The sequence below is a fragment of the Marmota flaviventris genome, chromosome 8, assembly GCF_047511675.1.
Source record: "Marmota flaviventris isolate mMarFla1 chromosome 8, mMarFla1.hap1, whole genome shotgun sequence".
Classification (NCBI taxonomy): Eukaryota; Metazoa; Chordata; class Mammalia; order Rodentia; family Sciuridae; genus Marmota; species Marmota flaviventris.
Window position 1 is genome coordinate 125,305,100 of NC_092505.1, and position 60,948 is coordinate 125,366,047.

A 60,948-nucleotide genomic window follows, 5' to 3' on the forward strand; every position below is an offset into this window, starting at 1 on the left:
ACAGAGTTTTATGAGGTCATAAACCATCTCAGCCACTTACAGAAAACTCTGGGCCCAGGAGAAGACAAACCCACACTACAAAAGTACAGACTGTCACCTCCTCACCCTTGAGTGGCTCCTCTGCTTCTCCAGTTCCCTCTGTTCCTGTCCACCCTCCCCGTCAGCCAGCTCTGAGTGTCCCCTTCTCTCTAACTTCAGTGAGCCTCAATTGCCACTCCTGACATGACTCTACCCCAGCCTTCCTGCTCCAGTGCCAACCGTGAATGGGAAATCTTGATCACTTGGAATCCTCAGAGTGGGGATCTGATCAGCCCAACGCATCTCATCTGAGCCAGCCCAGCTTCTCAGTGAGCTCCCTTAGGGATGGAGCAGACCCTAACACCTACCAGATGTGACTGATGTGGGGTCAGGTGGCCTGCTGTTTACTCCTCTGGGATTGTGAACAGAAAAAGAATCTCTAAAGGAGGGGTCTAGGTGATGTGGGTGTCCCCAAATATCCCAAATTCAGTGATATTCTTAAACATCTAGATTTATTCTGCCAATATTCATTGTGAAAGTGCTAAACGCAAGACAAGAGAAGAGGGTTGAGGTTTAAGAGGACAAAATGAAAAGGACAGCAGAAAAAGCAGAAATTTTCTATTGTTTGGCTATGACGATCTTGGGAGAAGTTTGAACACTCTGTTGTTTTCTCCTATTGCTGCTTTAACAGATTACCATACACTTAGTGGCTTAAAGCAAAGCAAATGTATTCTTTATAGTTCTAAAGATCTGAAGTCTGTGTGGGCCTTATGGGGCTAAAATCAAGATGTCAACAGAGACAGGTAGAGTGGCACACACCTGTAATCCCAGCAACTCAGGAGGCTGAGGCAGGAGGATCACAAGTTTGAAGCCAGCCTGGGCAACTTAGTAAGACCCTGGACTAGAGATGTAGTAGTAAGGTGTCCCTGGGTTCATTCTCTAGTACCCAAAAAAGACACAAAACTATCATCAGGGCTGTGTTCCTCTTGGAGGTCCAGTGCAAAATCCATTCCTTGCCTTCCCCAGCTTCTAGAGGCTGCCAGCATTTCCTGGCACATAGCCCCACACTTAATATTCCACAATGAATATTCATAGTCTAGGACTAAATATCCAAGAGTACCACTGTCTTTGGCACTTTTGGGGATGCCTGCCTCATCCACACCCACTTCAAGACCCTGTATCACTCCTACCTCTTCTTCTGTCATCTCATCTCTGATGTGACACTCTCCTGTCTCCCTCTTTCTCTCACAAGGAGCTTCGTGGTTACACTGGGTCCCCTCAGATAATCCAGGATAATCTCCCCATCTCAAGATTCTTAACTCAATCACACCAGCCAAGTCCCTGCCATGTAAGGCAACAGATTCACAGGTTCCAAGGTTAGGACATGGACATCTTTGGAGGGCCCAACACAAATACAATGATCACATGGGTTAAATCCTACCACGAGGCTGTGGAAAAACCACCAGGTCTAGACTCTACCATCGGATCCGCTTTCTTCAAAAACCTCACTTGAATACAGTAGGAGTTAAAATTAAATGCCAAGAGATTAGGAATATGCAGGATGGTACAGAAAAGGAGGCAGAAATTCTGACCTCTCCTTGGAGAAGTCTAGTGATGGAAGAAGAGGAAAGCACTGTAATCTGAGGAATCATCAGGCCAGAGGAAGAAGTTGTGATTTGCTTGTTACAGCCTAGTGAGCCCCTGGCCACCAGGAAGGAAAGGACTTAAGGTCATCCCATCAGTTTCTTCCGAGTTTTCCATCATTATTTTGTTCTATGTTTTTCAGGAGGAGCAAAGGGGACAATTTTATAAGACATCTTGAATGGCTAAATTCAAGCAAAACCTAAAAACATGTCTCCACTTGCCATGCAAATATTTACCCAGGCTTGTCAGATGGACCCCGACAGAAAGCACATTTCGCCACCAGAGTAAAGAAAGATGTCACCGAAATTAACTTGGGTTCCAAGGGTGACATTAATACAGCTAGACTGTGGAGCATCAGGTCCCAATTTACATGTCAGCTTCTGTGGTGCTAAATGGAAATCTTCCCCTTGTTGTGCCAATTATGTAGGTGAGAAGCCCCCCTGCTTCAGGGCCCAGTGCTGGACTGTCTGTGAGCCCAAGGGCCACTTATCTACTCATGTAGGTGAATTTTTTGATGCTTGGCTCTAGAGGAAAATGCATCTTACATAAGGTGCTGCTCCATAGATAAGTCTGTTGTTAATATGCCTAGACTGCCTTTGCCACGGCTATTATCACAGATACATGCGACGTACATCTTTTTTATCGGTGTACATTGTACTCATGGTTAAATAAATAAATAAAGCAAAAGAGACCACAGGATGTCATTTTTTTAAAAAGAAGTTTTGCTACAGATTCAACCCATACTACATATTATTCCTGATATATAAAACTGGAACATCAAACAGGCATTAGTCAAATTTGTGAGATTTTTCAGAATGGAGTTCTCTACAATTGGTGTGCTTCAGCAGCATTTCCAGGATGCGTGACCAGCTGAATGAACTGCTCAGTACTTCCTGTTATGATTCTGACTGTCATTACTGTTTTAAAATGTGTGGAGGTGTTTCCCGCCCCCCACAGTTCCCTCCTTTAAAAAAAAAGAAGAGGAGGATTTGGTTATGAGCTCTTTTAGCTCAGGGAATAGAAAAGTGGGGGCAGATAGTCCTATCTTCTCTGGGCTATTTATTCTTTAACATCCAGGAACTTCTCACCCAGGGAAACTGAGGCAGTTCCACCTCATGGCTGTTCCAATGAAAGCTTTCAGCAGTGTGAGCCCCAATGACATTATGTTGGGGGAACTGTCATGTCCCTCCGGTGAAGACCCCCATCTGCCTGGGGGGTTCAGAGCCACAGCGGGTAACCCACAATCTAGCACCAGTTTTAAAGGTGTTCAGGCAGTGGTGGGACAATAATTTGCTTCCCATTTTACCGGACCCAGGAAGGCAGAAACTTGAACCATGATGAACAATATTGAAATCAACCAAAGCAGCCAGAGCCAGGCCCAGAGGCTCACGGAGGCTGAAGAGGCAAGTTGAGAATATCATCTCTCCGTGTCCTCACCTGCGAGAGTCCTGGAGTGGAGTAGCTGACCAGTGACAACTTCCACATTCCGACTGCATGCACGCAATCCTCCTGGGACAGGCTTCATGGCCATTCTCAATACATTTCAAAGCAGCTGAAATGATGGCCAGGGACCGCACCCAAGCCCTGGCTGACCCTTCTGGCCTGAGAAAAGCCCAAATGCCTGATGAGCCCTGATACTGAGAGGAAAGAGCACAAGGTACATGTTAGGACACCGGGACAGGTGGGTAAGGGCACAGGGGTGGAGACTGGCAGGGCCGGCCTCCTAAGCAACAGGAAGCCTCAATAGAGGCTGGGAGTGATCTGGCTCATCACTTGCCCCAAGAGGGTGCAGCTGACAGCTTAAATTTCAAACAACGTGCAGAAACCCAAGGGAGGAGACTCGGTGACCCACTCCCATCCCCTGGGCTCTCTCTCTCTGGGTCCTTCTCCTGGCTGCACTAGGCTTTCCCTCTAATGGCCTCCTGTGCTCCACCTCCAGACTTTACACCCTATATACAGAGATCAGCTTTTAGAGTCCTAGACAGGAGTGGACACTAGGAGAGAGTCTTAGTCACTTCCCAGAGCCCAATCCAGACCACCAGAATTCTTCTCAGCCCAGAACTCTTTGTGTTCCAGCTCCCCTAATCCCCCGCCCTCTGCTTCTCCCATCCGCAGCTGACTCTCCACCCACTGGTGAACCATAGTTATGTTGCTATGTTGCCTTCTCCAGAACACGGAGCATAAAATGATTCAGTCAAAAGCTCCTGCATCCCCCCCCCACACACACCCACAAATCCCCTTCCTAGCCCTCTGCTGTTGGCGGCATAGTAAATGGTATCACGCAGACTGTGCCAGGGTGCCCATGTCTTGCTCTGGACCCAAATGACAATTCTTCTTAAAGACCTCTTCATTGTTGATTGTAGCAGCAAATAACTCTAAGAAATCAGGACAAGGAACCCAACAAAAAGACCCCCCAAACAGACTGAGTGCTCAGGTTTAGAGAGAGCAAAGGATGAGAGGGAGAGATGGCGGGAGGAGGTGAAAGGGAAGAACATGAGCACCACCATCCGCCCACCTAGCCTGTCAGGCTGCCAGCCAGTTCTTTTACAGAGCACAGACAAAACATCCTGCATTCGTGAATTTAAAAACAGACATCAATTGCCTACTATGTGCCTTTCCATAAAAATCAACAAATAAAGAACCAACGTTTAGAGATTTTTCTTTGAGCATCTGCAAATACAAAGATAAACAGCTTACTGTAAGTAGGTCCAAAAGTGAGTCCAATATCTAGTAAATTGTATTGGCTGACTCTGTCAATGTGGTAAGGATAGCATGTCATCTTGAGACCCTTGGAGATCCTTATTAGTTATGCCAGTTAAGGCTACATATTTTATGTAAATATGTATATTTATATATTTCAGTAGATGATGCAGAGGCCCTTGGGGACATAAGGTGAACAATCCCTTATCATTGATGCCCTGGAGGACTGTCACATGATGTTGTCGTGCTGTGAAGACATGTTCCTACCTGAGACCCCTAGAACTGCTGAGCTCAGAAGAGAGATAGACAGTTTGCAGGGGCAGCTCAAGCCTTCCAGGAGTAACAAGTTTATTAAGATCCAGACTTGAGGCTAGGAAAGCTGTCAGGATAGACAGGCCTGGAGGCAGGGAAGCCTAAGGTGGGGTGGGGACTCAGGCTGCAACAGAGTATCTGGGGTCTGAGGATTTGGGAGAACTAAATCTAACAGGGTGCTTGGCTGGGGCGTGTGCTGAGCTCTGAGAGTAACAGCTGCTTACATAACTTTGATACTAGCTGACAATTCACTCTGCAGAGTACAAGCATTTACCCATCCAGGACCAGACTTTGACAGGGATCAGGATCAGCCCTTGTGGCAGTGACCACATTGGTGCCCAGGGTGACCATTTAAGAAGAGCACAGGCAGGGTATGGAGGCCTTAAGAGGCGATTCTCCTGACCCACTATTAAAAACCCATGGGTACTTGAGCAGGTAAGGTAAACATTAAAGCAAAAGTTTGGAATTTTTATTCCAAACTTGAGATGCGATTCAAACGTTAGAATCCTGATTCTTAAAAATAAACCAAAAAAAAAAAACAGGGTTTTTTGTTTGTTTTTGTTTTGTTTTTCCAGTCTAAATAGAGTGGACAGTTGGAGGAGGTTTGGCAAAACTTGGGGGGAAAAGTGGAAAGGCTCCTTAGGAGCCTCCTTCCAGCCTATGGTCCTGGTCCCTGGAGGTCCCCACATCTCACTCCTCTCTCCAACCCCTCATCTTCGCCGTGCAGCGACATCTCTGTTGTGCCAGGCGTCGCAACCCACACAGGACTCCATACCCTCAGCGTGCCCAGCGAGCGTCACCTGGCCCGCATTGCCTCGCCATAATAATCTCGTATATCAAAGCTGGGAGAGACCCGGCTCTGCTCCACGCTGAATATCATTATCAGAAGTCCCTCGCTCCCTCGGCTTCGTATGCAAACTCCTGAGCTCCCTGGAGAACTTCCAGAAGAAAGTGCCCTGCACCACGGACAATTTGTTATTTTGAGCGAGAGGACGCGGAGGCTCCACGGGGACCGAGCCAAGTCAACCATAGCCCGGAGCCGGCACCAACCCAGACTTCCACTGACACCTAGTGGACGCGCCGAGAACGACAGCTGATTCTGCGCGCTCCCCGGGGAAGCCGCTGGGGAGAGTCAAACCCCCACTGGTCCAGATGTTGACAAATATTCCAAAAGAGGAGAGAAGGGAAATAAATGCTGGGATTCACCAGCTCTTTAGGGCTAGACGAACCAACACTTCATGTTTAAGTATATGAACTTGGCAAGGGGAGAGAGAAATGAAGTCATAACTCTTCAATCCATCTCAGGATAAAGCCAGGGCATGAAGAAGAGGTAAGGAAGGAATAGAATCAAAAGCATAAGCTGGATTCAGCTTCACAGCACGCATGCCCCTGACCAAGGATTGAGTCCTAAACATACTCACAAAGCCTGTGAGAGAGTCACTGCAGCAGTATTTGAAATAGCAAAAAAAAAAAAAAAAAAAAAAAAAAGCACTATATATTAATCTAGATAAAACATATTTTTGCCAGGTGTAGTGGTGCTCACCTGTAATCCCAAGGACTCTGAAGGCTGAGGAAGGAGATCACAAGTTCAAGGCCAGCCTGGACACCTTAGGGAAACGCTATCTCAACTTAAAAATAAAAAGGGCTGGGGTATAGCTCAGTGGTAGAGTGCCCCTGGATTCAATCCCCAGTACTGATACCCGCCCCCCAATAAAAAGAAACCCACACTTTTCAAGCAATGTAACTCAGCTGCATATAATATAACTTTTTTAAAAATATTATTTAGTTGTAGTTGGACACAATACCTTTATTTTACTTATTTATATGTGGCGCTGAGGACTGAACCCAGGGCCTCCCACATGCTAGGCGAGTGCTCTACAGCTGAGCCATAACCCCAGCCCCCATAATAAAAATTTTATTGTTCCATAATTCAATTCTTCATCAGCTTACTCCATAGGTTCACTTTTAAGTCTTAGTACAAAGAGTATGGGGTGGGTGGAGGGGGAGAGAGACCTGTCATTCCTCAGGGTTTGGAGGATATTACAGAGAGGGTTGGGTGCATGCCCATTCCCCAGTCCTGATCAGATGTCTTCCATTCATGTCTGAGACATTGCTGCGCTAGACAAGCAAGATGTGGGGCCTGGGCCCAGATCTTCACAGTCTTCCCACAGAGTGGACAAGCCCATTTCCAAAGAATCAGCACCCCTCCATCAAATTGCTCTGGGAGGAATTTATCAAGAGTGGTTTAGGCAGAAAGGCTCCCTCCCTGGCCTGACCTCCCTCCCCAGGAAAGCTGATACAGGACAAATTGGCTCAGTATCCTGAAAAGCCACAGTGCCAGGGCCCTCTTCAGACCCTCGCTCTCACAGAAACCTGAGCCAGGACTTTCAGATAAAAACATCAGGTGCAAACGCTGATGTCCCCCAGGCCAAGGCCTCCTTCAACAGGCTCAGAAGGCCCTGGGCCTCAAAGGTGCTGCTCACCAGCTCTTGTTCCCTCCTTTGGCTGCACCATCAGCCCAGACCCTGAAGCCCCAACAACCAATCAGGGGAGCAGGGGACAGGAAGAAGAACCTGGACACTACCCACCGGGGCCATGGGGCACCTAGACCCAGAGAGGCAACATGGATGCCTCGGGAACTGTAGTGCTTGACACAGGAGCAGCCCATGTAGCCACACCCCACAGGGCTCAGCACCCATGGGTCACCCCATGTGAAAGCAGAGCAGCTAACCAATCAGCAGAAAGTTCCATCCACTGGAATCATCGAGTACAGACCATACACCAGCCACTGCGCTAAGCACTTTACATGTATTATCTCATTTAACCTCTAGCCATTCTGATGTGGGAGGTATTATTATTAGTCCTAAGGAATTAAAGCTCAGAGAAAGGTTAAATAACTTGCCGAAGATCACACAGCTTTTAATGGTAGAGTCAGAACTCAAAACACAGGAGTCTGAGCCCATAAGCAGCACTCTTGGTTCCTCTGCTCGGCTGCCTCTGGCTCTGTGACTCTCCAGGATCTTGAGCTGGTCCACCCTGTATTGGCTCCCATGAGAGGTGTCTGCTGTTCTGGGTAGGAAAGAGCCTGAGCATCTCTGGGCCATACCTCCCAGGCAGTGAGGAGTGAAGGAAGACTTGCAGCACAGGAGAAAGAGACCCCAACCCCAGAGTCCAAGCAGGAGGACCCTCCCATACACCTGGCCCAAGATCCTCTGTTCCCTGGAGCAAGAACCCAGCATAAGACAAGGGACATTGAGGTGCCCATGTTCACACTGCAAAAATCCAGCTGCACCAGATGCATCTCTACACAGGAGCAGCCCTTTAGTTTCTCCATACCCAGACAACACCTACTGGTCAGAGCTGCTTCTTATTCCTTTTTTTCTAACGTCAGACTACCACACCTCCCAGGAGAGCCTTCCCCAAGCACTTGAAGTGTTTTTGGAGTGAAGTGTGGGCACCTGTCCTTCTTAACATTCCGAGGTGACTCTGCCATGCCACCTCATCTGCCCTTGACTTTCTCTTTGGTTCTTTCCTCCTGTACCTGTTTTGGAAGGAGTTATCTGTCACCCACACACACACCCCACTCCTCACCACCCCAGCCCTTCAGAGCTTCCTGCAGTGGACACTCAGCTGCCCTCCATTGATTGGTACCACTCTCCTGGCAAACCCAGTACCCTGACAACCCCCAGTGTCCTGACACCCCTACTGCTATCACCTCTGGACACCCAGTACTGCAAAACCAAAATGCATCCCAAATCACATCCCAAAACGAACTCATCTTCTTTGTCCCCATGACCCTGGGCTGCTCCAGCTCCTTCCCTAGCATGTCAACCAAAAGCAGGACCAACTATATAATTTGTGAGCCCCTTTGTGCATGAGGTGGAAAAAGTGTCACCACAGGTATGGAGAATGTTTTTCCCTTCCTTTTCTGATCTCTTTCTAAGCTAGTCGCCATGATTTTTATTTGATATTTAATAGTGTTCTAAGTGAAAAAGAGAAACTTTTTTAGTTACTGGTATCAATTTTACTGCTCATCTTTATATTGTGCAGTTTCAATTTTAAATGCAAACGTCAGAGCATTTAGCAGGTGTGCAGAACCATGGGAATCACATCATTCTTATTTCATGGCTTGTCCCTGTGGGGTGCCAGGAGCTGGCCAGAGGCAAAAACAAGGCAGATTCAGGAAGTATGGAAGCAGGAAGGGAGGATTCCCCCAAGCATGACTAGCAAGGGAGAATTCCCAGCCACAGGTACCTAAGGGCTCTGTCCTATGACAGTCCAACCTGCCAGCCAGCTAGCCTGCCAATGCACCTCAACTCACCTGGGAGTAGGGTTAAGGAAAGTCAAGCTAGGCATTTCTCCTTCTGGTGGACCAGGCCCCAACCACAGCAGATGGATGATCTGACCTCTAAACCTCCATGTGGGAGGCCCTTGGTACCTGGATCATGGGTGGTGAGAGGTTCAGACACTTTATGGTAATGCCATCCTGGGTTGGGGCTAGCTACCACCCCACCATGCCCCAAGACACAAATGTGTGATCAACAAATCCTCCCTAGGCCCATACCCAGGGGTCCCTGTGGAGATAACCATGGTGGTTCTGGGGTGAAGGAGAGAAGAGGCGGCCAATTGGAAGAGGACAAGAAACAGGTTTGGGTGGAGCTGAGAACCTGTGCCAAGGAGGCAGCACAGGGGGGATCTCACATGAGCTGAAGCTGCAGGCCCAGGCATGAGCACGAGGGACTTCCCTTAGAAAAGACAATAAAAAGATAAAAGTGTTAAGAGTATCAAAACAGCAACCAAAAGAGCATTGAACTGCAGAGGGAAGGAGGCCTCCTGACTCAGGTCCGTGCTGGCACATACCTGTGAAGGTGGCCCTGACCACACTCCTCTGGGACACCTCGCCTGGATGGTGGCAGCCACCGGACTCCTCTCCCTTCCTTGGGTCACCCCTCCAGTCCATGGCTCTGCTGCCAGCTGCATCTAGGATAATCCTTCTCCTGGAATCCAAGGCCCTGCCTGATTGGGGCCACCCTGCCCCTCCACCCTGGGCTGCTGCTCAGCCTCCTGTCTGCTCCAGGGGACCAAGAGAGCATCTGCACAGCTGAGAAGGGTCAGGACAAGTGGCTGCATCCTGCCCACACTTCGTACTGCCTCCACTGGACCTTGGGCTTGGGACTCCCTGGGAGAGCTACTTTCAGATTCCTCACCCCCTCTCATGGTGGAGCTGGCCTTCATGCCTTGGTTGCACCCCCATGGTCCTGCCTGAGCCAAATCCCCTTGACCCAGGATGGACACCCAACCCATGCACTGGCTCAGGCAGATTCTCTTTCAAAAGAATTTGAACCAAAGGACCCAGAATTTGATCATGGATGGTCCCTGGAACTGAGAAAGACAGGAGCTAGGCTGGGAGGGGTTCGTGAAGGCCTTGGGAGGTGCTGAGAAAGAACAAAGAATCAGTCCCATAGAGGGAAGAAGCAACAGAGAGGACAGGCCACAAGGTCAGAGAGAGAGGACAGAGCTGCTCTGGCTATCCAAGGCAGCGGGCAGGGCTGTCCCATGTCCTGTGAGAAGGGAAGTTGAAATGACTTAGCACCAGTTTTAAGAAAAAGAATGCAGCAGGGTGTAGTGACACATGTCTATTATCCCAGGGACTTGAGAGGCCAAGGTAGGAGGATAGAAAGTTCAAGGCCAGCCTCAACAATTTAGCAAGACCTATCTCAAAATAAAAAATAAAAAAGGCTGGGGATGTAGCTCAGTGGTAGGGCACCCCTGCAGGGGGAGCGGGATCCAAATTTAGTTTCAAAAGTGAATATTTAGTTAGAAATACAAAAGTAAATCATAATGGTACAGATACACTATTTGACACACCTCTGTAGTATCAGTTTTCTGACACTAGACAGCGCTTTCTGATCTCCTCTTCATATATGGACTCTGTAGTCACTGTTTTTAGATGAAAAGGTAATTTAATCTTCCCTCTAAACCTAGTTGATGAAAATTTGCCATTTGTTACTGATAGCTTAGACAAGTTCCTCTTATTTCCACAGTAGACATTGGTTATATCATGTACACTTTTAGAATTGTTGTCAAATTTGGAGGAAAAAAAAAACCTTTAAAAAATTTCCTTTACAAGTCAACTGCAAGTATTCGAGGCACTTCCCATTCTGAGCATGTATGTGTGCTCTGACTGAAGCTAAAGTTTTAAACATTCTTTGAACTAATGACATTCATTACCCAGTTTGTCATTTTGTGGGACTTATTATGAGGTTTGTATTCACTTGTTTCTTAGGAGAAAACTTCCTTTTTGATCCATAGTGTGGACATGAGACAGACAAAAAATTGTTTTCAACAGAACTTTTGCTGATACTTATTGTTCTCCATATATAGAAAGAAAGGACGGGGACTGACCCTCAGTCAGAAGTCAGGATCCACTGAACCTCAACTCCTAAGCAATAGTTTTATTTTTTTAATATTTATTTTTTAGTTATAGGTGGACACATGTCTTTATTTTTATGTGGTGCTGAGGTTCGAACCCAGTGCCTCACGCATGCTAGGCAAGCGCTCTACCTCTGAGCCACAATCCCAGCCCCTAACCATTAATTTTATTGGTTCTCTTAATGCATGAGTCTGATCAAATATATCCCAGTTGAATTTTAATATTTTATGTGGCATTGCTCTCTCTTCCCCCAACTCCATCCTCAGTGCTGAACCCAGGGCCTCACACATGCATGGCAAGTGTGAGCTCTACCACGGATCTCTATCCCCAATCCCACTGTCTGTCTCCAAGTCACAGTTTACAAAGTCGGTCAACTTATATTCCCCTTGTATTTGTGTTTCCAGTTTCTGTTTTCTTCATTTATACAGTGTTTAAGTTTGTAATCCTGACATTGATAAGAGACTCACCAAATACACCCCCACCTTCTCTTAGAGTACTTGATGTCAACTTGTTCTCTTTCCATGTACCATTTTGGACTCATGACTTTTCAGATTTACTGTATGCTAGTTGACCTCAGCCAGTGCTTGATTTCTGACACTCAGGTTATCTCAACTCTGGGCAGCAGGACCCCGTTTTAGATTGGCTCCTGTGCCCTGTGCATTTCACTAATTTATTGATTTCTAGCCTTGTTGTTCACTGTTCATGTTCACCTTGCACTTCCAGCTCATTATGTGGAAACTTCCATTTCTCCCAAGGTTCTTCCAGTGGGAAAGAATATGAAAGAAAAGAATATGGGAGCCACAATGGATTGTGAATGACACAGCTCCCTGGTCATTTTAATAGACACAGATTAAAAAAAAAAACTATGTGCTTTTAATGTACTATTTTTGTTCTCTTAAAAGCATGAGTTCATATTGATTTTTCCAGTCCAGTTCTAAAAAAAAAAAAAAAAAAACTCAAACTCTTCATTCTACAATTGTAGTTCCTTTTCTCTTATGCTAAAAAAAAATCTAGATTTCTAATCAAGTAAACATAATTATTTATTTATCTTTATCATCTGAAAAGAAAATTGTTCTAAGATAGCATTACAACATCATCCAACAATCCAATAAATGTTCCAGTTATCAAATAAAGTTCAACTCTTCTAATTCTTACTTTTGTTGGTTTTCCACTCCACTAAGGATTTGGAAAAACTCTCTCTGCCCTAGAGTCACTCGTTATCTCTCATTCTCTGGCTCTATGAGTCTTTGTCTGGTACCGGGATTTGGTTCAACTGTTTTCTGGTGATTTAAGTTTGAGGGCCCTGGCATCAGAATGGTTAGCCAACCAAAGCTCTTAGAAGTGGACACTCTACCTACTGCAAGATGGTGGAGAAACCTCCAACAGAACAATGGCCAAAATTCTGCCATGGTGATCGCACTTCATTTGTCCATCATCAGGGGCAATACACAGGGATAAGATCATGATTGGCTCACACAATATCTAGCTGAATGAACAATTCTGCCCACCCCCCATCTAATCTATCTTTTCCTTTGTTACTTTCATAGGTTGAGGGGGGATGTCTTTTTTTTAAAGGACTGTTCTTATTTTCCAATTTTTTTAATTTATCTTGCTTCTTTTGTGAGCTATAAACTCTCCCACCAGTTGTAATATTCAACTTAATAAACCAGTGCATTGTATTGTGCATGGTTACATCAAGGTCCATAGCGAAAAACTGAAAGGTTCTCCCAATTAGGAGTTTGGGGGAGGGGGATTGCCAAGAATTAAACCCAGGGGCACTCAACTACTGAGCCACATCCCTAGCCCTGTTTTGTATTTTATTTGAAGACAGGGTCTCACTGAGTTGCTTAGTGCCTCGCTTTTGCTGAGGCTGGCTTTGAACTCGTGATCCTCCCGTTTAGGCTTCCAAGCCACTGGGATTACAGGCATGCACCACTGCACCTAGCAGTAGTAACTTGAACCCAAAACTAATCAAAGTTTTTAATTTTCTCACAGGGAGATCATATTCTTTATAATTACCCAAAAATGTACTTTAAGTACAGTATACTAAGATGTTTTTGTGTACTCTCTTTTGATTTATAAATCAAAATTCAGATTTAGCTTTATATATGTTTCATTTTATCCTTATTTTGATCATAGAGATCAACACTGTACAGAATGTATATTCTCAGAAGTCTTTGGAAAGCACAATTACCAATCACCTTAATTTTATAGAAAATTCAAAGTTCCCAAAGCCAAATAAGAATGTCATAAAATATAACAGTTACATTTAAAGTTTAAATGAAAAAAAATATATAACCAGATATATCAAACTATATCATGATGAATTTTTTCATGGACTGAAAAATGTATCAGATTATTTCACCTTTACATCATTTCAGAAAGTTAAAATGGAAGCTTTTCTATAGAATCCTACAACGTCCAAATTATGTGAGTTCTAACAGAACCAGCTCATAAGAGACCCCAGTGTTTAAAATCATAGCACACACCATCGGACCACAGCTGTAGCTATTTAGTATTAGAGGAGAAATCCAAATACTTCCCTGGAATAAATTATGGCAGACCCCAAATTCCTGACTTAGCATTCTGTAGGAGCTGCATCTGTGATTTTAAAGAAAACCATAAAATCATCTTCTTTGAACTAGAAGCAAATTAATGTCATCTGGTTTTAATTATTCGTATATCATGCCTTTTTAAAGTTTAAATTAGCATTTAGTTCCCAAAAAAATCCCAATTTTGCAATAAATCCTTTAGGTGGGAAATGACTGTTTAAATGAGTCATGAGGGGGCTGGGGATGTGGCTCAAGCGGTAGTGCGCTTGCCTGGCATGCGTGCGGCCCGGGTTCCATCCTCAGCACCACATACAAACAAAGATGTTGTGTCCACTGAAAACTAAAAATAAATAATAAAAAAAATTTAAAAATTAAAAAATAAATGAGTCATTAGCCAAGAAAAGAGTGGGCCCCTCTTCCTCATGTCCCTCACCACCGCCCCCCCCCCAAAATTCAGCTTTTGATTTTCAGCAACATGTTTAGAACCACACCTCAGGCCATCAATTCTTCATTGTGAGGCCTCTTGTCAACTCAAAGTCAAACTCCTTCAGACTTCAAAACTCTTAGAAAAGAAAAAAAATTGAGAGTAAAAGAAGAGAGGGATGGAGGGAGGTAGACAGGCAGGAGAACAGGAGAGAAAAAAGAAAAGGCAGAGAATTACTTGTTTCAAAACAGTGCAATTTGTAGCCAGGAGTGGTGGTGCTCACCTGTAATCCCAGCAGCTGGGGAGGCTGAGGCAAGAGGATCACAAGTTCAAAGCCAGCCTCAGCTATTTAGTGAGGTCCTAAACAACTTAGTGAGACTTGTCTCAAAATAAAAAAACTAAAATATGTGGCTCAGTGGTTAAGCAACTCTGGACAATCCCAGGTGCAGTTTGTATATGCTTTTAATCCCACACAGACATGCACAATCAGTCTATAGGGCTAAAGAGCAATAATCCATAATCAATAAGGTAAACAAAAGCAAATTCAACACATTTCAGACTTTTTACCTTACAGCCTCACTGTTTGCTGGGATGGCATATTTCCAAGCAGATGATTCCCTGATGTCTCTCAATATTACTTTTAATTTAGTAAATTTCAAGTGCTAAGAACCTGCCAATTTTTTGTAAGTAGAAAAATCCTTTTATCTGAAAAAGAGATTACCTCGTAAACTAAAGCTGAACTTAAAGTTATATTTATATTTAAATTTCAGCATTACTTGCTACCATATGCTAAATTAAAACTCTTCACTCATTAAAATACAGTAATTGCACCAGGCTCAGTGGCCCAAGCCTATAATCCTAGTGATTTGGGAGATTGAAGCAGGAAGGTGGCAAATTTGAGACCAGTCTCAGCAATTTAGTGTTGACCGTATCTCAAAATAAAAAATATAAAAGACTGGGGATGTAGCTGGGTGGTAGAGCATCCCTGAGTTCATTCTCTGGTACAGCAAAATCAATTAATTAATTGATTGACTGATTATATACCATCATTATCCCCCCCCCAATAATCCAGGCCTAATCTGAGGGAGGGGTTCGTTGTAATCTATTTCCAATTGCAAGACTCAAAATTTAAGGTGAGGCAGTGGAGGAAGGAGTGTGGATGAAGTAGCTTCACCTGGGAAAGCCCTCAGGATGACATAGTTGGTAGGTTGGCAGTAGGTGTCACCCCACCAGGGACCCCTTTCCGGGATGTGATCTCCTAAGGCTGGAGATCCGAGAGCATGTTTCCTAGGCTTAATCTTTTTTATTGTTGTTTTGGGTTGGTGTTGGTTTTGAGGTGCCAGGCATCTAACCAAGGCCTGCACATTGTTTGTGGGCGTCATCTTACACTGAGGCGATTTGATGAAAGACTCAGCTGGTGTCTCCAGTGGTATTTGGAGGCGCGTGGCCTCTTGGTAGATGGGCAGTTTTCAGTACAAGAGGAAAATGCAGGACCTAATGAGGTTTGCTGGGGCACTCGTTTTTCCAAGGTTCCAGGTTTTTTAAAAGTCGTTTTAAAATTGTCTTCAATGGGGTGCAGTGGAGGGACCAGGAACCTCCTCCACAGCCTGGGGGCCTGGACTTCGCTCCTAGGTGCGGGAGAGGGCAGCCTCTCACTGAAGGAGGCAAAGAGGAAGCGCAGTCCTCTGGTTGCGAGCCTCATTCTCCACTTCAAGCAGGTGTGGGTTTTCCAGGCTCACTTGGTTTGTCCTGAACTTGAGGACCTGAGGGTCCCAGGAGCAAGACCACTTCAAGCAGGTGTGGGTTTTCCAGGCTCACTTGGTTTGTCCCGAACTTGAGGACCTGAGGGTCCCAGGAGCGAGAAAAAGAAGGCCATAGTTTGGGATCAGCTCTGATGTTTCTGGTCCCAATTTCACAGACTAGGTGTCACAGTGGCGCCCCCTAGTGATCAGTAGCCAGAGGAACACCCCCCAGAAAGTCAGTCTAATCCAGAATGGTTGGAAATGGGACACGCAGCAAGAAAGACATCAAAAGAAGTCTCCTCCTCCTCCTCCTCCTCCCCCTCCCCCTCCTCCCCCTCCTCCCCCTCCTCCCCCTCCTCCCCCTCCCCCTCCCCCTCCCCCTCCCCCTCCCCCTCCCCCTCCCCCTCCTCCTCCTCCTCCTCCTCCTCCTTTTAAGAAGTTGGGAATGGCATCACAGTACACAGGGCGAGCCAGGCACTCTGTGATGCCCCCAATGTGCCAGGGACAGATAGAACACAGACACAGAGCTAAGAGACAGGCCACTAAGGTCTCAATTCACTACTGACAATGAAAGTTTATTAGAGTCAAAGCCCGTGAGAATTTTCCAAATGACTCCTCATTCTGGGAAAATGGTCAGAGTCTTCCTTTATCCCCGGAGGCCCAGGGAGTTTCATTGCGCTCGGGAACAGCAGAGGGAATTTTCCAGGACTCACCACAAGGTGGCGCCAGACACCCATGGACGTCATGAGGTCCTCCCGTCCAGGTGGCCCCAGAAGCTGGCGCTGGAAACTCAAAGAGATCATCAGCATTTACATAGTCAAAGGCCAAAGGATAAAATAAGGCGAGGAGGAAATAAGAAAAGACACCCTTTTTAAAGAGATGGGGAGGAGTGGCAGAGAGTGTCTACAAAAGGAACTCAAAAGAACTTTGCCATAGGACCTCTTGGCAGGACACGATGTAGGCACGGGCAGACTGGAGATGGCCTCTGGAGAGGCTGTACAGACCTTCAGGTGGAAGAGGGCAGTGACTGGGGCCAGAGATTGGTGGTGAAGGAGAAAACACGTTCTGAATTGTGCATTTACATTTACTAGTAGTTTTTACTGACACAATAAATGAGTTAATAAGCCCAACCCAACTGAAATACATTCTATTCAATTATTCTTTGAAAATTCATCTTGTCAGCTCTTGTTGGATATCATTAGGGACTGATGAATTCAAATGTATTGTACCAATTGATGCCAGCCAACCCTCTCCTGATGTTCCCACTGCCAAACCTTTAGCTAGTAGGAGCATTTTGTATAAATGGGTTGTGGATAAGTTTGAATGACTCAATTATTTAAAGCTTTGTTTTATGATCCAACAAAGTATAGGTGTTCTAGAATCACCTTGTACCTTTCAGCCCCCAGACTTGTAGAAAAATAGCATCGGAAACCAAAATCTTGGAATCGGGGTGCATTTTGGCAGTGACATTTCTAATGGGCTGTTTCAGTGGGGAATAAAAAGCCAAAATATGTTTGATTTACTGTTTTATGCAAACATGACTACATATTAACTTGTTTGATTCAGTCATAACCACATACAGTTCTTATTCAAACTGTGAGATCAACAACTGACCCTCCTTTTCACTAATCCTGAAAGCTAGGTTCCCAACAAAATAAACAATTATTTCTTGCTCTAACTGATAATTTAGGAGAATAGCATTTTTAAATGAACTATCAATATTAACAGTGCAAATACTGAACAACATTTTTGCATTAGTCTACATACCTCCAAACATTTGTTGCCAAATTGCTTTGTTATTGAATCACTGGCAATTTGTCACACTGTATGGCTATGAAAAAAAACTTACCCAACAGATATCTTAGGTTCCATTGTTTGTGTTCACTTTCATTTTGAGAAAGCTTCAACCGGCCGCCAGGCCCCATTTTTCTACTCTACCTTTCATTTTTCCATAAGCCTCATAAACTCCCAATATACTAATTCACTAAATAATATACTTCTTTATTATCACATTATTAGTATTTTTCCCTTGTCCTGTTGGAACATAATCCTCTTGGAACAGAGGACAGTGGGAGATGTTCCCTGAAGGCAAAATCAGGACATCTGGGCTTGACTCTGGGGCATCCAGGGGACAGCTCCTGGGTGGGCAGCGGCAAAAGCTGCAGGAGACATCACTGAAACCAAGGAAGCCACCCTGGGCTGCTCACAGACACCCAGTGCCCTCCAACTCTTCCCCAGAAGCCTGTAGGTCTCAATGACGGCTGTGAGAGGAAAGCCAAGGATGACCAGGCTCCTGGGCCTGGTAACTGAGCATCTGGAAGGCTAAAGCTTCCAGAAGAAGCATGAAGTCAGAGCTATGCCTTATAACTAGGGTAAGCTCACTCCTGGCTCACCAGAATAATCCCAGTTGATAGCTCTTGTCCTGTTATCATTAAATGCACCCCACGTCCACTTGTTAGAGCGTCCCAACTTAAAGGAACAAGTGACAGGGATAATTAATTGGAGGGAGAAGCTCCAGGAGGGAGGAAATCTTCAGCTACAGAGGAGGCAGCCCCTCTATGATCAAGAACTAATTCAGTGTCTGGTGCATGGTTGGGGCTCAATAAACACATGTGTTGGGGACATGGGGAGACAACAAAGAACTGAGAGAAATTTCCATGTACCTATACAGGCTAGCAAAAATGGATGGAATCCTGTGAGAGATTCAAGCAGAGGAGGTCAGAGGTCATTTCTTGGTTCTGGGCTTGGCCAGGTGACGGAGGGACGATACTCACAGATTAAAGAGGCAGGGAAGAGGAAGGATCAAGGATGACCCATGTAGTCGTGTGGTCTTTATTTTTTATAAAATGAACATGTTTCCAGTTCAGGCACAATATAAAATTCGCACATACTCTCCATAAAGGAGTCAAAACCAACAAGAAGAACATAAAGGCAAAGCTCTTAGGATATCTCATCCCTGGACACAGCCCCTCCCCAATCTACTTGAGACCCTGCCAGGTGGAGAGAGGATGGTGGGGTGGTGGTGTTACAAAGGGGAAAACATCTAGTTGAGGCAGTTAGACTGTCCCCACCACAGGCTGGCTGGAAGGGCCAGGAAGTGGGGGTAGAGAGGAACCCACTCAGAGGCTCCAGACCTGGGAGGGAGTGGGGAATAAAAAGGTACAGGTCTTGCTCAACAATCAATTCTTCACTCCTCAAGAAACTTCCTCCCTCCACTCCTTCTCTAGCCTTAGGCTTTCTTCTTCACCTGGTTGGGGAGAGGAGTGAGTAGGGGCTTCCAGAGTTGAGAACAGGAAAAGCAGAGTAGAAGAGGCAGAGTCTGATCTCTGAGTGGAATGCCTAAAGGAAAAGGAAGTACCCACAGAAATCCTATGGAAAGGGGCCTCTGGGAAAAACCAAGAGCGCCCTGGTCAGGTGATCTTGTTGCCTCCTGACTCAACTGGAGCTCTTGTGCAATAGAAGCTGTCCCCGAAGCAAGCAGCCTGTGGCTAGGGGCTGAAGCATGAAGCCAGAGCTGTGTGTACTTTATGTTTCTCTGGACCTAGGGCTGGTGATGTAACTAAAACCCCGAAGCCCGCTTTTTTTGCAGGAACCAAAAAGACTACCCCTTTTGATTTTTACTTCTGCACTTTGACAACTTCACAGGAAAAACAGATGCTACAAACATTACACTTGGAACTGACCACCTCCTGCCCTCTCGTCACACAACACACATATTACCTGCCATCCTCAGGATGTGCACACAGTCCACACTTGATGGTGTTTTGTGGATCTCCAGCACTGGTGCACATCCTACGTTGGGGGGCTGTGGCCTTCCAGTTCACCCACCATGGCTTGCTGAGCCCTCCACCTCTGCATAGGCATTTGGCTTGAAGGGAGATCAACACTTGCTCCCATCCTTCCTTTCCTCTTCCATTTCCTCTGGGAAAGCGGGGAGCCCAAGCCAACTCATGTGTGGCCTTTGGTCCTTCTTACTACACATTTATATCCTGCTCTCCAGGAGCACTGGCCTTTCCCAGCATGAATGCCACCCGCAGTCCTGCAAGTGCTGAATGTATTTACATACATAGAAAGAGAGACAGAGAGCAGAGACAGGTGCGTAATTAATCCCCATTGCAGATGAGAAATCTGAGGACCAGAGGGATGAAGTCACTTTCCCCAGGGTCACTCAGCTAGCAAATGTCAGCTCCGGGTCTGGAAGTCACATCTCCTGAACTCTCACCAGTGCCACTGGCATGACACTCAGCCTCTGACAGTTGCTTCCGCACATGGACATGGCAGGCTCTTCATACTTCTCTTGTCCTTCATCCATGGAGGAAAACAGGAACACAGCCTCACCCCTCATGAGTCCTGTGTCCTGCAGGCCAGTCTGTGGGCCCTTCCTCAGGTCTAGATCCAGGCCTTGAAGAGTTCCTCAGAAGATAGCACAGCTGTGGCACAGACATCCACCTCTTCCCTTCTGCAGCTGATTAACTTCTGGGGTGAATTGGTTATTTTCTGAAAATTAATTTTCATCAATAATTATTAGATGTCACTAGTAGAAAGCAGTGAGAGTAAAGAATGTCACAAAAATCCCAATTATTTGATGAAATTTCAAGCTGTTAAAAAAAATCCCAAAGACAATTCCAACCCCTAGATCAGCGACTTCCAGCATTTGCTGAGGTCATCTCCCAGTTTACTGCCAAGCTATTCCCTCCAGGCCCTGATGCATCAGTGCTCCAAAATTACAGAATTCTGGAGGGGGGAGGGAACTAACCATTTTCCACCAAGAGCTTAAGAACAATGAACTAGTCTAAGATGCTTCATGAACAGCAGCTATCACAGTGCCAAGTCCAGAGAAGGTGCTCATAAATGCAGTCTCTTTCTTACTCATATTTTTTTCCTGAGACCCTGGTGCATAATCATTGCTAGTTGCAAACATGCAGATACCCATTTTTTCAAAGGGACTTCATTGCTAGTCTGCTCACCTCCACAAATTCTCTGTGTTCTTCTATAGTTACCTCCCACTGACCTCCTGGTCATCACTCCTAAAGTACATGCACACAAATGAACAGGCATGATGGTTTCCCCCACCTTGTTCTCCTAGACATCAGCATCATCCAGCCAATCACCCTTGATCCTGTTTCTAAAGAGGCAGCTTCAGGGGTTTATTCTTGGTGTCCACCAGCCAATAAGAAAAGATATCACACAAGAAGGGCTCTCTGAGCAGGAGTGTTAGCCTGGAGCAGCCATCAATTCACCACTGCTGGTCCTAGTCAGATTCTCAGGACACTGGCTGTCAAACCTGTACTGGTTTGCTTGATTATTTTTAAATCCTAGAGCAGTGCTGTCCAATGAAAGCAATGAGAGCCACATATACAATTTTTAAAATCTAGCAGCACATTTTAAAAAGTAAAAAGAAATAGGTGGAGTTATTGTTAGTGATATACTTTATTTAACAGATACACCAAAATATTGTCATTTAACATGCAGTAAAAAATTACTGAAAATTTTCAAATCTTTTGTACTGTCCTCCCAATCTATCACATATGACTATAATGGATAGCACAATTCTAAAACATTTAAATTAAATAATCCCAGCAGCTCTGGAGGCTGAAGCAGGAGGATTGCAAGTTCAAAGCCAGGCTCAGCAAAAGCAGTGTGCTAAGCAACTCAGTGAGAACCTGTCTCTAAATAAAGTACAAAATAGGGCTGGGTATGTGGCTCAGTGGCCAAGTGCCACTGAGTTCAGTCTCTGGTACCCCTCAAAAAAAAAAATTAAACATTGTTGTACAATTAGAACGAACTTTCAAGCAAGGTTCCAATGATATTTTTAAAATATGTGTTATCATTTTTTTAAATTTAGTTGTAGTTTATTTATTTTATTTGTTTTTATTTTTATGTGGTGCCAGATCAAACCCAGTGCCTCATGCATGCTAGGCAAGTGCTCTACCACTGAGCCACAACCCAGGCCCCCCAAAATATGTTTTCAATATTTAAAAATCATGAGATTTCTCATAACGATCTGAACTTCTAGGTTTCCTATTTACAACTTGGAGATCTCAGGCTGGGGTGTAGCTCGGTGGGAAAATGCATGTCTAGTTGGGTTTGATCCCCAGCACTGCAAAAAATAAATAAATGAATCTTGGAGGTCTGGCAGCACTGGCTCAGACCTTGGTGGCAACCTTCTGGAGCTAAAAAGCAGCTGCTTTCTTTAGATGGAATGATTTTCCCTGGGTCCATCACCTCTCCTTATTGAGTGATGGTCACTGTACTGCATTGACATTTTTTTCCAGTACCTATTTGACCCCCAAAAGCATCTGAACTCACAACTGCCACTTTCTGTGAAGCAAACAAGGCCACATTGAGGGTGGTCCATTGTTACTAACTTGGGGCCATCTCTATGCTTGCCACCCACCTTATAGTAGAATATGACAGCAAGAAAAGAAAGAATGAAGTCAGTCACAGAAAGGAAAGGAAGACCCTTTAGCACCAAAGCCCCATCCCTGGGAAGCAACTATGGATGAAAGACATGGGGAAAAATTATATTTTTAAATAGAGAATATACACTGGACCGAATTAACATGATTTTCCTTGCATGGGTACTTTTGCTTTGACTGTTACATGGTGATATAAACTTTAATGGAAAAGAATTCTTCATGGCACATTTCAGAGTGCAGCCATCCCAATTGTAAAATTGTAGATATAGACATGTAACGTTTCACCCACACAGATAAATTAAGCACAAACCTGGAAGGACATTTTGGAGAATTGCCAAGGATTTCCGATTGGTAATTTTCTACGGTTTAATTGGCAAGATGAGTGGATTTTGCAAGGCTGGCTGGAAATCGCTTTTTTTTTTTAACAGTTTGGAGGATTATGTATAAATAATGCAAATGTTGGAGAGAAGCTAGGTTCTGCTGAGAGAAGGGGGATAGTGGTAGTGATGCCCGGCTCCAGAATGTGTTTGGGATTTAATGGACACTGATGATCTATCTCTCACACAGCACTGTGGGGAAATGCATTGACTCAGAGAATTTGTCCACTTTAGAAATCCAGGGGAGAAAACAGAATAGAAGTTGGAATATCCAGGGAGGCTCTGGAGAGGTGGCCAGATGCACCGTGTGGGAACTGCTGGCTTCTGCTTCTCCCCACCATGGCACGGACACATCCCCACCATGGCCCGGGCACACTCACTCCTGTGCTCTGTGTTCCCTGGAGTAGAATAAGAATCCTAAGCTAGTGCAGAGCTAGGAACACCGGCAGGGACCCCTAGTCTTTGGGAGTCACTATGAAGTCCAAATTGCCCCCCATGTCCCCACGCCATACCCACCAAAGACAAAGCATAGTCCAGACTTCCCATATTCCCACACATGCTCTTTACCCTGATGCCCTTGGCGGATAAGTTGAATATGTTGTGTTGGAGTATGTTATTGGATGTAGCCACTGTTGGAACTGTAGAAAGGGACCAAGAAGGTTCAGCAGGACAGTTCAGAAGAGAAAAACTGTATATGACTCCTGAAATGGCAAGCATCCTGGGCTGGGCAAACACCAGGTTGTGTTCATGCCAGGTCCTGGGAGAAAGCAGAGGTGGCCTCAGGGAGGTGCCTATACCCTGGAGAAGGGAGCTCTCTCCTAGACCCTCTGATTAGAAATTGCTGTGGTTTGAATATGTTCTCCCAAAAGCATGTATTGGAAACTGAATTCCCAAAGCAACAGCCTTAAGGTGGGACCTTTGAGAGATGATTAGCTGAGGGCTCTGCTTTCACCAATGGATTGATGCAGATCGTAAAAGGACTTCGAGAATGGGAAGAGAGAACCTACAGAATAGGAGAAAATCTGTGCTGCTTCTTCTGACAGAGGATTAATAGCCAGAATATATAAAGAACTCAAAAAAAATCAGCATCAAAAAAACTCAGCCAGGCTCTGTGGTGCACGCCTGTAATCCCAGCAGCTAGGAAGGCTGAGGCAGGAGGATCCCAAGTTTAAAGCCAGCTCAGCAAAAGCGTGGTGCTAAGCAACTCAGTGAGACCCTGTCTCTAAATAAAATGCAAAATAGGGCTGGGGATGTGGCTCAGTGGTTGAGTGTCCCTGTATTCAATCCCTGGTATTTGCCCCCCCCCCCAAAAAAAAACCCTCAATTTATAAATGGGCAAATGAATTAAACAGATGTCTCAAAAGAAAAAATGCAAATGGCCAAAAAATACATTAAAAAAATGTTCAACATAATTAGCAATTGAAGAAATGCAAACCAAAACTAAAATGAGATTTCATCTCACTCCAGTTAGAATGGCAACATCAAGCACACAAACAATAATAAATGCTGAAGAGGATGTGGAGAGAAAGGAACACTTCTACACTGTTAGTAGGATTGTATATTACTACAGCCACTATGGAAATCAGCACGGAGATTCCTCAAAAGACTAAGAATGAAACCACCATATGACCCAGCTATACCACTCCTAGTATTTATCCTGAAGAATTAGTTGTTATACTATACTGATCCATGCACACCCATGTTTATAGCAGCACAATTCACAATAGCCAAACTGTGGAACCAGCCTAGGTGTCCATCAATGGATGAATGGATAAAGAAAATGTGGTATATATATACAATGGAGTTTCAGCCAGTCGTAAAGAATGGAACTTAAGAATATTATGGTAAGCAAAATAAGTCAAACCCAAAGAATCATATTTTCCTCAGAACCAAATGAACTTCTATTGTTTATGAATTATCCAATCTGTGATATTCTATTCTAGCAATACAGACTGAGACAGAAGTGGAGTCCTATAGGTGTTCTTCCCTAAAAACCGAAAAACCCACAAAAGCATGCCATGCCCACCTAAGGCCTAAGGTACAGCCCTCTGATCAGTGTCATGCTGCAAGAAAAGAGGAAGCTTATTTACCAAGGTGTCTGGGAGGACCACCACGGGGCAGCAGGAGTACCGGAGCAGCTGACCCATTTTCCAGATGGAGAACGGCACAACCACGAGGATCAGCATGAAGCCAAGGAAAGCAAACAGGGCCAGGGCCAGTGGGAGAGCCTCTTCTGGAGACAGAAAGACAAGAAGACGCTTAGAAACCACAATGAAGGGGAAGCCTCCAAGCCCAGGCCTCCCCTGACCCCTGGAGTTGGCTCCGAATGTCAATCAAGACGGCAAAAGCCAGAAACCTGAGATTTGATATGTGCCCTGGTGACCAAAATTACCGCCATTTTTCTAAAATCTAAATTTTAGATTTAATCTAGAAAATCTAGATTAAGGTATGGTTTCCAGAAAGCCCCAGGGAAGATTAAAATCTCTTTCTCGGGAAGGGGAAGGGAGGAGCATTGTGTGTGAAGGCAAGAGTGGTGTTAGCACATACCTGGCACAGCTGCCAGAGGAAGGCAGGGGGCCAGGCCCCAGAACGGGCTGGGTGGTAACCGAAAACAAAGTGTTTCGCAATTTGCTCTTGGCACTGATCCATCTTATGGAGGAGAATATTAAGTCCGGAAAACAGTCACATAATAACTATGCTATATCAAGCCCCTGTTATGTGGCTCCTCCTTCCAGCTCTATGCTGGGGGCTGGGTGGTAAATCCCTGTTCTTTGCAATGGGCATGAGTTTCTCTGCTTTTATAAGATGATTCTATGCTCAGAATGGTTAGGCAATTTACCCCAGGTCACACAGATAGGGTTAGCTCCAAAGCCCATAATTATTGTAATTGTAAATGTAGCAGAAAGGAACAGACCTGGGCATCTGGAAATGCAGAAAGGAAATGCAATACTTTCCCATCTCTGTTCTGTGTAACCTGGAGTAACTCATTTAAGCCCCCCTGGTCGGGCAGTTTGCTCACAATGTGAAGAGGTTGTAGAGAAGCTGGTAGTCAAACATGTGGCTGGGGCCATGCACACTGTTTCAAAGATTTTGAAAAATATTTTAGCAGTGTACATTGAGAGATACACAAATGTTCATACCCTTTCAATCCACTCCTATGATTTCAATTCCAAAAAAATAATTCCAAGGAAGGAAACAATTATATGCATCAGTCTGTTCATGGAAACATCTGGAATACAGCACATGCCACCCACTGATACCATCCCATCTTTTGCTTGTTGGGAGTCTGTCTCCACTAGAGGAGAAATTCTTGAGGGCAGGGATTTCCCTGCTGTATCCAAGTGCACAGGCCAGGATTTGGCACACAGTGAGTACTCAGTAAATATTCATTTAATAAAAGAATGAACATCATCTTCAAAAGCAAATGGAAGCTGGGTGTGGTGGCGCCTGCCTGTAATCCTAGTGGATAGGGAGGCTGAGGCAGGAGAATCACAAGTTCAAAGCCAGCCTCAGCAAAAGCAAAGTGCTAAGCAACTCAGTAAGACCCTGTCTCTAAGTAAAATGTAAAATAGGGCTGGAGACGTGACTCAGTGGTTGAGTACCCCTAAATTCAATCCCTGATACCCCCCCCCCAAAAAAAGCAAACGGAAGTGATTCAAATACCCAATAATAGGGGATTCACCAGCATGGTAGGCTAGTCATTCAGCTATTAAAATGAGAATCAGGACAGATACACACTTGGTTACTACAGCATGTTTTATAGTGGCAAAGGATTAGAAAACAAAAAATATTCTCATTAATAAAAAGATATTAAATATATTGGTTTATTATGCAGCATTTTTAAAAAACTGAGGTGGACCCAAAGATACCGACATAAAATGATGCTCATGATATACTACTAAGTGAAGACGAGCCAGACACAGAACAGTAGGTATGGGATAGGCCCCTTAGTGTGTGTGAGCATTGGAATCACACAGACAGTGCTGGGAGGATTAAATGCCAGACTCACCAAAAGAAACCTCCTGAGTGGTGTATGGGGAAGAATGGACAATATTTAACTCTGACCCTTCTTAAAATTTCTGTGTTGATTGGGTTTTTTAAACAAGACATGATTTTTTTGAAAGTGTATAAAACAATAATCAGAAAATCTACATGGGGAACTGTTATAGATATGTTAGTTATTTGAGAAAAAAAAAAAACAGAAAAACAGGCACAGTGTTTATATGCTATAGAACTCCCACATGTAAGTAATGACTGAGGGTTATGCTCCTTTGGAGGGCAATTTGAAAACAGCAATCAAAATTAAAGGTCTATGTCTTCAATTGAATCAATCTACTTTGAAGAATTTATCCTTCAAATAAATATATACCAGAAAAATTATCTTTTTTTTTTTCTCACAATGTTGGGAGAGTCAAACTTAAGGTCTTGTGCATGCTAGACAAGCACTCTACCACTGAGCTACACACCCATTCCTGACAAAATGATCAATGTATTAGAGGAAATTAATTAGTGCATTGGCTGTAATAGCAAAATATTTTGGGAAAAAATAAGTGCCCATTAATAGGGGACTAGTTAAATCAGTTATTTCATATACATATAATGAAATAGTATGTAGCAATAAAGAAGGATAAAGGAACTACTTTATTAATACAGCAAAATCTATAAGATATATAAAATAAAAAAAGACAAGATCCAAAACAATGTATAGAACATGCCACCATTTGTGCTAAAAGGAAAAGCAACAAGAATTCAAAGCCAGCCTCAGCAACAGCAAGGTGCTAAGCAACTCGGTGAGACCCTGTCTCTAAATAAAATACAAAATAGGGCTGGGGATGTGGCTCAGTGGTCGAGTGCCCCTGAGTTCAATCCCTAGTACCCACCCCACAAAGAAAAGGAAAGGCAACATATGTAAATACATTCTCATTTACTTGTATATGCATTTAAGTCTTCAGAAGTATATGCAAGAAGTTCGTATCTATGGAAGAGGGTATAGGAATCATATGGATGAGGAAGAGATATGGAAAATAAAATTTCCATGTGTCTCATATTTTTGGCACCATATGAATGTACTATCTATTCAAAAGGCTAAAAGATCACACACACACACAAGTAGTGATATTTGGGTGGCAGGATCATAGGATGTAGAATTTTGTTGGGTTTATTTTTTCCAAAAGGGTTTTCAAGCGATTTAAGTTTTTAGACTATAAGGGGTGGGGGCGGGTCTGGAGGAGTAGCTCAGTGGTAGAAAACTTGCCTCACACCTGTGAGGCAATGAGTTCAATCCTTAGCACTACATAAAAATAAATAAATTAAATAAAGGTATTATATCCATCTACAATTAAAAAAAAATTTTAAATGTCAAGGAGAGGGGGGGGGAAACAAGAGGCTTCTGGAGACTCTCCATAAAGCCCCTTCCAGATAAAAGAAACTGTGGCATTGTATGGTGTATGACCTCCTTCCCAGGATCGCCAAGGAACCTGGCAGCCTCTCCTGCAGCCACCTCTAATCACAGGCAGTATTCATCAGCCTTGGCACATCTGGCCTAGGGAGGAGGAAGCTCTCACAGGGAGAGTGACAGCTGCTCAAGAATCTCCCCCAGCGCTAGGATGGCCTCCTGCATACGTTTACCACCGGAACCCACCCAGGTCTGTGAAATCAAGGGAAGGCTCAGAATCAAAGGCACCTGAGCATGCACCAAGAGGGGCTGTCACCTCTGCGGAGGCCCAAGGGACAGGCAGACCTTCTTTACCTTGCACCTCCACACACTCTGCCTGGCTGAAGGCACTGTGCCTCCCGATGACCTTCACCAGAGACTGGGCCTTCACACAGTATGTGGCCCCTGGGTCCATGGTTTCCAGGTGCACAGGAACGCCCCTACTCCTCACCACTTTGGTCTGTTCCTTTGGGAGACCAGAAAACACAGTTATTCTCTGAGGGCAGCAAGACTGGAAAGGTTGAGGAGAGTCAGGGAGGGAACACTGCAGAGATTTCCTTTCCGGGGTGTGTACAGAATGTTCCCTGTTACTCATGCATGTGTGCACTCAGTTGCTCATTTATCCACTCACGTTTATTAGGCACCTAATAAGTATCAGGCACTGTTCCAGGAACAGGGACAGAGCACAGAACAAAGGAGGCAAAGTCTCTGCTATTGTAGAGCTTTCGTGGGGAAGACCAACAATATATAAATACATGTCAGGTGGCCATAAAGGCTGTGCAGAGAAAAGGCAAGGGGCTAGAGAGTGACAGGGAGGCACTAGTTTAGACAATGTGGTTAGGGGAAACCTTTCTGAAAGGATGATACTTGAGCAGAGACTGGAAATTTGGAAATCTGACTGGGCAAGGATTTGGCATGGTCACTGCTGCCACAGGGATCAGTGCATAAAATCAGAGCTGGTGGGCCATGCCTCCCCACTTGCCCATCCATCCCTCTGTCTATGCACTCCGCTGTCTACCTTTCCACTTCCACTGTCTGCCCCGGGCCTGTGCTCTGCATCTGAGCCTGCAGAGGCTTGTGTAGGCTGAGCCTAGGTGACTCAGGGCACATACTTCTCTTTCAGCACTGGCCCTGCCAGTTACAAGGGTGGGGAGCCACTCTGTCCCAAAGAATCTGAGGGAGCTGTGTGCTGCCTCCTGCCAGGCGCTGACCTGTCCCCAGCACCACTCCACCTGTCTGGTTGGCAATGCCATGTCCTATCAGTTGGCTCTGACCTCATGGGGATAAGGGCTGGAACCTGGTATTATTGCCTGCCCTACCTGCCCCCACCACCTTCCAGGGGACACTTCCCAACCCAAAGCCCCTATTGAGTGTGTGGCAGGGCATATGCACTGCCCTCAGACACCACTAAGTGATCTGGGATACCTCCGGTCTGAGAAGGGTCCTATCAGAGACCAACTAGCTCCCTGCAACCACTAAGCTTGGCCCGATGAGCATGAACAATGGGATTCTTCTCCAAAGACTTTGGTCTTGGGAAACTGAATACCTGGATCTGGAAGTAGGGATAAAGGGGAGAGGATACTGTGAGGGGCCTCAGGCTCAGAGGCCTTGAGTGGCTGGGAAGGCACAATCATAGGCATATGTTGGAAGGTATGATGAAGGGCAGGGCCTGGGAGTAAGCTGGGCAGGGGGCCACAGGAAGAGGACTCACCGGAAGGAGGCAAGGCCACCACAGGTAGGGGGCCCTGGGGAAAGGAGACTCTGCCAGCTCTGCTCAGGGATTCTGTGAGAGCCCATATTAATACTCTGAGAAAGCCCATTACTTCCTGGTGCTGATGGGAGCGGGCCTCTAGGCCCTGTCTCCCTCTCAGCTTGGACAGGGGTTCCATGGATTTGAGTGTCCCCCCACTTTCCACTGGTGCTCCACCCCTTCTGCTGCTGCTATTTGTGAGGGCTGGACTCCACTCACATGGATTACAGCAGCTTTCCCACGGGGAGGGGCAGCTCCCTCCCGGGCTTTCTGCATGGCCTACCTGCTCATAATTAAATGGGCTTATTCATAAGCCAGCTCCTGGCTGGCTGCTCCCTTCTGTTCCTTGCCAAGATACACACCCTCAAGAGGCTTGTACCAGCCTCGTAGGCTCTTGAAATCATCCAGTTGATCTGGAACACCCTGGCCTGCTTCCCCTAACTGGCTGAGGAGATCAGCTGATGAGAGGGGGGAAAAGTCCATTCAAAAGATGTTCCAGGTCAATCTAGCTTAGTTTGGGGCATGAGGCTGTCCCCAAACTTCAGCAGATCTACCTGAAAAGGTTCCCAGCCAAGGCCAAAGTGGACTAAGGCATTTTTATTTTTTAAAGAGGCCCATGGAATGGTCAGCATCCAGTCATCTCTCCCTTCACAGGCTTCACCCAGAGCTGCTCATTCTCAGGCTGCCCAGACAGTGAGCACTGCAGGACCTGGCTCTCCTCACCCACCCTCAGAGAGCTGTGCCATCTCCCCCCAAAGCCCGATTCACCTTGGCACCAGGCTCCCTCCTCCAGTAGACCACGAGGAACTCAAACTGCGGCCCCAGGTCTTCCAGCTCAATAACCAGGTGGAAGCCATCCTTGGACACCTCCATCCTGGGTGGAGTGAGGATGGCTGTTGGCAAGACAAGGGCAGAATCAAAGCCAGTCCCAGGCAGGACCACTTTTTGAATGATGAATGAATGAAACCCAAATGGCAAAGATTTACTATGATTCTTTTTTTTTTTTTTTTGGCCTCTTAACTTCAATAAAGTCTTCTATTCTTTTTCAGAAATATATATACTCAAGAAAAGAGGAAAATGGATTACATACTCAAGTAGACATTATAACTTTCCCTTCTAAAATTGTGTGCTCCAGGTTCCACTAACCCAATTTTTTAGCAGACATTGCTCTTCTCCTTGGCTCATCTAATGAGCAGATGCCGTTTCTTAATGCTTGCCAAACACCTGCCTGAACTTGGGTCTATGTGGAGCATAGCTGGGCCCCATCTTTTCCCCTTAGGAATGAACATACCTGGCAGGGCATGTGCATCCCTATAGTTCTCATAGACAGTGGCATGTACAGGCACCTGAATACTTTCAGACATGTGCAAACCAGAGGCCTTTGGACGGGTTAGCTATTCTGTTCTAGGCCTTATCTCACATCCTGACAGAGGGATATTATTGGCAAGTCAAAGGCTTTTTACAAATTTTAACATTGACTCTAGAAATTACAACTTAAATATAAATATCATCTTTCACATTACTTGGATCCCAAAGAGAGAGGGATCCCCACCAGCAGGCCAAGAACAGAAGGGGTCACAGAGGCAGCTCCCACCCCCTCGCTACTGATGATGAATCCATATGTGCCTTGCAGATCCAGGTCCTCTGACCTCCATCTTTATTGAGGAGAGATATTATTAGAGAAAATGACCCAAAGTTTCACTTCAGAGAAGAATTTTTTGACAGTGTTGGGCCAGGAACCTCTGTCCTAAGCATTCTGCATACTTGTCTCATTTAATCCACCCAGGAAACCTAAGAGGGTAAATATTATTCTGTTTGTATGGAAATGTTAAGGGACTTTCCCAGAATCACAGTTAATGACCAGAATTTGAGCCCATGTCTATGTTTCTAGCTCCCCCATGAGGGGCGTTTATTCTTTGTACCAGGCAATCCCAAGTCCAGCTATAAATGAAAATAACTAGGGAGAATTTTGAACTCCCAATGACCAGGATGCACACAAATCAGTCAAATTAGACCCTCCAGGAATGGGCCCCAGAAGTGTGGTTCTTAAGCTCCTCCTCGACTCCAGCATGCAGTCGAGGCTAAGAACCTCTGCTCCCAACAAGTTTAAGGGCAGAAGCTCCTCTATAGGGGAACCTTAAAGAAGGATCTTTCACATTCCTGGGGAAAAGTCAGAGTGGCCTTTTACAAACGGAAAAGGACAGACGGAATGCCTTTAAGAGATCACCATGCCACCCAGCTCAGTTGCTGACTCCACTGTGCAGGGATAGCTCAAGAACACATCTTCAACCTTCTGATGCAAGTACGGGCTCTTTTCTTCAGCTCCCCCTGCAGCAAGACCTTTTCCTATTTATTCTGGCCTTCTCAGCCCATGTTTGACAGCACAGCCCTGCCCACATAGTTTGGAAGGCACTCCCTTATCTATTTGACCCCAGTCTTCCTTCCAACAGCTGCCAATCCCCAGCAATAGTCTTGGCATCTCCCAGGTGCCAGAGGGAGGTGGTGCTGGGTGCTACCTGGGTACTGCAGGCAGAGGTAGAGCTGCAGTGCCCTCCCCCAGTGCCTAGGATCCTGCCATTTCCACTAAGTCCTCCCATTGCCTGGGAAGGAGGCCAGAGGGAGGAATCCATTTTTGGCACCACAGTTCCTACTGGTGTTTCATTCCAACAATCCTGTTCCTGCCCCACCCCTCCACTCCTCTGTTCTCTGGCTCTCAACTCCAGGCATCCCTAGGGCAAAAAGTGATAACACCTACCCACAGTTGAGTGCTATGGTAGGACAGCACTCCGCTGAGTAATTTGCACATTTCTTCTCATGTGGTCCCTACAACTATCCAGTGAAGCAACCTGTTGCCCCTTTTACAGATGAAAAGGCAGGGACCCAAGCATCAAGTAGCTGAATTGGGATTTGAACCACATCCCTCAAGTTCCACGGGGCCAACTTCCCTTTCAAAGCTGTCTTCATCTTCCTCAGCCTCTTGCTTGGGCACCCCCACCTTCTGAGCCCTCCTGAGGTCCACACAATGTCACAAGCTCCTTAACCACTCTGACTTGCCCCATTACTTCCTCTGCCCTCACTCACAGCAGAGAATCTTCTGCCACCTCTGAATATAAGGCTACCAAAGGCCCTTGCCCTTGTTCTTCCTGCAGCTCCCAACCGTCTGCATTCTCACCCACACCTGCTTAGGGGAAGAGCTGCCCGGCTGATTCCCACCTCCATCAGTCTTCCACCCCGGCAACCACACTGTTATCCCCTCCATTCCATGAGGTCACTTTCTTGAGGACCCATGCAGGGGCCTCCTTCAGCCTTTTCTCCCTCCATGACCTCCCAGCCCATTCACCTTCTCTCCATAGACATGTTAAACCCTGAGGTTCCCCAAGACCCCAGGATCTCTTTGTCTCTCATATCTTCTCCCTGGATAATCTTATACTCTCCCAAATCTTTAACACAACTCTATGTTGTGTGTCTCTGGCTTTGACCCCTCTGAGGACCAGACCCTGATGTCCAGCTGCCAGTCAGGCATCCATGGCATGCTATTCTGCTGGAATCTCCATCACAAAGGGCACAGAGACAGAGATGTCTCTCATTGCTCAAGACCAGTTGCTCCTCCCAGTGTCTCTGCTTTGGATGGCATTCTCTCTGACTCTAATCAGAAGCTGGACACCATCACCATCTCTCCCGGCCCTATCTTCTAATAACTGGTCTCCAAGCCCCGTCCTTTCTAACTCATCATGTCTCTTGAATTCATCCTTTCCTCCTCCTCCTTCTCCTCCTCGCTTGGGACTGGGCTCCATCTTGAATCAGCTGGAGTGTTACAACTCTCTCCTCGTTCTTCCCCTGCCCTGGACAGGCTTGCCCATTCCAGGTCACTTTCCACACAGCAGCCAGAAGGATTGTGCTGTGAGACAGACCTTGCCTAGACACTCTCTCTTCCATGGCTACCTTCTGTTGACTTGACAAGCTTCATATCAAAGCCACATGGATAGCTGCTTCTCTACCCTCTGCCATCCATCCAGTCCTGGCTTCTACTGTTTTCCACCTCTGCACATCCTTTCATGCTCTGGCCATTGCTTGCACTCAGCTATATGTGAACACCTACCCGGATTCTTGTCTTCTTTCTCAATCATTTTCCAGGTACCATAGCAATTAGAAGAGTCATTTCCCAGCAACCACAGAAGGGTACTATTTCTCATGACCCATTAAAAATATAGCTCTTTTTAAACAACAAAGTTGCTTACAGTCAGTAAATATGGAATTCCTGAGGCACCAGAAGGGAGGCAGTACAAGATTTATGGAGGTATGAGCGGTGTAGTCAGAGGCAGTCTTAGTGCTATCTCCCTATTTCCAGAACAGCCAGGTTCCCAATGCCAATGTCTCCACCATCCACAAACCCTGACCGAGACAGTCAGCAACGACATCCAAAGCCAAAGAACCAAAGAGAGGGAAGTGATCAGCAATTTTAAAAATATATCAGTGGGCTGAGGGTTTAGCTCAGTGGTAGCGCGCTTGCCTAGCCCATGTGAGGCACTGGGTTTGATCCTCAGCACATCATTAAATAAATCAACAAACAAATAAAAATAAAGGTATCATGTCCATCTATAACTAAAAATATTTTTCAAAAATGTATCAGTAAGAGTGATTTACATCCACCATACTCTGGCTTTGCAAGATTATTTTGATGATAAAAAGGATCCTGAAAGTCTTGGTGAACATGAGAAGGGGAGCATGGGAGAGCAGAGAGTAAGGAAAAAAGTGCCTTACTTGAGTTTCGATTAAAGGGGTGCTTCAGGGTGCTCCAGGCAGAAGTTTGGGAGCCCAATGTGGCCCTGACACGGAGTTTGTAAGGGACTGTGGCAGTGATGTCATCCGTGACGTCACACTTGGGTTCTTCAATGACCGTGCACCAGCTGGTGGGGATCCAGATCCAGCTTAAGTACAGGCTCTCATACTCTCTGGCCAAAGAAAAGAGGATGCAGCGTCACACCAACCCCTTGACCCAGGCACAAAGGTGATGGGAACTGCCTCCATTCTCCCACTCTTTATACTCAGCATTTGCTCCCCATCCCAGCTCCTCCACTCTCTTCCCTCACCAACCATCCATTCTTCACTCCTTTTGTCACCAGCCAAGGGAAACCTAGGCATGAACCCCAATCTGTGTATTTCTCTCCATGTTCACAGTCAGCACCCTTATCTCAGCCATCCTCATGTCCTGCCTTGCTGAGGTCTCCCAGCCTCCGCTCTTGCTGTTCTTCAAGCCATTCACCACCCTCAGCATACCATGACATTTCTGTCTTCCATGGCTTTTTACAGCACTTAGAATGGAATCCAAACTCATCCCCATTGCTACAAGACTCTGGCCAGCTCAGAAAAGAGATATTCTTGCCACACTGACCTCCTGGTCATTTCTCCCAGAATGCTGATCTCTTAATTCCAAAGGACCTTTGATCAGCTGTTCACTCTCTCAAATGATCTGTCCCTGCTGTTCACAGGGATGGTTCCTTGCAGATCTGATGTAAGGATCACCACCTCAGAGAGGCCTTTCCAACCACCTATTATAAAGCAGCTGCAGAGTCAGCCCTTTTGCCTCAGCCTTATAGTTGTTCTAGCACAAATCACTCTCTGAAATTGCCTCAAGCATTGCTACCCAGTAGAACTTTCTGAATTGATTGAAATGTTCAGTACTGGTAGTGCTCAATATGGCAGCCACTAGCCACGTATGGCTCTGGAGCATCCAAAATGTGACCGGTGTGACTGGGAAGCAGATATTTGAGTTTAATTTAAATTAATTTAAACTTAAATAACTCCCTGTAGCTAAAGGATACCATACTGAAAAAGAATGGACCTATTATATTTTATGCCCATCTCCTCCTTCAGATATTAAGTTCCCTGTATCCAGAAATGTTGTCAGCTGTGTCTTGAGCCTACAATACCTACACACTTCTAATAATGTGATCAGTTTGTATTTACTGCCAATGAAATACATTGAGCACTTTCTCTGCTGCTGTCACTACTCAACAGTTGCAAATTCCTGGAGAAGACTAGAGCCTGGTAGGCCCCAGGGCCAGCTGATCTTTAAGGCAAATATTTGTTTTGGCTTCTAAGTACAAGACTATATATAGTCAAGAAAACTGAGATATCTCTCTCCTCCCAAAGGATCTGGATCTCCAATGATTTGTCCATCTCAAGTCAGGGTCAAACTCTTTGGACAGCTGACTCACTGTTGAAAAGAAGCCACAACAAAATGTATGTCTACACATTCATGTTTCCAGAGAGTTCACTGTCAAAACCAAAGGGGAGTTCCTTGCTTCCTTGACTCTTTCAATGCCCACTCACACAGAGAGGGCAGATCATTGGAGATAATCCATCCCTGGGCTCACAAGGCCTCCTTGAGCCAAGAAGGAAGGGGCTGTGTCTCCAGGAACCAATTGCTGTCTGAGGGAGGAAAAATTATTCAAACAACAAAAACCAATCACTCACCCCTGATACTCAACAGAATAGTGTACTGTTTCTCCAGGCAGGATCACTGGGCTCCATGTCAAGAGATGCTTCATGTTGGTTGAGTGCACAGAGAGGTTCTGAGGGGCAGGCAGACTGGCCACTCCATCTGGGTGAAGGCAGAGAGGAAGGCTGAGGGGTGGCTGACATAGGGGAATACCACAGCTGCAGACTGGTAGCATCCAGTGAAAGGCCACACAGGTTTATGAATGATGACAACTCTAATTTTATCATACTTGTGCTAATGCTAAGTTTTGGATACCATAATTATAATTCTGCCTTTGTGATAAAAGGGCATATTAACAATAATAATGGGTAATCTTAAGCAAGATCTTATATTCTATTAAGCTATGTGCTAGATTGTTCCTTTAATCCTCATTTTACCCTACTGGGACTAAGGACCATTGGTTCATCCACTATACAAATGAGAAAACCAAATCCTATTATATAGGCATGTTATGTATGTACTTATTTTAACAAACATATAAAAATTGTACATATTTATGGTACACCTACCACATGGTGCTTTGATACACACACATACTGTGTAATGTTCAAATCAGTATCTATCTCCTCAAACATGTATTATTGCTTTGTGGGGAAAAAACATCCAAAGTCCTTTCTTCCAGCCTTTTAGAAATATCTAATACATTTTCATTATCTATACTCACTCTACTGTGCAATAGAATATCAGAATTTTTTTCACACCAATTCATGTCTTTATATAGTACAATTCTTATTACACATATATATCACAATTTTTCATATCTCTGTTTGTATATAAAGTATATTGACACCCAATTTGTGTCTTCATACATGTACTTTGGTTAATGATGTCCATCATATTCCACCATCCTTGCTAATCCCCTGCCCCCTCCCTTTCCTTTTCACCCCTCTCTCCTATCTAGAATTCATCTATTCCTCCCATGCTCCTCCTCCCTACCCCACTATGAGTCAGACTCCTTATATCAGAGAAAACATTCGGCATTTTTTTGGGGGGGGATTGGCTAATTTCACTTAGTATCATCTTCTCCAACACCATCCATTTACCTGCAAATGCCATGATTTTATTCTCTCATATTGCTGAGTAAAATCCCATTGTGTATATATGCCACATTTTTTTATATCCATTCATCCACTGAAGGGCATCTAGGTTGGCTCCACGGTTTAGCTATTATGAATTGTGCTGCTATAAACATTGATGTGGCTGTGTCCCTGAGGTATGCTGTTTTTAAGTCCTTTGGGTATAGTCCGAGGAGAGGGATAGCTGGGTGAACTGGTGGTTCCATTCCCAGATTTCCAAGGAATCTCCATACTGCTTTCCATATTGGCTGCATCAATTTGTAGTCCCACCAGCAATGTATGAGTGTACCTTTTCCCCACATCCTCCCCAACACTTATGGTTGTTTGTCTTCATAATAGCTGCCATTCAGAATATCAGAATTTCTCAAATCTAAGTATAATTTAGTACCTGTTGGCCAAACTGTTTCCTCTTCCCTCCCTCTCTCCTAATCCCCCCATGCTCTGGTAATCACCACTCTGTTCTAAATCTTTATGAGATCCACGTTTTGGGATCCCACATTTGAATAAGATCATGTAATATCTCTGTGTCTGTCTTATTTCATTTAATGTAATATCCTCCAGTTCCATCCACGATGTTGCAAATGAAATAATTTCATCCTTTTTATAGACAAACATTATTCCACTGTATATGTACCACAGTTTTGTCTTTTTATAAATTTATCAGTTGATGTACATTTAGGTTGTTTCCATCTCTTGTCTATTGTGAATAGTGCTGCAATGAACATGGGAATGTAGATATCTCTGCAACATACTGATTTCATTTCCTTTGGATATATACCCAGTAGTAGGATTGCTGGATCATATGGTAGTCTTATTTTTAATTTTTGAGGAAGCTCCACACAGTTTTCAATAGTCACTGTATTAATTTATATTCCTAACAATAGTGTGCAAATATTCCCATCCTTGTCAGTACTTGTTATCTTTAATCTCTTTGATAATAGACATTTGTTTTTGGTCTGTCCTGGGAATCAAACCCAGAGTCTTAAACATGCTAGGCAAGCATTCTGCCATTGAGCTACAACCCAACCCTGATAATAGTCACTCTTATTGGGGTGAGGTGTTAAATCATTGTGGTTTTGATTTGCATTTACCTTATGATTAATGATATTGAACATTTTTCATATACTTGTTAGCCATTTGTGTTTTTTTTTTAAAAAATAAATGTCTATTTAGATCTATTATCCATTTTTTAAATCAGATTATTTGGGTGTTTTGTTTGTTTTGCTATTTGAATTCCTTATATATTCTGGACATTAACCCTGAAGGATATTGCTTATGACAGGCCCTTATTCCAGGCTTTGATGCAGTCATGTGCTATGTCACCTTAAGCAACTTGAATTAACCTGAGCCTCCCACTCCTTTGTGGCAAACCCATGCAGGCTCTTGCTAGCTTCTTGTCACATTCCTCTCCTGCTCATGCCAACATTTGGTATGAAAGCACAACTCTTCATGACCTCTAACAGTACAAAATGGGGCATCAGCTTCCAGGTGGGGAGTGTAGGCTCAGGTCAGCTATGAAGTGAGTCCAGTCATAAGAGGTGCTAAGCCAGCCTAGAGACTCCACCCCAGAGCAATTGCAAGGCCATGAGCCAATCTGGGACATCTGCTCACATAGATGTGTGTGGTGCACCAAGAATGGTTGGCTCAGAATGAAAGAAGCCTGTGAAGCTGAATCTACTCTCATAAGGACTTTGGGTACCCCAAAGTGCAACCTTGCAGGTAACACCAGAGTGATCTTGACTGTCTACTGAAATCCTCTCTTCTCATTTTACATGCTCCTATTTTAATGCCCAACACCTGCCTCCCTTTGCTGTTATAATCACAGTGATAACATCGACAGCACAGTGGAGTGAGGGGACAGCTGGGGCCCTCTGTGCCTATCTCCATATTGGCACCTGCTGTTTGTTATCAAGCCCTCTTATCACAAAGAAATGGGGCCAGGGGGCTTCTGGGGACACCTCATCTGATTCCCTTGCCTCTTCTCTAATGTAGGACACTGGTGATACATCTTCATCTCACACGTACTAGCCACAGTCAGCCCTATGAGGAAACACCTGGGGCACCCACAAGGAGGCTTCCTGACCTCCCAATTCCTCACTTTGAAATCATCAAAGAGATGGAAAGGAAAAAGGCCATGTGGGGGTGGGGGTGGGGGTGGGACAGGAGGGTGAAGCATGGTCTCCTCTGACATCCTTCCTCTGGGAAAATTAAAAAAAAAACTATTTTGGAAATATGAAGCTGCATAAATGTAAGGCTACATTTCATATAATAAAAATTATGTATTAATATAATTTATTCATTAATATACTTCAATTATATACTTTAAAAGCCCTCAAAAATTAAGTCTTCAGACCCAGATGTTTCACTAGAGAATGCTACCAAACATTTACAGAAGAATTAACACAAACTTTACACACACTATTTCAATACATAGAAGAGGAAAGAACACTTTCCAACTTATTTTATGAGGCTAGTATTACCCTGATGGCAAAACCAGACAAAGATAATTTATATTTTATTTGTTTGTTTACAATGATGGAGATTGAACACAGAGTCTTGTATGTGCTAGGCAAATTCTCTACCACTGAGATACAGCCCCAACCCAAACAAAAATAATTTGCATAAGTGTTTTTACGAACTTAGGTGCAAAAAAAATCAATAAAATATTAGTAATCCAAATCTAATAATGTATAAAAATTATGACCAAGTAGGATTTTTTCCAGGTATGCAAGGGTGGTTCAACATTTAAAAATCAATTAGTGCAATCCACCATGTCAATAAACTAAAGAAGAAAAACCACATAATCTTTTCAGTTGACACAGAAAAAGTATTTATAAAACCTAACACTCATACATGATTAAAACAAAACAAAGTCTCTCTTCAATTAAAAAGAGCAAGGAGTTTATCTGAACTTGAGAAAGACCATCCATAAAAAGTCTACAGCTATGATTTTAGCAACATAGTAAGAGACTGAATTCTTCCCCACTAAGAACAAGAATAGGCAAGGATTTCCACTCTCACCACTCTTATTCAACAGAATACTAGAAATTCTAGTCACTGTATTAAGGAATGCAAAAGAATAAAAAAAAATACAGATTAGAAAGGAAGGAGTAAAGCTCCCTCAATTTACAGATGATATAAAAGTGTATGTAGAAAATCCCATGGAATAAAACAAGAACAAAAACAATTCTTGATATTCCAAGTAAGTTCGCAAGACATAAGATAAACAAAAATTAATCATATTTCCATAGATTAGCAATGAAGATTTACACATAGAAATTAAAACTACAATCACTCAAAAAACAATGAAATGCATGAATGCAAATCCAACAAAATATATCAAGATTGATATGGAGAAAAGTTTTCAATGTTGATGTGAAAAACTGAAAAAGACTTAAATAAATGGAGAGACATATCATGTTCACGGATTGGAATATTCAAAATAGTTCAGATGGCAATTCTCCTCCAAACTGACACACAGGTTTCACACAATTCTATCAAAGGCCTGTCAAGGTTGTTTTTGTAAATTTTATTTTAAAAGGCAAAGGAATTAGAATAACCAAAACTACTTTTTCTTCTCTCTGTGTGTGTGTGTGTGTGTGTGGATATATATATATATATATATATGCTCAGCATGTGCTGAGCAGCTAACTAACCCAAACTAAAATAATTTTGCAAATAAAGCAGAGGAACTAATCTATTCAATTCCAAGAACTATAATAAAAATTGGAAGCACTCCCTCTAAAAACTGGAACAATACAGGGATGCTCTCTTTCACCACTCCTATTCAACATTGTCCTTAAATTCTAGCCAGAGCAATTAGACAGATGAAAGAAATTAAAGGAATATGAAAATAGGAAATAGGAAAAGAAGAACTCAAACTATCATTATTTGCTGACGACATGATTCTATAGAGGATCCAAAAAACTCCACCAGAAAACTTCTAGAATTAATAAATGAATTCAGCAAAGTAGCAGGATATAAAATCAATACCCATAAGTCAAATGCATTTCTATACATCAGTGATGAATCTTCTGAAAAAGAAATTAGGAAAACTACTCCATTCACAATAGCCTCAAAAAACAAAACTTGGGAATCAACAAAAGAGGTGAAAGACCTGTACAATGAAACTACAGAACACTAAAGAAAGAAATTGAAGAACACCTTAGAAGATGGAACAATCTCCCATGCTCTTTGACAGGCAAAATTAATATTGTCAAAATGGCCATACTACCCAAAGTGCTATACAGATTCAATGTGATTCCAATTAAAATCCCATCATTCCTTATAGAAATAGAAAAGGCAATCATGACGTTCATTTGGAAAAATAAAGAGACCCAGAATAGCCAAAGCAATCCTTAACAAGAAGAGTGAAGCAGGAGACAACACAATACTGGGTCTTAAACTATACTACAAAGCTATAGTAACAAAAATGGCATGGTATTAGCACCAAAATAGACATGTAGGGCAATGGGACAGAATAGAAGACACAGAGACAAATCCACATAAAAACAGTTATCTCATACTAGACAAAGGTCCCAAAAACATACACTGGAGAAAAGATAGCCTTTTTAACAAATGGTGCTGGGAGAACTGGAAATCCATATACAGCAAAATGAAACTAAACCCCTATCTCTCACCATGCAAAAAACTCAACTCAAAGTGGATCAAGGACCTTGGAATTAGACCAGAGAGCCTTCAACTTATAGAGGAAAAAGTAAGCCTGAATCTTCATCATGTCAAATTAGGCCCCAACTTCCATAACGAGACTCCTACAGCATAAGAAATAAAATCAAGAATTAATAAATGGGATGGATTCAAATTAAAAAGCTTCTTCTCAGAAAAGGAAACAATCAATGAAGTAAAGAGAGAGCCTACAGAAGGGGAGCAAACTTTTGCCACAAGCACATCAGATAGAGTATTAATCCCCAGGATATATAAAGAACTCAAAAAACTTAACACCAAGCAAACAAATAGCCTAGTCAATAAATGGGCTAAGGAGCTGAACAGACCCTTCTCAAAAGAAGATGTATAATCAATCAACAAATATATGAAAAAATGTTCAGCATCTCTTGTAATTAGAGAAATGCTGATCAAAACTACTCTTTCATCTCACACCAGTCAGAATGGCAGTTATCAAGAATACATGCAATAATAAGTGGAGAGGATGTGGGGGAAAAGGTATACCCATACATTGCTGGTGGCACTGCAAATTGGTGCAACCAGTCTGGAAAAGGATTCCTTAGAAAACTTGGACTGGAACCACCATTTGACCCAGCTATCCCACTCCTCTGTCTTTACCCAAAGGACTTAAAATCAGCATACTATACTGATAGTAATGTGGCCATATCAATGTTTATAGCAGCTCTTTTCACAATAAATAAACTGTGGAAGTAAACTAGATGCATTTCAATAGATGGATGGATAAAGAAACTGTGGTATATATACACAGTAGAATATTACTCAGCATTAAAAGAGAAAAAAATTATGGCATTTGCAGGTAAATGGATGGAACTAGAGAACATCATGCTAAGCAATGTAAGCCAATCCCAAACACCCAAAGGCCAAATGTTCTGTTAAGTGGATGCTGACCCATAACGGTGGGGGGGGGGGGCATGGGAAAATGGAGGAACTTTGATTGGACAAAAGGGAGGGAGAGGAGGGGAAATGGGGGCAGGAAAGATGGTGGAATGAGATGGACATTATTACCCTGAGTACGTGTATGACTGCACATATAGTGCGACACTACATCGTGTACAATCAGAGAAATGAAAAGTTGTGCTGCAACTATGAATCAAAATGCATTCTGCTGTCATATATACCTAATTTAAATAAATAAATAATATAAAGCTGCTTAGGTGAGGGAAAAAACCTGCAAAAAAAAATTCTAACAATCCAATTAAAAAATGGGCAAAAGGTACAAAGAGGCATTTCACCAAAGGTGATTTATCACATGCAAATAGGCACGTGAAAAAAATATTACATATTTAGCTATTATAGAAAAAACAAAATAACACTACAATGAGATAGCAGTGTATACAACTATCAGAATGGCAATTTTTTTTTTTTTGTCACTAGGGAATGAATCCAGGGGTACTCAACCACTGAGCCACATCCCCAGTCCTTTTTTGTGTTTTTTTTAAGAGATGGAGTCTCATTGAGTTACTTAGGGCCTCACTAAGTTGCTGAGGCTGGCTTTGAACTAATGATCCTTCTGCCTCAGCCTCTCAAGCTGCTGGGATTATAGGCGTATGCCACCACGCCTGGCTGGCAAAAATTTTTAAAATAACAAAACCAAAAGCTGGCAAGGAGACAGAAAAAGTAGATCCCTCAGACATTACTGGTAAGAATGTAAAACAGTACCTTCACTCTAGAAAATGGGCTGTTTCTTGTAAAACTAAACATGCAATTACTGTCCAACCTAGCAATTGCACTCTTAGGTGTTTATCCTAGGGAAATGAAAATTTTCATAATATAAATCCTGCACATGAATGTGCATAGTCAAACTGGAATCAGCCCAGAGGTCCTTCAATAGGTGAATGGTTAAACAAATGGTGGTACATACAAACCATGGAAGGGGGCCGTGTGCAAGGAACACAAGTGGCCACTAGAAGCTAGGAACAGCAAGGAAATAGATCCTCCCCAAGAGCCTCCAGAAGGAACACAGTCCTGCCAAAATCTGATCTTAGCCCAGTAAAATGGTGAAAATTAGTTGTATTTTGAAATACTTCAGACTTTCAGAGGAATTATAAAATAGCGGTGAGCTCCCACACACCTTTCACTCAGGCATCCATGGGTCCATGACTGTAGTTCAATTTTGAAAACTGAGATATTAATGTTGATGAATATGATTAACTAAGCTTCAGTCTTTATTCACATTTCACTAGTTCCCCTAAGGCTCTTTGCCCTGCCCCTAGGAACCAGTCCAGGACTCCCCATTCAGTTGTCACAAATAGTTAGTCTCTTCCAATCTGTTCTCAGTGTGTCTTTGTCTTTTACGACCTTGACATTTTTGAAGAGTACTGGTCAGCTGTTTTGCAGACTGTCTCTCAGTTGGGGTTTGTCTGATGCTTTCACATGATTTGACTGAGGTTATACTTTTGCCATGTCCTCACAGGGAGCACATGATGTCGGTATGTCTTTTTACCAGTAATGTTAATCTTGATCACTTTGTTAAGACAATGTCTCCACAGTAAAGCTATCAATTTCCCCTTTAGTGTTAATTAGCACCTTAGGGGAGATGCTTTGAGACTATGTAAATATTCTGTTTCTCTTCAAACTTCCACACATTAATTTTGCATCTATTGGTGGAGAGTTCTTACAACAAGTACTGTTATTATGTACTAATAGTGATTTTTTTCATTTAATTGGAATTTGGTAGAAAGAGTGTTCTCCACTGTTTATCTATTCAATTATTTATTTCTACCAATATGGATTCATATTTATTTTATTCTTTGATTAAAACCAATACATTGCTATTATTTTATTATTCAAATTGTTCCAACTTTGGACACCAGGGACTCTTTCAGCTTGACTCCTGTGTCCATTTGACTTATCTCTATTCTTCACCCCTTTTCATGTAATTATTATTAATAGACTTTTTAAAAAAATAATTTTAGATCTACAGAAAAAAAGATGCAAGGACAGTACACAGAGTTCTCATATACCCATCACTCTGCTTCCACCATGCCAACATTTTATCCAGCCATGACTCGTTTACCAAAACTAAGGAACCAGTGTTGGTGTGTTACTGTAACTAAACTCCGGACTTTATTTAGGTTTTTCAAATTTTTCCACTAATGTCTTTTTCCATTCCAGGATTCAATCCAGCATGTGGTGTTGAATTTACCTCCCCTGTCCTCTTCAGAGCCCTTCATTACTTACCACAGGACACTCCTGTCTCGTCTTGTATTCTCCCTGCCCAGCCCTGTAATCAACCACTTCTCTTAAAGAGCCCCATCCAGGAAGTTTTGAAAAACCCCAATGCCCCCAGCAACATCCTAAATTAGTTCAGAATCTCTGGCTGTAAAAAGCTCTCCAGGTGATTTCAATGTTCATTCAAGATTGGGACCCACTGATCTAGACCTTATTTCTGGTTGCCAAAAGAATAATTAATACTGCATTTCAACTCTAGATGTCACAGACTTCAGTTATCTGAAAACAAAGGACTGTTTTGCTGTTGTTGTTGTTTTTCCATCTCTCTGCTAATCAGCACCCAGCTCGGAATCTGGTGCTCTGAATAAAAACAGAACTGAAGCAAGTCTTGACTTCCTTGGGAAACAGCTTATGTCTTACTTTTTTTTTTCCCCCTAATCTCTCATCCATCTTAAATTAGTCCTTTCTGCTGCTCTAAGGTTTATGCTGAACACCTCTATCCTAAAATCTTAAGTCACAAAAAAGAAGGGAGCATGAAGGCTGCCCACCATGAACTGTGGGCAAACTTTCTAGGCAGAAATCAGCATCTCTTCCCCGTAAGAGACCCAGCTGGGTCTGATGTCAACTCCCTTCATTTGAGTCCTCTTCCACCATTCTTTTCCTTAAATAACCTTCAAGTCAAATGCATCAGAAAAAGCACTACTGTTTCCTCTACTTTGTTCCTCCTCCCTTTTGTGGGCCTGTGTCAATGTCTCAGTTTTTTCTGCACAGAAACACAAAGGGCCTCTGGAGCTAGTGAAACCAGAACCAAATCCCAATTCCCCCTCTTCCTAGAATGTTTGTACTTGGACAAATAATTGAAGGTTTCCAAGTCCGTTTCCTAGTGTGTAAAATGTGGGAAATAACAACTGCCTTGCAGGATTGATGTGAGAAGTCAAGAGTATATTTTCTACTAAACTGGAGCACAGAAATAGCAATTGTGATTGTCACTGTCATTAATGTGATTATTATTTGTAGGAAGAATCAGTTTCCTAAATACAATACTCTTATTGGAAGGAACAAAGCAAGGCAAATGATTTCTATGAAAGAAAGCAACAAAACTACCCATCTGTTCAGTGATCTAGTTACCAACAGAAGTTCATTTAGAATTTGCAGAATTCCTCACAGGCACCTACACAATCCAGAGGAAGTGGTCAAAATTGCAAAAAAGCAACCTGCACTTATCTGCTGACACCACCATCTGTTTGCACCATCATCGAAGTCTTCAAAGTGATTTTGTTTGCATCATTTTAGTTAACTCCTCCACACTTCAAGGTGACTGTGATAACCACTTCACATGTGAGAAAACTAAAGTTATATGATCTTGTCACTGAACAAGGGAGTGATAAAGCAAAAATTCACACTTTTAAGTCTTTTTGACTCTGACATCTTTTGGTTTCTACCACCGTTTTCTTTTTGTTTATCTGTAAGTCTGTAAGTGTCAGAAGAAAGCACTTACCCCCAGGTCTGTTTGAAACAGGAGTGTTTAAGAAAAGCCTCAAAAGACTGAATTCAATGAAGAAAATGTCAGGTTAAAAAATGCTAACCTTTCTGATTGTCATTTGGCCTCCCATCTTCTGCCTTTGGCAACTTTTTTGTTCCCAAAATTAAACAATCAAACAACTAACTTACCAAACAACCAACATACTTGACCTGTGCTAGGAGTTTGGGGGACACCAGAAAAGACAAACAGGTTCTTCTGTGTTGAAAAGCAAAGCAACCCAACGAAGCTAGAGCACATGGAGTCAAGTGCCAAAGGATAGAGTTCTGGGAAATGTCTGCAGGGAGAAGGATCTGCCTGGAATGATGATGGGAACATGGACTTGGGATGGGGAAAGGAACTGGAGGTAGTGCTTCTGGTGGGAAATTATATATAAAGACCAGGAAGAGGAAATCAGATAGAATGTACTGACTGTAAAGACAGCACCTGCCTGCAATCCGCATGTTTTCAAGGAGAATGAGAATCAAATAAATACAGGATGGAGTCTGAATGTACTGTGTTATGAGAAATGGACATGCAAAATTTGGACGTCCTGTGCTGTGCAACTGAGAACTGTGAAGGATTTGGGAATAGGAAGGAACACAAAGTTGGATGTTTAAACCAATTCTAAACATTGCCTGATTTATTGCCTGATTTAAATAAACTAGAATATTAGTTCTGTGTTGAAAGAAACAAACCAAACCAACCAACTAACTTGAGACTCCCACTGACATCACAAAGTGACTGGTATTAAAATTAAAAATTTCTCTTAAATGCAGTTTGACATGGAGAAATACCAACAGCTAAGGACCAATAAAGCAGTTTTTGGACCAATAAAGCAGGTACATACATGCAACCAGGAGTGGAGTAGAGAAAATGTTGTAATAGTACTGTAAGAGAAAATTCCCCAAATATTTTCTAAAATGCTATAGAATACCTTATCCAATTTTTATAAGGCTTGTACCCCAAATTTAAGTTCTCAAATTGTCTATTCATGTGTTTTGTTAGAATCCTTAAATATGTTACTTTAAACAGCATAGATAAATAGACTGAGAATTCCACTGCACCTTGTAATACCAGGTAATGAGATAAAAAGCAAAATGCACAGAGCTATGCCAACTTTTAGACTATTTTAATGAGGTCTTTCTAGATAGTTCTGCAGACACTTAGGAGAGAGGTTTCCAAACATAGTGCAGGACTTTTCTTTTCTTTGAGATGTGGGGATGCTGATGTAAGAGGTGAGAAACCTTTTTAAAAACAGACATAAGATGTTCTATACAGGTATTGCAACCCCAAACCCTGGGAAAGTATTTTTCACCTTCTTAATCCAAGGCCCAAACAACCAGATGTATTTTAATTCATACTTACCTGTGAACAAACATGGAATCAAGGCGTAGAAAAACCACATGATAAAACTTGTCCAGATTCCTTCTAGAACCCTAGTGAAGGGGTTAATTTGACCTGGAATGCCTTTCCCTTCCAGAGTGAAGCATTCTGTCCATCTCAGCCATCTTGCTTCTGAGCAGAGATTTGAGCTGAGGTCTGAGTCACAGTGAAGCCTGAATTGTTCTGAAAAGAGGAGCTGGTCCAAACAGCTCAGAAGGGGCGGGCTCTCCAGCACCCTCCTTTCTGCCCAAACCCAGATATTGCATCAAGGGGAGTGGCCTAAGAGAGTTCCAAAGACAAGGTAACTCTTATGGAGCTTGAGAATCTGCCTGGGGGAGTTATCTGGACCACAGGCTCTGTCTTGGAGGCCCCTGCGTGTCCCAAGAGGTCAGTAAGTAGGCAGGATTTTCTTCTCCCCTCATCCAATAGCTGTCTTCTTCCAAGTCTCCCTTCCTATGACTTCATTCAAGCTGGGTACTGATTAGCACTTTTTGCTAATACTCACCTCAGAAAAAAATAGGGAAGTTAAAAAAAATCAATACCTTTTTAAAGGCAAAAAATAATATAAAATTTCATATTTACATACATTTGCAAAATTCTAGAAAGAGATATAAGAAACTGACAAGATTGGTTACCTCAAGGCAGAGGGGCCACAGAAGTGGCACCTAACTCATAGGGCTATTTTGGGAAGTAGGAAGTTGGAGGCAAAAAATGGGAACAAGACTCTTTACTGAGTACTATACCTTTTGATGAGTGAATCATGTGAATAGATTATTGAAAAAGTAAAATCAATTTTGAAAGTTAGAAGGAAAACCTTTTAACAGAGTCTTAACTCTTCAATGAGTTTAAACACCCTAATGTGCAAATACCGTAGTGGAATAAACATGAGTTTTACAGTAGAAGATATTTTGGTGACAGTTTCACAAGTTCTTTGCAATTTAACCTCGGGAAAGTCATTCAGATTCATTCAACAAAAGCATCCACTGAGGGCCTTTCACGTGCTAGATCCTGAGAATTCAATAGGTCCTGCCTTCAACAAGAACCTCCCAAATAGTGACAATGCCCAAGCAAATAATTATAAATCAATAATGAAAATTCAGTGACAGAAATATTCATAAGGAATGTAGGAGCACTACAGAGAAAGATCTAATCCAGTCTGTGGATCACAGAAGGCCCCCTGAAGGAGGTGACTTTGAGGTTATTAAACTTTGGGAGGGAAAACCAAAACCAAACAAAAACCCCCAGAAAAACAGCCAGGCACTGTGACTAGGAAACTGGAAGAAAATTGGTGCAAATGGAGAACAAAGTTGGAGTCCCAAGAAAAATAGTTCTCAAAGACTGAAACAGAATTCCAGAGAGCTTTCCATGTCTTGTTGAGGGGCTTTGAGTTTATCCTGAGAATAGTAAAGGTCAAAGAAAGGGTTGAATGCTCAAATCTGGCCATAATATTCTCTATATTTGAACTCCTAAAGTTTCTGACTAGGGTGGAGAAAGCAGTGAAGGAGGCCAGATTGGAGGACCAAGGCTATCAGTCACCTAGATGAGAGATGGCCGACATTAGGTCTCTCTTGTCTGTGGAGAGAAGTGAGCAAATTCAAAGGAGGTAGAATTTCAGCTCCTAGATATTTGAGAGGATTGTGAGGGCCAAAGAAGCAAAGTCAAACATGACTTACAGGTTCTGTGTTTGGGTAACTGGGTGGATGTCAGCACCTCAACTACAACAACAGAGGAGCAGAGTGGGGTGGGGTCAGGGCAGGCAGGGTTGAGTTGGTGCAAGAAAAGTTTGCATGTGTTTAACCTGATACACTTGAATTTGAGATGCTTATATGGGCAGAAGTCTCTAATCTTTGTCTCAAGGTGATAGGTAAGCTAGGCACGGTGGTGCATACCTATGGTCAGAGCTACTCAGGGAGGCTGAGATGGAAGGATGGCTTGAGCCCATGAGTTCAAGACCAGCCTGGGTGATACAGAAGACCTTGTATAAAACAAAAAACTTCCAAATCAAGCTGATGGGTGTCAAGGGTATGATAGCGTCTCCCCTGCCTCTGGCATTTCATTGGTAGTGGGTAAGATCATCCAAGGAAAATGTAGATTCAGAAGGGCTGTGAATGTGCTCCTGAAGAAGACCCACATTTACAGACCAGGGCAAGAAAAAGAAATAGGGAAATGGGTTGGGGCAGGGGAGCGGGTCAGAGAAATGGTCCTAGAAAAAACTGTGGTCTGGAAGCAATGAAAGATGAAGTGGCTATCACAGCACAGTACAGAAGAGAGGACCAGTGAGCTGAACATCAGAAAGTGTCCCCTGGATTTAGCAAGAGGTGTTTCAGTGGAGGCCTTGGATCAGAAGCTAGATGGGTTGAGGAACAGATATAGTAGTTCTCTTTTGATACAAAATAGAAAAACAAAATTCCATAAGCCCCATTTTTTTCTTTTCATTTATAAGTACAATAATGGCTTGTATAATAGTGATGGGGCATATAAAAGAATGCAGACAAAATCCATTGGCACAATGCAGGGAACAGAATAGGCCTTCACAAGTAGTATGTTCCATCATTTGATGTTAATAAGCATACATTAAGGACTCTGATTGGCTGGCCCTTTGCTGGCTGCTTCTCTTTGGGTTTACCTCTGGAACAGCAATATCTCTGGTTGGAGATATTTACCAGGAAGTTGTGAAAAGCATGGGCTCCAGAGCCAGAATACCTAAGTTGCCATCCAGGCTCCTCTACTTATGCTGCTTTAGGCAAGTCATTTCAACTATCTGCCTTAGTATTCTCATCTCTAGATTGGGAAAAATTATAGTGGCACCTAACTCATAGGACCATTTTGAGGACTAAATGAGATAGTAATTTAGAACAGGACTTGGCAGAAGGGTGTACAATACTAGCTGAATTCTTTTTTTTCTTTTTTAACTGCATCATGATCAAGAACATTTGGTGCATGATTCCAGCACTGTCAATGGTCACCATATCTTGGCCTTGACCTCTGGTTATTGACATCTTACACAATCCTTCATGGCTTTTCCAGCATCTGATCCTGTTCCGTCTTACCTTTGGGTATGAGCACATCCCAACTTGGAGTGCTTTGTATATGCTTCATACACGGCCTCAACACCTGTCTCCAATCTTTATTCTCCCAGTTCTGGTTCCCTGATTTCTTTTTTAAATCCAGGAAAAAAAAAAACTTAGCAATATAAGTGAATGTGTACTAGATATCTACTATCTACCAGGAATTGTCCTAAGTACTTCCCATACATTATTCACATTTCCCATTACACAACAGACTTAAGGTAAGGTTTGAGTCTCAAGACACTGGGTTCAGAGAAATTGGCTTATTAGAGATCACAAAGCTAGTCGGGGATGCAGACAGGAAATCCAATTGAAGACCGCCAAACTCCCAAGTACTTTTCATTCACCTTAACAACAAAGGAGTGCTCTCAATGTGTCTGAGGGGCACAGTTTAGTGAGTGAGGCAAGAGTCTACTTAGCAAAGTTTCGTAGACAGGCTTCAATACAGTGCTCCAAGAATATACCCATCTAGGTGTACTGATAGGGAAAAAATGTGGGAAAATGACATGAGCAAAGTGCAAGGATGGAACAGTTGAGAGGAAAACACACTGAATTAGAGAAGGATAAGAAAAGGAAAGGTACTCCAGTGCCACAAAAAATAAAATTTTTAAAAAGAGGTTAAGTCATCAATGTTGTGTTCACCGAACTTGTAGATTTTAAGATGGATAGTTGGTTCTACTTGGGCATGGGTCCCTTCCAAGACAACCCTGCCCAGCACTGCCATGCTCTTGACAAGCACTGTCTTCCACAGAGCTGGAGAATCATCCATGTTTAAGATATCTGCTGGAAGAATAGACTGATTTCTTATCATAAGCAGGTACAGTCGAGAAATGGACTTGTTTCCTAATAAACTATTTGCCACTTAAATTTTTGAAAGTTAATTATGGAAGGAAAAGCAAGCAGGTAAAAGGTTTTTCTGGAAAGGAAAAGAGGCTGAGGAGGAGGAAGGAAAACTTAATGGCCAAAGAGACTTGTAAACTCCCAGTGCCCTGCATAGGGGAAGGATTAGAATGAAAATACCTACGATACAAAACTGGAGTTACATATTCTTAGAGCTGTCCAGGCCAGGCCAGGCCTTGGTGCCAAGGCACAGACCACATGGTTAATTACTCCATTCCTATAAACTTCCCTTACCCTGCCTACCATAGAATAGTTCCTCCCCCAACACCAAGATTCCTAAATATTTAGGTCCTATTTTAGCACACATATCCTGTAGTTGTAACGACTCCTCAATGGTTTTTCTTTCTTCTGGAAGTAAAATAGGGAATTTAAATAGTGAAATTCCTTTGTCCAGACTCTTAAAATTCCCTAGAAGTCTGTTCCAGGTATAATTTCTTTTGTTTTTTTTAAAATATTTATTATTTTTAGTTGTACTTGGACATAACATCTTTATTTTTAGGTGGTGCTGAGGATCAAACCCAAGTCCTCACACATGCTAGGCGAGCTACCAGTGAGCCACAATCCCAGCCCCTCCAGGTGTAATTTCTACACCATTTTCCAGCTCCAATTCAGAACTCTTGCATCCATCCAAGGCCTCACACATGCTAGGCGAGCTACCAGTGAGCCACAATCCCAGCCCTTCCAGGTGTAATTTCTACCATTTTCCAGCTCCAATTCAGAACTCTTGCATCTTTTTTTTTTAACCTCATCTGAACATACTTCTAGTTTTTCAATTTCCCTAATATTTACTGTCCAGCCACCAAGAATTTAATTTCCCTTGACTTCAATTCTTCCCTCAGGATGTGATCAAGTAAAACCCTACATCTAAAACTGCCCTCCTTTAAATTTATTTTGTCTATAGTATCCCCCCAACTCCTCTTAAGATGGTGAATAAGGGTTTATTCAGAGAATCCCTTTTTGATTAAAATTTCCAAATTTAAATTTTAAAATGCCATTTTAATCAATTTAAAATTTTAAAACCAGAAATAGTGACCTATAAATCATGATGATAATAGTTGCTATTGCTCTATTTCACTCATCACTGGTTAATTCTTCTGTTAAACAGAGCACACAATATGCTCAAGGGTCAGTTTTATGAGACCTCCTTTGATCATCTTGTACACATTAACAACCTCAATCTTAACTCTACAACCTCATTAACCTGTTCTATTTTTAATTCAGAGCTCTACTCCATTAAGCACTGCATCATTGAAACATAAGTTTTATGAAAGCGCTGTCCATTTTCTTCACAACTATTTTGCTAGGTGAGACTAGCCTGGCAGCTGAGCAATCAAATACTTAAGGTGAGTTAGTTGGATGGAAGTTATTTAAACATACACACATGCAATAATATACACATAGATAGCCCATCTGAGGGATGCCTCCAATGACCTAACTTCTTTCCACTAGGTCCACCATCTCCCAATAGCCCTGTGGGCTAGGGACTGCGCCCTCAATATGTGAGACATTGAGTCCAACAGTTCAGAAATACTTTTTTCTCATCTTTACACCAAGTGATTATCATAAGCCTTGGTGAAATTACCATTTATTATCTATAATAGCCCCCTTACTCTAGACTAGAAAACATCAAAACCAGTTTGTTTAACATCATTTACTCTAGAGAAGTCAAGCTCATTCAGGGGTTATTAATTTCCTCCAGAAGTGCTAAAAAACATCAATTTTATAACTATTCCTGTGTTTTAGTCTATATTTAAGTGGACAATTCTTAATAGTCATTTTCTGGAATCACCCTTTTATCTCCAAAATTTTCCAAGGCTATCCGCCAAAATTTCTCCATAGTCTATGATGTAAATTATCTGAGCCCAAAAGATTATGTAAAGCAACTAAACATCTTAAGACATCTACTTTAAAAGGTCTACTTAAAATGTTTGTTTTCCAATCTGAAAGTCATCATTCCAAGAGGTACAAGAAAACATGGAAGGAGGAAATTGAGTATTGTGACATTTTAGTTAATATATATAAAATTTGTTAACATTATTTCAAAAGAATAAGTTTTACCTGCGCTTTAAGTAATTTTGAGAGCAAACACATAAAAATCAGCCAGTCTAGCAGATATTTACGTAGACCACTGTAGGCATCAGACCAATTCCGAAATATCTGATGTGATGAAAGTGCTCTACCCAGCAAACATTCTCAAAAATACACTGATATAAAACAGGGCAACTGAAATGCCTCCTCCTATTCTTCAAAATCTGCCAAGCACAACGTAGGTTCTACTCATTAAACAAGTCTTAGCAAATTGTGTATACTTTTAGTTCAAAAGAGAAACAGAAAAGTAAACTAGAAATATACAATTCCTCAGTTAGCTGGTTTAGATCATGTAACAGCAAGAAATTAGGGTGTGGAGCGTACATATTTTGCTTGTCTGTCAATTTTTTAGAATATAGCAAAGGTGAGTCACATGAACTTTTAAACACCAACAAAATCACCTTATCAGGAGAGGAGCAAGCCAATACTTCCTACCTTGCAACAAAAACTAATAATGTTTTCCCCCAGAATCAATAATTTGATGTTTTAAAAGTACACCAGATGCTGTCCAGAACATAAAATGATGATATCATCTACCCTATATTGAATATCCCTTTAAGAAAAAATGACGCTTGATGGCTCTGTATACACTGTCCGGCAGCAGCATCTAGAGGTTGGAGCTGGGCTGCGTGCCGAGCCCTGTCCTCCGAAGGCTGGACTGCAGCCTCGAGCGCCTCGGTGGCCTGTTCGCCGCTGCACCTTCGGGCAGAGCCTGCTCTGGGGTCGTTCTGCACCCCCCTGCCAGGGGACCCGTGCTCCGGAGGAGGGGGACGGAGAGCCGCGGCAGCAGCCACTTGGGCCCCTGGGGCCGGGCACCGGGCTGAAGAGCTGCGGAGGCCAGGGCGGCTCTACTACGGTCGCAGACGAGCGCGGCGCTCATGAGCGCGGCCCAGAGACGGAGGCGACGGCGGCAGGGTTTCATTTCTAGAAATCTGGACTGGAAACAGAAGCAGCAGTTTGTATAATCCCAAGAACTTGCTTATGCCAGGAAGCTGTAAGGGCAACATGAATATCATTGAGGAGATCTAACATGGTGGCAGGCGCAGAGAGATCAAGTCTCTGACATCTTCAACTGCGCGGGCATAGGGAGCCGTAAACTGTCTAAATGCTGTTTGCTCAGGATCACTAGGCAATGCTGAGCTGACGTGGATCTGGGGTGTACAGGCTGGGCCCCTCAGAACACACACACAGAGCCCGAATCGGAGGCAATTAAGCTCCGGTTCGCCTGCTTCGTGTGACTCAGCACTAACGATCCCGCTGAAATAATTGGCCGGCCCTTAGGAACTTACAGAGGTAAAAGCCAACCGAGCCTTCATAGGCAGTGGCCACAGGACTGAAACGGGGATTGGGAGAGACAGTCAGGACCCACCCGTTGCATTGGTCACCCGGCAAAGGGAACAAACGGTCACCATTTGCATGGGATACCACCATGGCAGAGAAATGGCGTCACGGGCGGAGGAGATAACTGCATTGAAACCAGCGCGACAGGTGTGTAATCCCCTAGTCATCTCTCTCCACACAGCGGGGAAACCTTAAGGGCCACTCCCAGCTCTCAAGTGAACGCAATAACCAGACCGAGCGAATCAGGAGTGGCGCGGGACTCGCGGCACGGAACTCCCGGCTACCGCTCCCACCAGTGCTGACAACTGAGGTCTCTTGCACCAGCTACCGGGGGCGTGGCTACAGGAGGGCAAGCAAATTCGCTGGGGGATCTCAGCCCCAAGCTCTACAAACATAGGGTCTGAGGGAGGCAAACAGGGAGAGTGAGCCCAGGTGTTCATGAAAACAGGGCTCCCAGGAGCAGCAGACCTGGCGTGTAACCAGTATTGTGGAGAGCGCCACAGGTGAGCACGGCCTGGCTTGAGGAAACACAAGACAAGGCCCTAGACAGTCAGGATTGGAGACCCGCCCAGTCTGGGAGAAAGAGCTGCTGCACAGTGAATGGTTCCCACCTACTGAGAGGAGAAGCTTGGCCCAGTGGGCACAGCTCCACCTACTGGAAGAGAAGTTAATAGAACTCTAGGACTGCATTTATTATTATTATTATCATCATTTTTTTTCTTCTTTTTCTTTCATTTTCAATTTTTATTTGTTGTTGTTCTTTAACTTTTTTCAATGTTTCTAATTTTTTTAAATTTTTTATTATTATTATTTTTTTTAATTTTAATTTTCAATTTTTTATTATCATTATTATTTTTGTTAAAAATTTTTTTGTCTCTTCTTTCTTTATTATCTAATCTTTGTTATTTTTGTTTCTTTTGTATTTTCATTTCTTTTCAATTTTCTTATTCCCCCTTCCTTGAATTCTACCTGCCTACTCTCATTCTCTTTAGTGACTTCTTCCCTTCCCTTCTAATATCTTTCCTCCCAAGCATCAAATAAATCTATAAGAGTAAACAGTAACTCAGCAGTCAAACATAACAAGAAGTAACATGAGCAGCATAAAAAAGCAAGGAAGAAAAGGAGTACAAACAATGAAGGACAGCCTAAATATTCAGGAGGACCTAGAGTCAGCAGAAAAATGGTCATATAAAGAACTCAAGGAATACCTTAGACAGATGGAATGGAACCTTAAAGAAGATACGAGACAGCAAATCCAAACAGTGAAAGAACACTTTGAAAATGAATTACATAAACAGATAAAAGAAGAAGTTAAGCATCTTTATCAGGAGATAGAGATTATAAAAAAAAATCCAAACAGTGAAAGAACACTTTGAAAATGAATTACATAAACAGATAAAAGAAGAAGTTAAGCATCTTTATCAGGAGATAGAGATTATAAAAAAAAAAACAAACAATAATTCTAGAAATGAAGGAAACGATAAACCAAATTAAAAACTCAATTGAGAGTATCACTAACAGAGTGGAGCAAGTAGAAGCCAGAACATCAGATAATGAAGACAAAATATATCATCTTGAAAAGAGCCTAGCCAACTCAGAAAGGCTGGTTAAAAACCACGAGAAAAACATCCAAGAGATATGGGATAACATAAAAAAACCAAACCTACGAGTCATCGGGATAGAAGAAGGTACAGAGATTCAAACCAAGGGAATGAGTAACCTGCTGAAAGAAATAATTACAGAAAACTTTCCAGAAATAAAAAAGGAAACGGATATACAAATTGTAGATGCATACAGGACACCGAGCACACAAAATCACAGGAGACCAACGTCAAGACACATTGTTATGAAGATATCCAATATACAGAACAAAGAGAAAATATTAAAAGCTACAAGAGAAAGGAGGCAGATTACATTCAGGGGTAAACCAATAAGGTTAACAACAGATTTTTCATCACAGACGCTGAAAGCGAGAAGATCCTGGAACAACGTATTTCAAACACTGAAAGACAATGGTTGCCAACCAAGAATTCTGTATCCAGCAAAATTAAGCTTCAGGTACGATAACGAAATAAGAATCTTTCATGATAAACAAAAGCTAAAAGAATTTGCAGCCAGAAAACCAGCATTGCAAAGCATCTTGAGCAAAACACTACACGAGGAAGAAATGAAAAACAATAACCAAAACCATCAGTGGGAAGTGCCTCTATAAAGACAGAGGGCGGGGGGAAAGCTAACCATGGAGAAACAAACTAAATTAAAAAAAAAAAAAAAAAAAGAAGAAGACAAATAATCAAACATGGCTGGAAGTACAAACCATATATCAATAGTAACTCTAAACATTAATGGCTTAAACTCTCCAATAAAGCGACATAGGCTGGTAACATGGATTAAAAAAACAAATCCAACAATATGCTGCCTCCAGGAGACACATCTGATTGGAAAAGACATACACAGGCTGAAGGTGAAAGGTTGGGAAAAAATATACCACGCACACGGTCCTCGTAAGCAAGCAGGGGTGGCCATCCTCATATTGAATAAAATTGACTTCAAGACTAAATTAATCAAAAGGGATAAGGAAGGACATTATATACTGTTAAAAGGAACCATTCACCAACAAGACATAACAATTATCAATATTTATGCACCAAATAATGGTGTTGCGACGTTCATAAAACAAATTCTCCTCAAGTTCAAGAATCAAATAGACCACAACACAATAATTATGGGTGACTTCAACACACCTCTCTCACAATTGGACAGATCCTCCAAACAAAAGCTGAATAAAGAAACTATAGAACTCAATATCACAATCAACAACCTAGACTTAACTGATATATATAGAATATATCAACCATCATCAAGTGGATATACTTTTTTCTCAGCAGCACATGGATCCTCCTCAAAAATAGACCATATATTATGCCATAGGGCAACCCTCAGTAAATATACAGGGGTGGAGATAATACCATGCATTTTATCTGATCATAATGGAATGAAACTGGAAATCAATGATAAAAGAAGGAAGGAAAAATCCTACATCACATGGAAAATGAACAATATGTTACTGAATGATCAATGGGTTACAGAAGACATAAAGGAGGAAATCAAAAAATTCTTAGAGATAAATGAAAATACAGACACAACATATCGGAATCTATGGAACACAATGAAAGCAGTTTTAAGAGGGAAATTCATCACTTGGAGGTCATTCCTCAAAAAAAGGAAAAACCAACAAATAAATGAGCTCACACTTCATCTCAAAGCCCTAGAAAAGGAAGAGCAAAACAACAACAAATGTAGCAGAAGGCAAGAAATAATTAAAATCAGAGTGGAAATCAACGAAATTGAAACAAAAGAAACTATTGAAAAAATTAACAAAACTAAAAGTTGGTTCTTTGAAAAAATAAATAAGATCGACAGACCCTTAGCCATGCTAACGAAGAGAAGAAGAGAGAGAACTCAAATTACTAACATACGGGATGAAAAAGGCAATATCACAACAGACGCTACAGAAATACAGAAGACAATTAGAAATTATTTTGAAAACCTATATTCCAATAAAATAGAAGATAGTGAAGACATCGATAAATTCCTTAAGTCATATGATTTGCCCAGACTGAGTCAGGAGGATACTCACAACTTAAACAGACCAATAACAATAGATGAAATAGAAGAAGCAATCAAAAGACTTCCAACCAAGAAAAGCCCAGGACCAGATGGGTATACAGCGGAGTTTTACAAAACCTTTAAGGAAGAATTAATACCAATACTTTTCAAGTTATTTCAGGAAATAGAAAAAGAAGGAGCTCTGCCAAATTCATTCTATGAGGCCAACATCTGATTCCGAAACCAGACAAAGACACCTCAAAGAAAGAAAACTACAGACCAATATCTCTGATGAACCTAGATGCAAAAATCCTCAATAAAATTCTGGCGAATCGGATACAAAGGCACATCAAAAAAATTGTGCACCATGATCAAGTAGGATTCATCCCTGGGATGCAAGGATGGTTCAATATACGGAAATCAATAAATGTTATTCACCACATCAATAGACTTAAAAATAAGAACCATATGATCATCTCAATAGACGCAGAAAAAGCATTCGACAAAGTACAGCATCCCTTTATGTTCAAAACATTAGAAAAACTAGGGATAACAGGAACTTACCTCGACATTGTAAAAGCTATCTATGCTAAGCCTCAGGCTAGCATCATTCTCAATGGAGAAAAATTGAAGGAATTCCCCCTAAAATCTGGAACAAGACAGGGATGCCCTCTATCACCACTTCTATTCAATATAGTTCTCGAAACACTGGCCAGAGCAATTAGACAGACGAAAGAAAGTAAAGGCATAAAAATAGGAAAGGAAGAACTTAAATTATCACTATTTGCAGATGACATGATTCTATACTTAGAAGACCCAAAAGGGTCTACAAAAAAACTACTAGAACTAATAAATGAATTCAGCAAAGTGGCAGGATATAAAATCAACACGCATAAATCAAAGGCATTTCTGTATATCAGCGACAAAACTTCTGAAACGGAAATGAGGAAAAACACTCCATTCACAATATCCTCAAAAAAAATAAAATACTTGGGAATCAACCCAACAAAAGAGGTGAAAGATTTATATAATGAAAACTACAAAACCCTAAAAAGAGAAGTAGAAGAAGATCTTAGAAGATGGAAAAATATACCCTGTTCATGGATAGGCAGAACTAACATCATCAAAATGGCGATATTACCAAAAGTTCTCTATAGGTTTAATGCAATGCCAATCAAAATCCCAACGGCATTTCTTGTAGAAATGGATAAAGCAATCATGAAATTCATATGGAAAAATAAAAGACCCAAAATAGCAAAAGCAATTCTAAGCAGGAAGTGCGAATCAGGCGGTATAGCGATAGCAGACTTAAAACTATATTACAGAGCAATACTAACAAAAACAGCATGGTACTGGTACCAAAACAGGAGGGTGGACCAATGGTACAGAATAGAGGACACAGAGACTAATCCACAAAGCTACAACTATCTTATATTTGATAAAGGAGCTAAAAGCATGCAATGGAGGGAGGATAGCATCTTCAACAAATGGTGCTGGGAAAACTGGAAATCCATATGCAACAAAATGAAACTGAATCCCCTCCTCTCGCCATGCACAAACGTTAACTCAAAGTGGATCAAGGAGCTAGATATCAAATCAGAGACTCTGCGTCTGATAGAAGAAAAAGTTGGCTCCGATCTACATATTGTAGGGTCGGGCTCCAAATTCCTTAATAGGACACCCATAGCACAAAAGTTGATAACAAAAATCAACAAATGGGACTTACTTAAACTGAAAAGTTTTCTCTCAGCAAGAGAAACAATAAAAGAGGTAAATAGG

The 60,948-nt window shown here is 42.7% G+C and overlaps 1 protein-coding gene across 2 annotated transcripts; it reads right to left on the bottom strand.

Annotated features, from left to right (window-relative positions):
* Nucleotides 1–18,615: 18,615 nt before the first annotated feature.
* Il20rb (interleukin 20 receptor subunit beta) lies at nucleotides 18,616–48,245 on the bottom strand. 2 transcript variants are annotated; one of them, XM_071615629.1, is made up of 7 exons: nucleotides 48,146–48,245; nucleotides 36,283–36,409; nucleotides 34,567–34,757; nucleotides 30,574–30,698; nucleotides 28,371–28,521; nucleotides 24,712–24,854; nucleotides 18,616–20,322 (listed from the first exon to the last, which is right to left on the bottom strand). In XM_071615629.1, exons 1-7 carry the CDS (start codon nucleotides 48,183–48,185, stop codon nucleotides 20,215–20,217), a joined length of 885 nt encoding a protein of 294 aa, XP_071471730.1. In that variant the 5' UTR covers nucleotides 48,186–48,245; the 3' UTR covers nucleotides 18,616–20,214. The 2 variants fall into 2 exon arrangements, with proteins under 2 accessions (XP_071471730.1, XP_027789591.1); XM_027933790.2 differs by lacking the exon at nucleotides 48,146–48,245 and having other exon boundaries at nucleotides 36,283–36,756.
* Nucleotides 48,246–60,948: the final 12,703 nt, after the last annotated feature.

Coding starts and splice junctions, on each gene's coding strand:
- Il20rb (XM_027933790.2), bottom strand. CDS start 36,482: ATGCTACCAGTCTGCAGCTGTGGTATTCCCCTATGTCAGCCACCCCTC. Junction 30,699..34,566: donor CCCCTTTAATCGAAACTCAA/GTAAGGCACTTT, acceptor TCTTGCCAACAG/CCATCCTCACTCCACCCAGG. Junction 24,855..28,370: donor AGAGTGTGTGGAGGTGCAAG/GTAAAGAAGGTC, acceptor TTCTGTCTCCAG/AAGAGGCTCTCCCACTGGCC.